Genomic DNA, 72,089 nt, shown 5'->3' with positions numbered 1-72,089 from the left:
GTTGAAATAGGGAGTTTGCCTTGGTCTCGAAATTGTCCTACGAACTCCGTTATCTACCCAATTTGCTTTTCCAAGTGGTCCAACCTTTTGTCTTGATTTTGCATTGCTTTGTCTTGATTTTGCATTGCTTTGTTTTGATTTTCTTGCCCCTGAGACAAATTGGTGAGTAACTTAATAAGCATATCATTATACAAAGACGTACCTGAATTTGTTTGGGCAGGTTGTGGTGGCTGCATAGGTGTTGTATAGAACTCCTTATATGGCTGCCAATATTCTCCTTGCTGAGCCTCATTGACTTGATTTTGTGAGCCCTGCACCAAAGAAATTAATTCATTAAGACTTTGATTATAATCTATTGATGAACCTAAGTTTGGTTGGGCATATTGTATATGAGGTTGTGGTGGCTACATAGGTGTTGAATAGAACTCCTCATATGGCTGCCAATATCCTTTGTGTTCAACTTGTTGAAATTCCCACCACATAGAGTTTGAATGATCACTCCAATCTCTTTGTGCACATTGATTTTCTTGATATTCTTGCCTATAAGAAGCACCAAATGTAGGGACACTTTGCATTGTGGACCCTTCGGCATACTGTGATAACTGACACGTAAGATTCGCCATTTGAGCTTGAAGATTAGCAATTGCCATGTCTTGCTTCTCTAGTACCTGAAATCAAAGAAATAAAACTAAATCAAATATCAAAAGAAAAATAAACAAACAAACAGAGGGATTAGCAATTTTACTAATCCCCGGCAACGGCGCCAAAAATTTGATGTGAAATATTCTAACACTCAAATTAAAACCCTATGATTGTAGTATATGAAAGTAGGGATCGTTTTAGGCCGGGGATTAGAAGGGATGCTAATCTAATGAAAACTGACTCAAAGATACAAAAATATGCTTCAAAACACTTAAACAAACTCAAAGACTCTTAACTAAACTTATATGACTCAAAACAAACTTAAAAGACTCAAAACAACACAAAACAATCAAAAAGACTCAAACTAGACTCTAGGACTCAATTTGGACGAAAATAGAATTGGTTTTGACTCAAAATACTCAAAAACACACAATAGCTCAGATTCTAACCTAATTGACACTTAAAACAAAGGGGGGTTTTGGTTTTGACGAATTTGAATTAAAACAAAACAAAAACTAAACTTAGACAAAGTTATGACAAATTTGGGTATATGGATGGGTGATTAGCTAGCTAGAGGATTCTTTTCCACACATGACACATTTGAACACAAATTGATTTCCAGTTGCTTTTTCGATAAACCATGAACCTCAACACCCCAGATTAACCGTGACATCACTAATTAACCCTCAGATTTTCCTTTAGTTATTGGATTGGATGACATCATACGACAACCCAAAGCATTCTTCAAAAGTTCCCTACATGACATCATAATAGAGATACAATCAAAGATCATTACGTTCTATGAAAATCATAAGTATTGACAAAGCACTTGTAACTATGACATCATGATACTCATGCTAGGAATTTACTTAACATGATCGTGAAAACAACCTTAACTACTTGTGAATATAAGTTTGTAACGATTATGTGAAACTCCCTTATATTCTAGCACCAAATTCAAGCATGCAAATTAAGTGTGCACCCTTAATCAACAAACAAGAATAAGTTATCCATCAAACGGTTAAGTAAATTGCATTCACAATTTATGAAATCACAACTGAAATTAATCAATTCATATTGCAAATATAATCATGGTTTCAAAGTCTCCCCTAGCCAAAACAAAATTAGTTCCTCATGTTTACAACAAAACAAAGATAATTAATCTTAAACATTAAAAACAAAGATAGAATACACCTAGAAACACTCGAGGTGGCTCCTCCTTCCTTCCTTGCTGCCAACAATGGGGATTTGTGTGAATTTAGGCTCTTGAGGTGTGGTGGATGGTGTGGTGTGAATTTGTGGTAGAGGGTGGTGGTTTTTGAGTGTTGTGGCATCAAGTATTTATAGGGTGAAGGGGAGGCACGAATTTGGGCTGAAAAGGAGAGGAATTAGGATTCCAAATCACCAAAGAACAAGGATACCTTCAATTAGATTCCAAGGAGGACAAGGAATGGTCTTTGTGGCAGATTCTAGAACTTCTAGAAGGGTTACATGTGGCATAAACTTAATGCACGAAAATAGGGCTTCTAGAACTTGATATTTAGGTGATTTAATGTGAAAAGGAGTCCTCTTTGAAGTTGGAATTAAGTTAGGAAAAGATTAGGATAGGATAAAATAAGATAAGGTTGGATAAGGTTTGGATAAGATAAGGAAATTTGGATAAGGTTCCTTATTTCTTGCTCTTTCCTTATCTTCTTTGCATTTGGACTTCTTTCTCCAGATTTTTAGCCTTTCCTAGCAACTCTTGACTTCAATTTCGTCCATCCACATTGCTCCATAGTTAAGCTATCCAATCCATGCCCAAAACTGCTCCAAATAGCCTCAAAATGCACTTTCTTGCTCCTTTTGCCATTAGGACCTAAAAACATACGAAAATAGCTTAAAAGACTAAAATAGATAGTAATTAAGTAACTAAATGCAAGGAAACAACATAACTAAGTAGCATAAATATGCTCCTATCAAGTAGGTGTGCTGTTTGTCTACAAGTTAAAGCAGAAAGGAAGAAGCAGTTTGGGTTGTAGCAGCCGCTTCCCATTCCAGAGTGGAAATGGGAAAATATTACTATGGATTTTGTGTACAAGCTTCTGCGTACACATAATGGTTTGATGGCATTTGGGTGATTGTTGACCGGCTTACTAAGTCAGCACATTTCATTCCAGTGAGGGAGAAGTATTCTTTGGGCTGATCAGCTGAATTGTTCATTTCAAAGATCGTGAAGTACCATGGTGTCCATGTGCGTATTGTCTCGGATCGTGACCCAAGATTTACATCTAAATTTTGGGTGGCGTTTCAGGAAGCGTTGGGTACGAGGTTACTTTATAGTACAACAAATCATCCTCAGAGGGACGGACAGTCAGAGAGAACCATTCAGACGTTGGAGGATATGTTGCGATCTTCGGTGTTACAGTTTGGTGATGCTTGGCACAAGCGGTTGGATTTAATGGAGTTTGCCTACAACAACAGCTTTCATTCGAGCATCGGCATGGCACCATTAGAAGCGTTGTATGGTAGATCTTGTCGCATACCCTTGTGTTGGTCAAAGGTCGGAGAAAGAGTTTTGGTGGGCTTGGAGATTGTGGAGGAGACTACTCAAAATGTTCAGTTAATCAAGTCTAACCTGAAGGCGGCCCAGGATCGGCAAAAGAGTTTAGCAGATCGGCATGCTACTGACAGAGTGTATGAGGTTGGCGACTGGGTGTTTCTAAAACTTTCACCGTGGAGATGCGTTGTATGGATTGGAAAGAAAAGGCTCTGAGGAACAAGACAGTGAATTTAGTGAAAGTTTTGTGGAGGAATCATTCCGTGGAGGAGGCTACTTGGGAAACTGAAGATCGGATGAGAGATTTGTATCCTTGGTTGTTCTTTAACTGCTAGTGGTTGCTGTGAGTGGTTGTTTTGAATTTTGGGACGAAATTTTTTAAGGTGGGTAGGTTGTGACAGCCCATCCCGGATTTTTCGTACCGTAGGGGTGAAATGATGGTTTTGCCCCTAATGGATAATTGTCGTTTGTGTGGTTGTTTTGGGTTCTTGGTTGGTTGCATCCCATCCACACATCCATCATCATCCTCATCCATCTCTCTTGTTATCCCTATCTGTCCCAAGACTCTCTCTCTCCCTTTCCTATTCTTTTTGTACGGACAACACCACAAACCCTTGAAACCTTCACAGATCGAGGAAACAAGTTACACAGTTGTGCTCGTGAGGTCCTTAGGAGTTCAACCATACCCATTTCAGGTAAGGATACCTTCGTTTTCACGTTGAACTCGGGATCCCCCGATTTGGTCACTGTTCATGCACACGTTAATTCTTGTGTTTTTGGGAATTTCAAGCTTGTAGGAAGCTTGTTGAGGTCCTTAGGAGGCTCGGGGTGGTTCGTTTGAAGGTTTTGGACGTCGGGATCGTGAGGTGCAGGTTTGGCCGGAGTTGGTGGTGTTTTCCTGGCGAGATTCCGTGGGTTTTAGTGCTTGAAAGTGATATGGATTTTTTCCTCTTGTTGTAAGCTTCATTTTGGTACGAATTTTGTGAAATTTGGTTGAAAAACGAGTGAGATACGAAGTTTAGAATTTTCCCGGAGACGACGGAATATTCCGTCAGTTTGGACGGAATATTCCTAACGGCGTTAACGGAATCCGTCAGAGTTAACAGAATATTCCTGACGGCGTTAACTGACACCGTCAGTGTGCCAGACATGTGCCTGCGCGTGGGTGGCGCATGTAGCCATGCCTTGGCCTGTGCGTGGGGGCGCGTGCGGCGTCGAAAAATTATTTCAAAAATATGGGGATGTTCCTGAGGTTGAGTAGATCACGTTGGTGTATTCATACACCCCATTTAAGCATTGTATGAGAAGTTATTTCGTAAGGTTGGTTATGTGCTTTAAAATTTACGTTTTTATAGTTGTTTCGCATATAGGTGAGACCTATCCCGAGGACGAGCGCGGTCACTCGAGGCAAGGGGGTTACGACCCTTCTACATACCAATGAGTGGGCTTTTGGTTTTCCGTATATACCTATATACTTATGTTTTTCCCAGAAAGTGAAATGACATGTTTATACGTTTATATGCCATGCATTATGTTTGCCTGTTTAATTATGCATTATTAGTTCCATATATACATATGTTTGGTGCAGCGAACGCACAGGTAAGTGTCAGGTAAGTTATGGTTTATGTTTATGTTCAGTAGTGATTTGAGATGCATGAGAGCTCATAACTTGCACCCCCAGTGTTAGTGCTCCCGCCCAGAGATGGGCACAGTCCTTCACGTGATGTTCACCTCCCACACCACACACTCATCTTGGATCCAAGTTAGGTGCACAGTCCTATTGTACATACCACTTTAGGTGGTTCTGACTTGTAGGTGACCCGCGATTATTCGCCCAGTCTTCACGTGATCGTAGCACTTGAGCGTACTTATTATACACCCAATCTTGTCGTACATACCACTTTAGGTGGTTCTGACTCGTGTGCAGGTGTAGTTAGTGAGTTGGAGATTTGAGCTCTAGATTCAGCCGTACAGGTCACGTTAAGTGACTCCGGCTGACAGATTACATGGCATTGTTTGGTATTACCTGAGTACTTGCATTTTATTTCGAGGCATTTGGCATGGCATATTTCTGAGCATGATTTATATATATGTATATATTATATTTCTGGGAAGTATACAGGTTTTACGGCGAGGGGTTAGAACTTTGTTTATGAAATGGTTTTCGAAAAGCTTTGTTTTTGCCCACTCACACTTTCTGTTTTGCACCCCTCCAGGTTCTAGTTTGGCTAGTGCTTTTGGTGGCTCCCGAGAGGATTTTCCCGACCTATCTGACAAATTATCACCAGTGTAGGACCACCTTTGGGTGTGTTTATTTAGTGTTGTTTCTCCCGGACTGCACTAGGTCTTCCGTGCTCTGAACTTTGTTTCTAACACTTATGCTTGCACATGTATGTTATTACTTTGTGTATAACTGGTTTTTTTTTATAAATACTTTTGTTATTATTTATTAGCTTCCGCACTGTGCACATGGTTACGTCACTTCCACGTGACGGCCAGCATGCCCTGATCTCGGTCGGGGTGTGTCACTAATGGAAACTCTAGTTAATTTACCAGTGATCCCATGCTCTATTTGGTTATTTGTACAATGCCCCTGCATAGATTTCAAAAACTAAACGATTAGGGGTTGTATCGTCACTTTCATTTTCTTTTGCTTTTGAACAAACGATAATATCTACACTGAAAGGGAGGGAGAGTATGCTTAACCTCGCAATGGACTAGCAATAATGTGTTCAAATTCACCTTTGATGAGAATTGAACCTATGATCTCTCACTTACAAATGAAGCACAATACCACTAGACTGTAGTATTAACTGACTAGATATCAATTCACTTAATACTACAATTTAGCAGTAATTCTCTTCAATTATAAATTGAAGATTTTATTTTCGACTCTTATAGTTGGTCTTATGTAAAATTCTTTAAAATTTTCAAATTAGCATTTGAACTTGAGAATTTTTTTTTTGTAATAAAATGTATAGAAATATTTACAATTAGTTGGTGATCAAGTTTATTCTTATTAAAACATAAGGGTAATTACATTTTTCATCATTCATGTTCAAATTGTACCATCCAATTTGATATTGGATGAATTTATGCCTTACGAATTTTTTTTTTCACAATATGATCATTTGCCAAATTGATGATGTGGTATACATTGGACTCACTTTTTAAGTTGTGTAGAACCATACTTGCATCGCTTTCATTCAAAATTATACATGAGACCTTCTTTTCTAGTTTTTATCCTCCCGTTTGTCATACCAATTTATGTGATTGGTTGTTTTACGAAGATTGATTGAGGAGAAGATTTTGGTTCATGTGGCACAGTATGACCTTCACATCTATTAAATTACTAATTTAGTAAATTTAAAACAACTAAAAAACTAAAATGCAGTATAAAAATATTGAAATATCGTAAGTTATTTTGAAAATCACTCCAAATCTGAAGTTAAAATATGAAAATAAAGAGTATTTTACAATTAAATGATAACAAAGAAATACCAAAAACATTAACAAGATATAAATAGAAAGGATACTAGTAGATGCATGGAAATAAAGGCATTTGGTGCTTTTTCAAGGCAAAATTCTGTTCATCGAATTCCTAGGCTGCTCTTATATGTCCCCATCCTGAATAAAAACCACATGAACAAGAAGTCACAATAGGGAACACTCCAAATTAAGTTGTGGAAAAAAAAAAAGGTTCAGAAATGGTCCCCATTTTTTCATTTAAAAATTGTTAAAATTAGAGTACAAATAATAAAACGGTAATAGTTATATTAAGGAGGGATTGGTTTGGGCTGGTCACCTAATTAGTTAGTTATAATTTTGTATCGAACTCATCATTATTTTTATCAAATTTTTCCTTCATATGAATCGATTTTAAACCCTTTGCTTATAAATAAAGTGGAATATGTTTATGCACTTAGTGGTAGATTAAAAATTCCAATTACAACAAAATACAAAAATGTTGTGTAATTTGATATTGTGCTCATCATTTATTTAGTGTCAAACTTGTCATCTATATGAGTCGAATCTAAAGAATTCAACTTCATTTTACCTCTTGCTTATAAATAAAGTGATATCATTATACTGTTGGAAATGTGCCCTAAAACCAATCATATGATGATACTTTACGGACATTTCACAAAGTTAAACTAATGTAGTTTAAATGTAAAGGGCAAAGATTATTGTTTGAGCCGTCTCATATAAATGTTATATGCTTAAACGATAAGTCCAAGGAATATGTGATTGGAAGAATGCGATCTAAAGAAGTTAGATTCATGAGACCATTCTTTCGTTGACACATCCTAAACGTTCCTGATCATAGGATTGTCAATTGGGCATTGACAGTCCGTTAAGATCAGTACGTGCTATGTCTTCTCTCAGGGAGAGTGACTAGTCTCGAGTCATTGGTGTGAGTGACACCAAGACAAGCACGTAGGTGCTCAATAGAGAATGAGTTCACTGAACACGATCAACGAAGAGTTCTCATATTCATGTCACATGAGAACTCATGGTTGGGATAATGCAAATTAGTCTTTTGACCTGAGGCATCACAGTTGTCTTGTGTTTAGGTCCTTAATCTTTGATTATGTCAAAGTCACTCCATCAGGAGGGTGTCCACGGCATCGTTGGGGTTAAGCCACTTAGCCATGGAGGCAAGTGAATGCGCAACAAGGGATCTCTAACCTTCAAACTGTTTGAGGGAGAATACTCTATGATATGATTAAGAATCTTTGGCCAAAGTATGAATGAGATTTAGGAATGTGTTCCAAATCACATTCAAGGTAATCATATAAGCACAAGACTCACATTGGATAGTAGACATGAATAAACTATCAAACCAAACAATGTGGTCAAGAGTATTGTATTAGAGAAAGACCGTATTGCATTTGTAATCCTAAAACTGAATAGGTTCTCCACCTCTTCTGATTAGCTTGGGTAACCATGACATGCTGCTAGGCGTCAACCATGGTTTGTGGAAGCCCTAAAAGTGTATTATCACTAACGGGAGAATTGAAAGTAAGTTTCAATTCACAATCGATTTGAAAGAGTTTGAATCGCCCACTGCCTCGCTAAAAGGAACCTAATGGATCGTACACCGTGTAAGGTAGAGATTGAAGATTCAACGGAGATGAGTAAGAATAATTAAATGGTTTAATTATTTATGGCAAGGATTAATTAATATGATTATTAATCAAACGAATAAGTTCGTTAAAAGACCTCGGGATAGTTTTGGACCTTAAGGCCCAATGGGCTTCGAACGTCAAGTCCATTGACTTAAGTTGTGTGACAACTTAATGAATAATGATTCACAAAGGCCCAAATAGCCCAATAAATCCCATGTTAAAGAAGGAGTGGTTTTGGACTTATTTACAAGTTTGCCACTCAAATGAATTAAGGAATAAGTATGACTTTATAGCCAAAATTCATTAAGGGTTGTTTTTGGGGAAAGGATGAGAACACAAGCTCTCCTTTCTCTCTAAAATTTCAGCCACCTTGGAGGGATCATCTAGCAATCAAACTCCTCCAAGGTCACTCATTTCTTCTACAATATGCCTTGGTGTGGAGACTTAGAGGTTTTCAATTTTGGGAACTTGGAGAAACCTTTTCATCCATCCAAATCCATGGATCTAAGATGCAAGGAATGAAGGCCCTCTCTTTGGGTGATTAGCCTTTGCTTATGCAAAGAGGAATCTACAAAGGTATTGATTTCTCAACTCACTTTGTTTTGAGTTGAGTCTTGGTTCACCTATCTACTAGGCTTTGAAGTTCATGGGTTAAGTTTTGTTTTTGAGTGCATATAAACATGATTCTGCCTTTTAATTGTTAATTGCATGTTGTTGATGTTGCTCAAATGAACTTGTTTTTCACAAATTTTCCTTCAAGTGGTATCAAGAGCCTAAGTCTAGTAGTTGGTGAATCCTTTTGGGTTTTGTAGTTCATAGTTTGTGATTTGAATGTTGTAATTGTTACAAGCTTTATTCTTACTTCTTTGAATGTAAATTTTGTTAGAAAATTTGCCATCTCAAATGTTGTAGATGTAGTTCATATGAGCATGAATTTTGGAGCTAAATTTTGGTGCCATGTTTTTGGGGAAATTCGGCCAAATCCAAAGGGTGGATTTTTGGGTTCTTGTTTGACTTGTTAAAAGTGTTTTAAAGTGACTTTTGGAACCCCTATGTACCCTAGTATGGTTGTATGTTATTTCCCTTAAGTTTGAGTGGTTTTGGTATGTTTTTGGGTGAAGAATGTTCATGGAGCTCTTATGGGTTTTCATGGATGTTCTTCATTGTTCTTGATATGTTCTTGCCAAGAACAAAAGGTTTGGTGTTTTGATTTATTTCATAAAGTTTTTGTTTTGAAATATTTCTTATGTTTAAATATATTAGATATTTATTTTGAAAAATTAAAGAAATTTTAGTGGGTAGGTGTGTGATGATTTATTCCATTTCACACACCCCACTTACAAAAACTTTGAAATTTTTATATATACTTTGCTTCAATGGCCGGCCACCCTACTCAATTAGGGTCCTTGTGGGGCTTTTATGCAATTACATAAAGTTTTGATACTTTTGTGTATTTGTAGTTTGACCCAAAAGTTTACGTTTTTACGTAAAGGTCCAAAATCACTAAAAGGACAAATTGTTTTGCTCCTTTAATGAAGTTTTAGCTTTTGTGGAAATTTTTGGGTTCTAGTTGTAATTACATGAAGTAGTGGACTTTTGTGTTTTTACAAAGTGACCCCAAAAGTTTAAGTTTTGCAAAATGGCCCAAAAGTTGAGGTCATAGCATTTTGGCCCAAATTAGGTAGAGAACAAAATTTTTTTGTCTCTTTAAATGAGAATTGGATTTTCATTTCATTTAGCTCCATTTAAATCAATTCTATGGATACAAAAACCAAATGAAAATGTTGCATTCAAGTTTAATTAGTTAAAGCGTTAATTAATTAAAGAAAGGGTGATTATGAACCTAAGCCTACTATAATTGAGCTATGTGAAAGGCCGTTTCAAATTTGTTTGAACCATGGGAATGTGTAGATTAAATTTTGGTTGTAATTTGATATGATCAATTGTTGTAAAAGAGCATAAGCTCTTCTTTACTTTAAAGTAATTTGATTTGATCAATTGTTGTAAAAGAGCATAAGCTCTTATTTACTTTGAAGTACTCCTTTATTGTTTTATTCGATATGCATGAAATTGGAGTAGTTGGGTCCAACGCCCAATAAGACAACACGCCTTAATGTGATTAAATGCGTAACTAAAATCAATCACCATCCCTAGACCGAGATTCAACACTAGGCTCGTGTTGAATCGAATCAAAGGTTCATAGTCATCCTAAGGCCCTAAGGCAACTATATAGTCCATCAATGAATGCAAATCTTATGTTAGTAGTACCATATAGTCTTGCTTTAAAAACCGTTTTAAAAGCATAGTGGGAGTATTATATACTACTAAATCAATCATATGGACCAATAGTTGTAATAGGACCAAAATGTTTTAATTGGATTAAAATGTATGTTTATATGTGATGAGACCTAAAACCCTCAACAAACGAATATTAAGTTGATAAACGAGAGATGTTTTGAACATTTCTTCGTAGGCCTTCCACCGTGGTGGGCTCCAATCGTTTGTGACTCATGCACCGGCTTCACCCTATAATGGGGAAGTACAAAGTATGTGCTTACATCCAGGAGGAGTCCATAAACATATGATGAGGTGAGTGTAGACAACGAGTATGACCAACATGATATAATTCTAAGGTTGTGCTTGAACCTCTACATAAACTAAGCATGGTGGGAATAACTTAACTAAGTGCAATGGTGCCAACATGATATAATTCTGAGGCATTCATTCTCTAGAGGCCAAACTAGATGGGTAATTACAAGAGTTGTAAATGACTAAAGTGTTATTCTCTCATCATTATTTTTGCTAACCAACATGATATAATTCTGAGGTGGGCTTGGTAATGGTGAGTCTCCCATACCCCGCTAAGAGTTCAACATAACTCTCGAATTCCGATGAGGGATATGGAATTTGCCAAAAATAGTGGGTGGTGCTATTTGATTTAAAGACCCGAATCAAATGGCTTAAAATCAATCAATTTATATTCGTTATGTATTTGTTTACCAATATATTTGCAAACGCTATCCAAAACTTGACAAAGAAAAGCCGAATGCTTTAATTTCCGGACTTAGTTCTACAATCCCATAGATTGTCTTTAATGGCTTGTAGATGTAACTAAGTAGTCTCATCCTCACAATCTTCCTATTGATAATGTATCATTGGAAGACTATGTTAGATATGTCTATCATAAAGAGGACAACACTTTTAATGTCATAATTCTTCAAATACAAATTGTTGTATGAAGAAATAAGAGTTGCTTTGAACAACCCTTAATCAATGCAAACATTAGTGCTTGTTTCTTTGTTACATAAACAAGGAACTTTTGAAGTAAGCACAAGGGCATGGACACTTTATGTGCCATGATTCTTCACTTACAAATTGTTGTATGAAGAAATGAGAGTTGCCTTGAACAACTCTTGAAAGTTTGTAATTGTGTTTAGAACATAATGGTTGGTTGACAAAAATAGTCCATCAACATGGACTTATAATGATTTTGAATCATTGAGTGTTGAAGTGTTAGACCACTTAACGAGACGGAAACTAGGCAAGGACTTCACCTTTGTGTCCCTATCCTAATGGTTCACTAAGTTTATTGTAAACTATATAATGAACGATAACCACACGCTCTCCAAATTGTTTGATGTGTATAACACAATTGAAATAAGTTTCAAGAGAGATAGTGGGAGTTTAGGGACCATGACTATTGTAGTCAAAGGAGAAGTCAAATGAAGAAGGCAAAATAACTCCAAGGGAACAAACTTTCTTTATGAAAGGATGGACATTGGAAGGGGTATTTGCAAGAAATGTCTTGCAAGTGTCAAGAACGCACCTTTCGAAGGTGTTGTAAAATGTTCTTGAATAGTTCAAAACAGTTGGTTCTTCTACTTGAATGTTTGATTCTGTATTAGTAACTATGTTTTACAATTGTTGTAGAAGTGTGCTAATAAAAAGTAGAAGATTAATGAGAGAAGAGAAAGTACTTCACATTCGGAAAGTGAATAAAATATAGATCTCTGCGAAAGCGGATTGTACTTACTTCCTCATATGAACTACCAAAGAAATTGGAAAATACTAAAGATTGTCTTTACATTCCAATTTTAAGGAACTTAAATCCGTCACTATAGTAGAGATGGATGAATGTTTTGTTTGACAAAACATTGTTCTTTATTAATCAATAATTAGATTATTGTAATTTAATTGGTTGTCTCTATAGTAGAGATGATGTGGTAGTTTAACTGTTTAGAATACGATGATGCTTAAAACCCAAAAGGTTGCAAGGTAGTGACTAATCCCAACTGAGTTGTGATACCTCTAAAACATAAGTTACGAGTTGGTCATAGATGGATGCTTTGGATCGTTAGATCCGGATCCAATACCTTCTTGTTAAAATTGTATAGAGACGAAATGTTCGAATCTTTATTCTTTTGGAAAGAAGAAAGAATCACAAAGTTGTCGAGGTTAATTCACTTAGATGTTAGTGGCACTTGTCCACAACATAATACTACTCATGTTGTATGACATTCACCGAAGATCACTCTCGGTTGGACTATAGTTTATTTTGAATAAACACAAGTCCGAATACTTTGCAAAAGGTTTCAAAAAATTCAAGAAATGTAAGTAGATGAGTAAGACGTCTAAAGTATTTACCTCCTTAGATTTGATCCAAGGAAAAAGTAACACTTTAGATTAATTTCCTTGAAGAATATCAAGGAAAGTAGCATCGTAAGATAATGAATTTCTCCATTAGGAGAAGAATGAACATGAATAAGATTTAGTTCGTTGGACATTATCAATTACCCATATATATATGATATATACTTCTAAGACAACCTAGTTCCTATACCACAAGCTCCAAGGTAGTCCAGAAGGATTTATAAACCGTCTCAGTTGAATGGTTTGAACTTTATGACTATGTCATAGAGTTGCACCTCTTAATTTGAAAGAAATAAGAATGAAAATCCTTATGACTACATTGAGTGTATATACGATATATACTCAAGGAAATGGATCTTAGCAAGTTAGTGGGAGCTATAAGCATCTTATGAGAAAAAGGATCAAATCGTTTGATTTCTCATAAAGATGTAAATGAATCTTTTGTTTACTAGGTTTTACAAAAGATTAGTGGGAGTTAATCATATTCCTAAATTTGAATATATATATACATGATATATATTAATTTTGAAAATGAAAGGAATTCTTCATCGTTAAAGTTATGACTTTAAACATTCTATAATGATAGAATGTATATGGGAGACATAGTCTATATAGATGGGATGGAAATCTATAATGATAGATTTCAAGATATAATTGGATTATATCAATCCCTAAAATAGACAAGAGATGCTAGGAAGTTTCTCATATGATGATAAACTTCAATTAGAATGACAATTCTAGTGAGACTAGGAAGTTGTTCTTCTCAAAGGGAATGTACCCTTTGACTCCCAAAGAAATAATGCGTAAATAGAATCCTTTATGCATACGCAGAAAGATGATTTATGTATTTCATATTGTATGAAAACATTGATATAAGTTGTACCTAGAACGGTACAAGATGATATCAGTTCAAGCCCAGGATCAGAACCATGGCAACTGTCAAGTGAGTCCTTAAGTATTTGAGAAATACTAAAGGATATATTACTCAATAATTGAGAAAGAATTAGAGTAACGTAATGGAAGCGTAAATGTATTAGATTATGAATCTAATCCATCATTGGATATTTCTTCATTATGAATGAAGAGATAAACAGATATCTCTTTATTATGACTAAAAAGATATTTGGATGGAAACATTAAAGTAATGACTTTAGTGTGTTCCATTATGAATGCAAAATATATTGCCATATAGAAGTTTACAACAATGTTGTTTGGATGGGAAAGTTCATTTATGAACTCTCTATTCGGTTCCAACCAGAAAGTGTATGACACTAATGGGGCGATAGCTCAAGCCAGGGAATCAAGGTCTCATCAAGGTCCGAACTCAAATGAGAGACTGAACCACATGATTAGGAATCATGAATAATGGTGACGTCGTTATTCTCAAGGTTGCTTCTATGGATAACATATAGATATCCATCTTGTTTAGGCCTACTACTCAGCTATTTATGAAATGAATTACAGAAGAGGTATCATCACTGATAACCAAGCTGATTGGCTCTAGTGCAAGTGGGAGATTGTTGGAAATGTGCCCTAAAACCAATCATATGATGATACTTTACGGACATTTCACAAAGTTAAACTAATGTAGTTTAAATGTAAAGGGCAAAGATTATTGTTTGAGCCGTCTCATATAAATGTTATATGCTTAAACGATAAGTCCAAGGAATATGTGATTGGAAGAATGCGATCTAAAGAAGTTAGATTCATGAGACCATTCTTTCGTTGACACATCCTAAACGTTCCTGATCATAGGATTGTCAATTGGGCATTGACAGTCCGTTAAGATCAGTACGTGCTATGTCTTCTCTCAGGGAGAGTGACTAGTCTCGAGTCATTGGTGTGAGTGACACCAAGACAAGCACATAGGTGCTCAATAGAGAATGAGTTCACTGAACACGATCAACGAAGAGTTCTCATATTCATGTCACATGAGAACTCATGGTTGGGATAATGCAAATTAGTCTTTTGACCTGAGGCATCACAGTTGTCTTGTGTTTAGGTCCTTAATCTTTGATTATGTCAAAGTCACTCCATCAGGAGGGTGTCCACGACATCGTTGGGGTTAAGCCACTTAGCCATGGAGGCAAGTGAATGCGCAACAAGGGATCTCTAACCTTCAAACTGTTTGAGGGAGAATACTCTATGATATGATTAAGAATCTTTGGCCAAAGTATGAATGAGATTTAGGAATGTGTTCCAAATCACATTCAAGGTAATCATATAAGCACAAGACTCACATTGGATAGTAGACATGAATAAACTATCAAACCAAACAATGTGGTCAAGAGTATTGTATTAGAGAAAGACCGTATTGCATTTGTAATCCTAAAACTGAATAGGTTCTCCACCTCTTCTGATTAGCTTGGGTAACCATGACATGCTGCTAGGCGTCAACCATGGTTTGTGGAAGCCCTAAAAGTGTATTATCACTAACGGGAGAATTGAAAGTAAGTTTCAATTCACAATCGATTTGAAAGAGCTTGAATCGCCCACTGCCTTGCTAAAAGGAACCTAATGGATCGTACACCGTGTAAGGTAGAGATTGAAGATTCAACGGAGATGAGTAAGAATAATTAAATGGTTTAATTATTTATGGCAAGGATTAATTAATATGATTATTAATCAAACGAATAAGTTCGTTAAAAGACCTCGGGATAGTTTTGGACCTTAAGGCCCAATGGGCTTCGAACGTCAAGTCCATTGACTTAAGTTGTGTGACAACTTAATGAATAATGATTCACAAAGGCCCAAATAGCCCAATAAATCCCATGTTAAAGAAGGAGTGGTTTTGGACTTATTTACAAGTTTGCCACTCAAATGAATTAAGGAATAAGTATGACTTTATAGCCAAAATTCATTAAGGGTTGTTTTTGGGGAAAGGATGAGAACACAAGCTCTCCTTTCTCTCTAAAATTTCAGCCACCTTGGAGGGATCATCTAGCAATCAAACTCCTCCAAGGTCACTCATTTCTTCTACAATATGCCTTGGTGTGGAGACTTAGAGGTTTTCAATTTTGGGAACTTGGAGAAACCTTTTCATCCATCCAAATCCATGGATCTAAGATGCAAGGAATGAAGGCCCTCTCTTTGGGTGATTAGCCTTTGCTTATGCAAAGAGGAATCTACAAAGGTATTGATTTCTCAACTCACTTTGTTTTGAGTTGAGTCTTGGTTCACCTATTTACTAGGCTTTGAAGTTCATGGGTTAAGTTTTGTTTTTGAGTGCATATAAACATGATTCTGCCTTTTAATTGTTAATTGCATGTTGTTGATGTTGCTCAAATGAACTTGTTTTTCACAAATTTTCCTTCATATACCACAACACTAAATTGTAAGTACTATACCACAATAATATTTACATTAAAGGGTCGGAGATTTGAACTAGTCACAAATTGATTAGCTATAACAATTTAGTATCGAATTCATAGTTCATTTAGTATCAAACTTGTTATTCACAAATTTTCATTAAGTGGTGGAGTAAAAACTCAAATTAAAACAAAATAATAAAAAAAAAAATGTTGCATGATCTGGGGAAAGAAGAGAAAAAGAAAAAACGAAACAGACAAAGAAAGCCCTGCCCCACTAAAGACACACAACCAGACCACAACACAAAAAAAAAAAAAAAAAAAAAGACAAGGTGAAAGAATAGAAATTTTATTTATTATTATTGTTTTTTATATAAAAAAGCAAAAACCACTTCAACACCCTCCACGGCACGTGCGGGTCACGCTCCAATTAGGAGTGGGTGATGACCGATGTCAGCAACTGTTTCTCCTCGTGTGATACCGAGTGTGGTATTATTAGTATAGGGAAGATTTGTCACTATGATTGATACAGAAAATTGTGTACTATCTACTATTATATAAATGATGCAATATGTGTGTTAAAAAATTAATAACTCAAAAACTAAAATTTTCTATCACTTTTATAAAAATAAATAATATATCACCATGTTTCCGTCACAATAAAAAATTTCTCCAACCTCACGGTTGTAGCTTTCATTTCCATCAACAAATCACAACCGTGTTCCACCACGCTCACCACGGCGGCGCGTGCACACCACTAAGAACCTACATAAACTTGGGTTTTGTCCCTATTTCTCGTTTGCCCTCAGAGACTGAACCTCTCAAAGTACCCAAAAAAAAAAACTCAAGTGAAGTGAAACACATCAGTCTACCCAGACGCCGCGTCGGGTAATGGAGACCCGCCGAAGCCAGCGGCGGCCTTCACCTTCTCAGGCCAAATGTCACCACCAACGAAACGCCACCGTTTTCGTTTCAGCGACGGTCAGATGAGACTACCCAATAGCATAATTTTGAAATTCGACCTCTCAAAGTGTGGAACTTTCGCGAACGCGCCACCAACTCTGTCCTGCTTTTTTCTCACTCGGGTCCTCGGTAATGGCGACCATCAACACCACCACGCAGGAAGTGGGGGTTCTGGGGGTGGACACGTCAGCATCGGCGGACGAGGCGGCGGCGAAAGCCGTGCACAAGAGGTACGAAGGGCTTGTGATGGTACGGACGAAGGCCATAAAGGGGAAAGGGGCTTGGTACTGGGCTCACTTGGAGCCTAAGTTGGTCCACAACACTGACACTGGGCTGCCCAAGGCGGTGAAGCTCCGGTGCACCTTGTGCGACGCCGTTTTCTCCGCCTCGAACCCGTCCCGCACCGCCTCCGAGCATTTAAAGCGCGGGACTTGCCCCAATTTCAACTCCGTCGCCAAACCCTTTTCGTCCCTCTCGCCGTCCTCCACCATCAACTTGCCTCCGTCGCCCGCACCTGTCCACCATAACAGCCGCAAGCGGAGCTCGTCTACCGTTTCCGTTTCGGCTTCGACGTCGTCCTACCATGTTCCGCCGCTCGCGATAGTGGACCCGACCCGGTTCTGCGGCGAGCTCACTTACTCTCCGGTGACCGTGACGGCGCATACGGCGGTGACCCACCAGCCGCATTTGGTGTTGTCGGGTGGGAAAGAGGACTTGGGAGCTCTGGCGATGCTGGAGGACAGCGTTAAGAAGCTCAAGAGCCCCAAAACTTCGCCTGGGCCAACGCTGAGTAAGACTCAGGTGGACTTTGCGCTTGATTTTCTGGCCAATTGGGTGTTTGAGTCTTGTGGGTCGGTGTCGTTTTCGAGCCTCGAGCACCCAAAGTTCAGAGCTTTTCTCAACCACGTGGGTCTGCCGGCGTTTTCCCGGCGGGAGTTCACCGGGTCGAGACTCGATGCCAAGTTTGAGGAAGCAAAGGCTGAGTCCGAGGCTCGAATTCGTGACGCCATGTTCTTTCAGATTGCTTCTGATGGGTGGAAGAACAAGAGCTTTGGTACGTTTGGGGAAGATGGTCTGGTAAATTTGACTCTGAATCTTCCCAATGGGACTAGTTTGTACAGGAAGGCGGTGTTTGTTGGCGGCTCTGTGCCTTCGAAGTACGCCGAGGACGTTTTGTGGGAGACAGTGACAAGCATTTGTGGGAATGTTGTGCAGCAGTGTGTAGGAATAGTAGCAGACAAGTTTAAATCCAAGGCACTGAGGAACTTAGAGAATCAGAATCACTGGATGGTTAATCTTTCTTGTCAGTTTCAAGGGGTTAATAGTTTGATTAAGGATTTCAGTAAGGAACTTCCGTTGTTTAAGGATGTCACCGATAATTGTTTTAAGATTGCGAACTTCGTGAATAACAAGTCTCAGGTTAGGAGTAGCTTTCATAAGTATCAGTCCCAGGAGTATGGTCATGCTGGGCTGTTAAGAGTGCCGTTGCGTGAGTCCGAAATGCTGAACTGTGGAGTAGTGCATTTATTGCTTGAGGATATTCTGAGCTCAGCCAGAGCACTTAAGTTGGTCCCGCTAGATGAGTCTTATAAAGTTGCATCCATGGAGGATCCAATGGCTAGAGAAGTCGCCAAGATGATTGGGGATGTGGGGTTTTGGAATGAATTGGAGGCGCTGCATTCGTTGGTTAAGTTGATCAAGGACATGGCTCAAGAGATTGAGACGGAGAGGCCGCTGGTTGGTAAATGCCTCCCACTTTGGGATGAACTAAGAACAAAAGTGAAGGATTGGTGTGCCAGTTTCCACATTCCAGAAGAACCGGTGGAGAAGGTGATTGAAGGGCGGTTCAGGAAGAATTATCATCCCGCTTGGGCGGCTGCGTTTATACTTGATCCGCTCTATTTGATTAGGGACACTAGTGGGAAGTATCTTCCACCATTCAAGTTGTTGACGCCAGAGCAGGAGAAGGATGTGGACAAGCTTATAACCCGGCTTGTGTCGAGGGAGGAGGCCCATATAGCACTAATGGAACTCATGAAATGGAGAACAGAAGGGCTTGATCCGGCATATGCGCGTGCTGTACAGATGAAGGAGAGGGACCCCATTACAGGGCAGATGAGAATTGCCAACCCACAGAGCAGTAGGCTTGTGTGGGAAACACACCTCACCGAGTTTAAGTCACTAGGGAAAGTTGCAGTTAGGCTCATCTTCCTTCATGCAACGTCGTGTGGGTTCAAATGCAATTGGTCTCTATTGAGATGGGTGTCTGCCCATGGCCACTCAAGGGTGGGAATGGACAAGGCACAGAAATTGATATTCATTGCAGCTCATTCCAAGCTCGAAAGGCGGGATTTTTCCTGCGATGAAGACAAGGATGCGGAGCTACTTGCCTTAGCAAAAGGTGAGGATGATGTGTTGAATGAAGTTCTTGTTGGTGCATCCTCAGGGTAACATTATTTTTTCCTCAAGTAGAAATTGAAATTTGTAGGATATATTGAATTCTTTCCACTTTTTTTTTTTTTTTTTTTGTTTCATGTTGTACCTGTTTACTTACTCTCTAGAAAGATTTTAGGGATGCAAGGTCAGGGAAATAGGGATACTGTAGGGATTGAATCTGTATTTCTAGGACTGCACAGCCTCATGATTTGAGCCAGTGTCCAATTTTACCCCAGTATAATTTCGAAGTTTTGGGCTTGCTCAAAAGAAACTCTTCTTGTTTGTGAAGATAGAGGATGCTGCACCAAAAGAACAGGAAGAATGTTGTAAAATTTTGCACCTCAAGTACTTTGAGATATATAATATGTTTATAACGGGGAAGGTTTTATTATTTCTCCCTTGTTTTAATATTAAATCTCCGCTCAATTTTTTCTTTTAAATTAGAGTTAGAACTTTAAACGAAACAAAACAAAAAAATAAAAATAAAAAAAATGATGGAAGCAATTCTGTGATTTCTCTTCTTTCTGAATACGGTATAATTCAATTGCTATAATAGCTTCTACATGTTGCCATTATTGATGAAGATATATAAACTCAAAGAGAATCAACTTTCTGTCTGAAAAAGTTCATCTCAGAGTCCAATTGAAATTTTAGATTTAAATGTTCAGCCCTTTTTCTTTGATCTGTAATCAGAGAGCTTGAGAAGGGTTTCACCCGAAAGCTTAGAATTTATCTTTTTCCTTGACAGTCTAGCTCTTGCGGTCCTTATTTGCCTAGGTGGAGGGCAGTCCTTATTTGCCTATGTGCAGTTCTCATTCGACATCCTCATACCAAGACGACAAAATGAGTAATTGATCTTGTTTCTTATGAATATCTCTATTTACCAGAAATCCCTACACCAGAAGTTACAAACTGCAGTCCAATTTCTACTGTTGAATTTTACTGTTTTTTGTTAGTTTCCTCAAGGACTTGAATTTTATTGTTGCTTGAGCTTTATTCACTGGGGAGTTGTGTGTTTGGAATTATCTAATCAGCTGTACATAATTTTATGCTCTCTCTCTCTCTCTCTCTCTCTCTCTCCCTGCAGAAGCATTTGACAAAGATATCGTTGGACTGGAGAGGGCACCCTAAAATGGTTGGTGGTTAGCATAACCATTTGGACTATGACAAAAGAAGAGTTTTCCAAAAAAGGATCCAAGAAAGGATTTTTGACCTGATATTTTCGGCAATGATGTGTTGTTCGCAGAGAGGGGGAAGCCGAGGGAGCTTTTGCAAAATTGCAGTGATGGGTTTTTTGTAAATGGCAAGCCAGAGTTTCACAATGTGTGGAGTGGGGGTCAACACTCAACAGATGGAGAGCCTTGTAAAAAGGAAAAACCTGAAGCATGAAAAGCTTTAGAGCTGGAGAAGCACATACCGTATGGACAATCCCTTTCCTTTTGGTTCTGGTTTTTGTGTTTGAAAAAGTGGAGTTCCCACATCACAAATGAGAAAACTGAGAAGTGAGAAGTGGAAGACGTTTTCCGAGCTTTGGCTTTGGCCATGGAGATTGGATCAGGGAGCTTTCGTTTTCCATGATTTGGGTGCGGACTGCAGCTCCCCAATAAACAAAAAAATGTGGGAGGTCCTGGGTTTGATACTCTGAGTTGGAGAGTCTACTTGACTGTGGCTATGGACATGGTGAAATTCCCCATACCCGCTCCGGAACCAGAAGGGTTGGATAACTGTGGCTTACCACTAGTTGTCCTTTTTTTTTTTTGTAAAAGAAAAAGAATCAAATGAGAGAGAGAGAGAGAGAGAGAGAGAGAGCTATGTGTTTTTTTAAGGGTAACTTATCTTTTAAACATTGTAAAACTTGATGAATGAAAGTTGTTCTTGCAGAGTAGTTATTGGGTGGATGCTGCCCATGATTGTAAGGAAAGGTGTTGAAAAAGAAGCCAAGTGTAAAAGAAGACTGTCGGCATGAAGCAGCACAGAAGATGCCTGAGAATGATGCCACAACCAGTTAACCAAGTTTGGCACATTTTTGTGGTCCTTGTTTAAGGTACTCTTTGAGTTGAAAGTTATATTTTTAACATGTAGTGGTCATGGAAATTGGTGTATTTATCGGCATCCTTTGATTTTATGCCTTCTGGATGTATGACTATTTGGTTATTATTAATTTAATGGTGGTGCATTTTTGCTCACCATCCTCGTGTGATAGTAATGCTCACCATCGTATTTATTACTATTAGATGAGTAGCAAAAGAATTCCCAAGTTAATGACATACGTAGAATCTATTCATGAGTTGGTATGAAAGCCACACTTGCACCACATGAACCAAAACTTGTCATCATGGATTACTAATCACAGTTTGGTGCCAATGGTCAAGGGAAAATCCATAAAGGGACCAAGGTGGTCGAGACCCACCGGAAGCCAGAAAAAATGTTGATGAAGATCCTCCATGGATCCTTTGAATATATGGTATGAAACATTTTTGTCCCCACCTAGTGTTTGATAAAATGACTGTTGGGCATTTCTTCCAGTACTTGGCATAATGCATCGACATCACTAGGCATGGGTTATCGACAAAACTCTACAAGGACACTTGAAAGAACTCAACATGCCCTCTTGACAACATTTGGTAGGCGCTCATCCTTGCTTGACAGACAATGAATGACATCCAAAGTGTTTGACAAAATGCCTCATTAAAAAGATTAAAAAGATGTTGGGCGTTGTATGTGTTGTTTTCATCTAAAAAAAACTTGAATTTTACATTGGAACCTTAGAAGTTAGAATTTTAAATCCGCCAGTGGTAATGGTGTAAGTGTGGTTTCTTAGAATCCTGAAAATGTGCCCTACATATGCCACATTAACAAGTTAATAGAGGATCATATGGTCAAATGGATAGAAGACATAAATTGAAATGATTTCAAAACCCCAAAGCAGTTTGAAATTTGAACTCCTTTTAATTCTTCTCTTCTCTCTCTCTCTCTCTCTCTCTCTCTCTAAAATCATCTACCCACAGATCCACCTCACAGTGAATCAAGTATTCAAATCAAGTGGGGTTCACTTTTGGTTGAGTGAAGTGAGTAGAAATAAAAAAAAAGGTGGACTGAATTATGGTATTATCATATATATTACCACCTTGGGCCTCCTCTCTAATTGTTCAGTTAGTGGGAGGGACAGAAATTCTTGTCGGCAGAGCTTATACAAACACCGATTGCTTACCAACTATGTTCTCTCTCTCTCTCTCTCTCTCTCCCTCCCTCTCTCCCTCCCTTTCTCTCTATATTAGGGTTAAGCTTTTCACCAATCACACCAGAATGTTAATGTTATGGCTCTCATTCCACTCATGAATTCTTCTGGTGTAAAGGGGAAAAGGGAAAAGGGAAATATAACATAATGATCAGTATAGGAAGACACTCTGTCTTTATACAAGAATCTCTCTCTTCCGGATACTCTCTGCTCATTATATATCCATCTTTTTTTGTTCTCCTATGTTTACACTTTAAAGTGTGCGTTTCAGTCCAAACTTTCAACTTTTTTTGTGCTTTGTATCATTAACACAACAGATTATGGGAGATTTCTGGTTAATGCTGTACTATTAGGGTGAACATAACACCCGGGAGAATGATTATCAACTTGTTGAGATTTATATAATATATGACGTATTATAGTATGCACATATGATAAAATTGATAGACCTAAGGTTCTCCTTTTAGGAAACTCGACGTTATAAGAGGGATTTATTCATGATTTAAAAAAAAAAAAAAAAATCAATTGTGTGGACATAAAGCCTGATTCCGACTACAATTATCAATTATAATAGAATCCTGAATAATATAAGACAACATTGACCTCAAATCAATTCAATAAACCCGCACAAGGTAATACAAAATTAAACAAGCTACCATATGTACCGCCACACCATTTGCCTCACGACTTGTGTGTGGAAAAGACTATTGCCTGGATAATTAACTTTGTAGAATAACCCGAACATCATAAATGGTACTCCTATAAAATAATTATCTCGATCGAAACGCCCTATACTAAATAGATATTGCTATAACATGAATGTCTGAGTATTTTAATTATGCCACGGTTATGTAACTGTTATACTCCAAAATCTGTTATATTTACGTATGTTTGCCTAACTAGTTAATTAATCTTTATCTGTTTGTACTTCTACAATTTTTGAACCCATGCAGCCATGCCAGCACTGGCTGCTGGGGCTAATTTATTATAACCACACAACCAACACTTGAGAATCAACCAGAACCGGTAGCTATGGCGGCAAGGAATGGGCGAGAGGACAGAGAGAGAGTTCAAGAGAATATTCTATTAATTTTCAAAAGTCTCGTTTACAACCAATTTCAGGAACATGTATAACCCACATGCTTGCATTCCCCCAATAAAAGAGTGCCACCTGGACATCTATTAACAATTACTGAGACCTTTAATTTACCATTGGCCCATTACAATTGAACCCAATACTTTTAACCCCTTACAACTTAACCCTTAACTGCCTTACATTTTAGTCCTTACTAGTAATATGCCCGCGCAATACTACGGGACTTAAATGCAACAGCCTTAACTACATGAATAAGACACATTTAACCTGAAAAACATTCAACATAATCATGAACGAACAAAAATGATAGATCTAGGAAATTATAAAAAGCATTGTAACCATATATCTAGGAAATTATAAAAAATAATCCAGTCAAGAGACACTATAATAATTGTGGGAAGATGAGTATGCAATCAAGAATGTAAGATATACTTGACTTGCAATTCCATTATAATTGCACACACAAAAAAAGATCAAATTTTGATTGAAACATCAAACAAAACAATCTCATCTGTTACAGATTGGACCAACTAAATATAGAATCTATCGATATGATTTTCAACCTAACTATAAAAAAATTAAAAAAAATGAGAGATGAGTAAAAACTTGAAATCTAGAGCTTCGTTCACCAGAATCACTTCCCATTCCTAAAATTAGGCAAATTCCCAACAATAACAAAAAACCTGTTAGTATTCACTTTCACTTAATCATAGGCATCTCACCTTGAGACAACAGAGCCCACTGTTGCTGACTCGGCAGCATCTTGAACGGGAAGAATACCAATTAACCCCTTCTCTTCCCGCTGCCATAACTCATGCGCCACCAACTTGACACTACCTTAATCAAATTCCCCAATTTTATCAATTCAATAATCCACCAGTTAGAAAAATCCAACTTACAAACCACATAACGATCAATTACCTAGGAAAAGGAAAAAGGAAGGTTGGCATTTGAAATTAACTCTGGCAAAATTGAAGAACAAAATATGCAAAATTTTTGCAGCAAAAAATAAACGACACAGTTTGGGCAACAAAGAGCATAAAAAGGAACATAATTTCCGAGCAAGCAGAGTAATTGCAGAGCTATAAAGTTAGTGCTGAGCTAAAACAGCTAAGTACATACAAAGTTTTCTCGGGATTCAAACAGAAAAAACAATTAATCAAAAGACAAATTTTAAGGCTCAAAGGTACCTATCGGGTGAAGTGCAGTGAATTTGAAGATGGCGCAGGGTAGAAGGGCCTTGTTTCAGAAAGGAAAGATGTCTAGGCGAGTGGGAAGCTCCACCGATTCCACCATATTTGGAAGTTGCACAAAGAGAAGAAGAAAAAGAAAAAAAAGTCAAGAGGAGGAGGTATAGAACAGAGGCATTACCATACAAGTGCCTAACCCATAAACCTATGATGCACGGATACTTCTGTTTGGTCCTGTATCGCGTATATGATACTTGATCGGATACAATACTTGTCCGATACTCTCGGATACTCGTCCGACACGTATCCTGGTTGACGGACACGAATTTGACATGATGAATACGCGTATCCTACATTTAGGATACACGTATCCGGATTTTAGGATACATCTACACTTTCAAAAATGGTAATGAGCAGGAGAAAATTAATAGGATACATCTATAATTGAAGATTGTTGAATACAAAGAGCTTCCCTCTAATTAAAACCATGAATACAATTCTCACACTTCTACTATATAAAGAGGATTAGATTTCGAACTTTTCTTGTCTAACAACTCAAATGTACTTGAATTTGAATGATGAATTTTGTTTTAAAATGTATATTTTTGTTGCTATATACATTTTATTTGCCGTATCCGTAACATCTCGTATCTTAATTTTTACAGATTTTCTGTATCGCCGTGTCGTGTTGTATCATATCGTCCTACAAGCCATAAACAAAAAAGTTAACACAGAATTATGGATGTCGTACACCATTTTAAATGAAACTGAAAATTCATGGCTACAACTTATTTTCTAGAATCTCCAAAAGGAAAGTTAACCACCAAACGTTTGAATAACCCGAAGAACTTCCTCGTGCACCACAAAGTTCCCAAAACCAGTCCCTTGAGAACGATTCAAAGTGAAATAAAGTGAATTTAACATAGAAACTTATATAAAGAAGTACCTTCCAAGAACAGAAGTGAGAGTGTTGAAACCACAATTTCCCTCTCTCCTATCTGCCTCACCTATCAAACCAAACCAATAATCAATTTTGGAGTTATCAAATTTAATCAGCACAGAAAATTATAATCAAACCCAAACAAAAGTCTAAACCCGAACTGTGATTTCAATAAAATCAAACAACAAAAAACCAAATTCAAGTCGAATATAATAAAAAAACCAAACAAAACTCTATATCAAAACTCCGGAATTTTGAAACTGCACACCTTAAATACAGAGGGCTTCGTAGAATGCAAAGAAAAGTCCCAAATCTGAAAAACCACGACCTCCTAAAGCTGAATCTGAACCCACAAACAAAAATCCCCAAAATCACAACCAAAAAATTTAAACAAAAAACCCATTAAACAAACACACATAGAATCACAGGCTACAAACAAAACCCCCAACAGAATCCCAAATGGAAGGAAAGGGTAGATGCAAGAAGAAGATATGTGACAGAGAGGGAGAGATACAATCCCTCAACCCCACCCTTTCTCTGCCGCCAACACACTCGTTCCCTCAACCCCATCCTCAAACCGTGCACCCAATCAACTCTCTTTCTGTCCCCCTAATCATGCACCCGCCCTCACCCTCTCTCTGCAACCAACCCCCTCCCCTATCTCCCCAAAACACGCCCCCACAACATCCCATCAGTGAAGAATCAAATCCAAAAGTAAATTGCAGTTACCTATTATGGTAGGATTAAAATAAGAATCTCCAAATAGAAAGACAACGGATATAATACAACAGATAGCTCACCAAAAAGGTGCAGCCCTTTCACAGTGGTGATACATTTCCGCTTATTACGCATGGCTTTTTCAATTGTAGTTTCTTGCTTCTCCTGCAGAAAAAACACAACAGAAGAGATTTCAATTACCACTCATACCTATTCCATCTCTGGAACTAAAACTTTCAGTTTTTTATTTATATATAAATATTGATTATGATCGCATTTTGATCATCGACATACAATACAAATCATTGTATATTTGCACAATCAAATATTTATGGAACTCACAACCGAGAGCCAGAGCTTCAATTCCTGTGAAACCACCCTTCTCTCAACCCTTGGCGACAAATTCTTACATAATCTATACCGTAAACTTGATCAATTAATCAAAGATTTATAAACCTTTTGAATTCTAACCTTATCTACAACAAAATTGATCCAAATCAAAGTTGAAGAATCCTAATAAGAACAAAGGCGCTAAACTATAGAACTTGGGTATTTCTTAAAACCCCTAACCCATGATATTTTAAATCCTTAAATTTTTTGAGCACCGAAACACTATCAAACTAACATGATCAAAGAAATTGCTAATTACATATGGGGAAAACTACAGCCCACGGGTAGTTCCTAAAATCCCATCATGTTTTCAATTCCAAAATTTCTCGTCATTTAGGAAAACCACTAAGCTTGTCTACCCTGTACTGTGCACCTAATAATAGAGAAAGGAAAGACAAAAAAATACATAGCTATTCAGCCATAACTGCATCCTATCTAAAACGCACTAAAATGCCAGAGATAATGTCTGGAACTCAGGCATTGTACAACATTTAAAGATGACAACCAATGTAAATTTGTGAAAAGCGAAATCAACTGTGACATCCCACATTATCCAGGGGAGTGATCCTTATATGTATATTCCTATCCCTACCTAGCACGAGGCCTTTTGGGAGCTCACTGGCTTCGGGTTCCGTAGGAACTCCGAAGTTAAGCGAGAAGGGGGCTAGAGCAATCCCATGATGGGTGATCCACTGGGATAATATCCCAAAACCGTGAGGGAATGGTAAGCCCAAAGCGGACAATATCGTGCTACGGTGGTGGAGCGGGCCCGGGAAGTTGTCCGCCCCGGGCCAGGATGTGACAATTTGGTATCAGAACCTATCCCTGGCTGCGTGTGTGCCGATGAGGACGTCGGGCCCCTAAGGGGGGTGGATTGTGACATCCCACATCATCCAGGGGAGTGATCCTTATATGTATATTCCTATCCCTACCTAGCACGAGGTCTTTTGGGAGCTCACTGGCTTCGGGTTCCGTAGGAACTTCGAAGTTAAGTGAGAAGGGGGCTAGAGCAATCCCATGATGGGTGACCCACTGGGAAGTTGCTCGTGAGTTCCCAAAAACAAAACCGTGAGGGAATGGTAAGCCCAAAGCGGACAACATTGTGCTATGGTGGTGGAGCGGGCCCGGGAAGTGGTCCGCCTTGGGCCAGGATGTGACACCACCCCATTGTTTTGAATGCTGTTATTTTGGGAAACCTTGGAAATCACAGTGAATAGCATCTGATAACCTTAAAAATGGCCGAGAATTTCAACTCACCATCCTCCCTTAACATAGAGCAACTCGCTTCCTTAGCAAAGTACCAAACCAGAATAACACGCTCCTGTTGAAGAATGTATCCATTGCCACACAGCTGAACATCAAAAATAAAATTAAACACAAAATTCAACATTCACAATGCAAAAATCCAAACTAAACAAAAAATCAATGCTTTCAAAGTCGTATGGCATGCTGGCTTATCACAATTGTTTAGTATAAATTTACACACATTATATATAAATAAATTTAAATAAAAAAATAAAAGATAACCAAATCATACACTGGTAGTCTCCGTATTCCCCCAGTAGGCAAACCATTGATGGGCTCCCCTTGAAAGCTTAGTTAGTGAACGCACCCACCTGCACACGCACTGCAGAACTTAATTCATACACATAGGGGGGGAGGGAGGGAGAGAGAGAGAGAGAGTACCACAACGTCCCGATTTTCAATCCCACTGCAGAGAGAAATCGATCAGATCCTCATATCCCTCAATAAAATGTATAAGAATAATTTAAAATTTTGTTAAAACTCATAAATTTTTTCCGTCACTGTAAATTTTAACCATTCATTTGAATTCACAGACCCGAAAATTCACCAATTCACTGAATTTACATACAAATGGAAGAAGTACAAAAACAAAGTCAATGGCAGAAATTATACCATAAAAATTACACTACGAAAAATTTAGAGACCAAAATCCTTGTTAACAGAATTTATTCACATTAAATGACACTTGCGGTTCAAAAAACTATCAAATTTAAACTCTGACATCATAGATAAAATCTTAATTAAACTCACAATCTCAAGAAGTCGAAACCATGCTAAGTAAAAGAAACAAATTGAAAAAAACAATGAAGACGTAAATATTGATAAGAAAAACAAAAGTGGCAATACTGATAATATACACAGATAGGACAATGAAATATCGGAACCAGCAGCAACAAATAGAATTAAGAAAAAAAGGGTTCAGGTGGGCTGCCGATTTAAGGTTTGCATTAGTTTGGTTGGGTTCGGGCCGGCTAAAGCTAGAGACTTGAGAGGGGAGGTGGGTGTGTTGAGAAATAGGATAAATTGGATTGGGCATATTAGGGTTTTGACGGAGAAGAAGAAGAGGAAGGGGAGAGAAACCCTACACCCACCTCTGTCACTCTGCAAACTGCCCTCAATCCACTCATTGAGACCGACGGAACACCCTTTCTGAACTTCCGAGAAAATACAAACAATACCTCCAAAAACACTTAATTTGCATGGTTCACAACATAAAGGGTAAAGATGCACCAATTTCACTCTTAAATTCAAGAGGAAAAAATTAGGATTAGAGTTTGATGGTTCTCACCCAAAATTGGTTGCTATCGAGCACACTCACACCAACGTCAATCAGACCATAGGCTGAAAATATCAACAACAAAAAAACTGAGCATTGTTATCCATCGTAACAAAATCAACTGTGGAGTATTAGACAGTGCAATTACAAAATCGGTATGCGTTCTCAACTACCTTCGTTGTCCTCAGGTCTAAAGACATGGTCAAACTTGAACTACTTTTTCGAGGAATCATAACAAATGACCTGCAGCTCGTTATCTAGGGAGGATTCGAATTCAACAACGAAACCAGATCCGCTTGAAATTTCAGTTTGATTTAAAGGTCTACATCTGCAGAAAACTCGGATGTTGTCCTTAAGCTCAATCACTTCATTGTAAAGTCAAAAAAGGAGAAGAAAAGCGTGAGAGGGAGAGAGAAAGCAGACCAGCAGACTGAGGAGGGAGCGATAGAGAGGGGGGCTAAACCACATTTAAATACCTGATTCTCTTTACTTCGGAATATGGCATTTTCCATGATCTTCAAACATTTCAAAAGCAGAACCAGGCTCCGCACCATGCCGTTTTCATTTTCTCAAATAGAATGTGAGCTATCTTTTAGCCAACCCTGCATATTCATTTATGGTGCTTAGTAAGCCAATTTCCCCAATAACAATTGAGTACCATATGGACCCCAGGATTCAAATGAAAAAGGTTAAGTATATAAATGAAAAAGTTATATTATGTCTAAGAAATTTTGGTTATCATCACTCAATGTGTATGATGTGCACATAATAAGTAAAGAAAACAAATCAATGACTGAAAAGTGATATTGTTAGCATGCAAAACCACTCATGTTACTCTAAGAAGAAAATCAGGAACTACAACAAACAATAAGGAAGATGACGCTATCCAAAGGCAAATAGATAACTGCCCATTTGTTACTATAAAACAACCAAAGTGTAGTCAGTGTTGCTCATAAACTGAAGAAATATATAGGTTACAGAACAGAAGAACCTTGTGAATCTAGATACAACTAAGGCTGCACACCATCATTTTGGTTCTTGATGTGAAAATTAACTTAACACACAAATTAAAACCCTCTTTTGACAATTGTAGTATATGTATAAGTAGGGATCGTTCTAAACCTGGGATTAGGAGGGATTGCTAAACCACTTGAAAACTGACTCAAAAACGTAAAACAAAGGTTAAAACACTAAACTAGACTCAAAGAATGCAAAACTAAACACTTAAAACACTAAAACAAACCAAAAGACTCAAAACAGCAACAAAACACTCAAAACTGCCTTAAAAACACTTTCTGGGCAGTTTTGAGCACTTTCACTAATTTGGACGAATTTGGGTAATAACTTGAATCAAAACACTTAGAAACACAAACTAAAACACTTTCTAACTAAATTGGACACTAAAGTAAAGGGGGATTTAGCTTTTGACGAAATTAAATAAAATGCACAAATTGTAATTAAACCAGATTGTAAAGATGAATTTGATGAAAATATGGATGGAGTGCTAGCTAGAAGGTTCTTCTCCACACATGTCACACTTGCATACAAGATGATTTTCAGTTGTTCTTTCGATGAATTATGAAACTCAACACCCCGGGTTAATTAGGTCCGCTTAAATTAACCTTCAAGTTCTCCTTAAGTTAATGAATTGGATGGGACAACGCATACACAATTCAAAACATTCTCCAAAAGTCCTTTACGTGAAAAGCACAATAAAGATACAATCAAAGATCATTAAGCAACATGAAAACTATAAGTGTTGACGAGGCATTCGTTACTATGATGAGCATGAAACTAGTGCCAATAATTCATTTAACGCGATTGTTTATAAGCAACCTCCACTACTTGTGAATATAAGTTTGTAACTATTAGGTGAAACTCACTTATATTCTAGCGTCATATTCATGTATGAAAACTAAGCGTGCACTCTCAATAAACATACACAAATAAGTTATCAATCAAACAGTTAAACGAATTGAATCCACAACTCATGAAATTCCAACCAAAGGTAATCAATTCATATTGCAAGCATAAACATGGTTTCGAATCACCCCCTAGCTAACTAGGGATTTAGCCTCTCATGTTCACATAAAGAGAAATAAAATTGAAATTAAACATAAAGAACAAAAGATTGATTACACCTAGAACGCCCAACGAATCCACTTGAATTTCTGCGCGTTTAAGCTCCTCTTTCTTCTTCTCCTTGCTGCGGCAGAGAGGGTTTGGGGTGTTTTTGGATGATTTTCTGGGTTATAGATGGGTTTAGGGTGGTCAAGGGTTGCGGCAAGGGGTGTGGATGGTGTATGGAGGTATGGAATGAAGTGGGGAATGGATGGTGGTGCTGCGGCAAGGTTAGATGGTGGCTGGAATTGGATGGAAGTTGCGGATGGAAGGTGGAATGATGAATGGTGGCTGCAGCAGAGATGTGTGGGATCAAATAATGAAAGGGAGAGGAACTAGGGTGCGGCTGAAATTTAGTTTATATAGGGTTATAGAAAATAAAACCCTAGCTTATTAAAATTAAATCAAAGGCTCCCAAAATTAGGAAATTAAATCAGAAATTTAAAAGGGAATTGATTAATAGGTGCGGCTAGGGTTTAGTTTAGGAGAGAAATAGGTTTAAGTTTAGAAATAAAAGGGCAAGGTGCGGCCAAGAAGAAGGGTTAGGGTTTAGGTGCATAAAATGGGACAAAAATGCCCCCCCTTGCACGGCAAGGGAAGGGGAGAAGGGGAAAGGCCACGGCATAGGTTGGAAAGTGGGCTAGGGCCTTTGTCTTGTGTACTAAAGTGCATACAAGGCCTACAAAGTGGCTAGAAAATATGGACGTTTAGATTAGGAAAGGTTACCAAAACGGGAAACCTAGGGTTAACTTTCCTACTTCAAGTAGGAATCCTTGTTGGAGTAGGAATCCTCGTTTGAGTAGGAATTCATCGTTGGAGTAGGAATTCATCGTTTCTTCAAGTCTTCAACTTATTCATTCCTCTTTTGCTCCAAAAGACTCCAATTTGCATCTTCTTGCACACTTTGGCCTTATAATCTGAAAATACACAAAAGTGACTTTAAACACTAAAATAACTAAGGAAACACAACAAAAATGCACGAGAACAAGCTAATTAAGTCGCATGAATATGCTCCTATCAGTTCTTTACCATCACATGCATTATTTTTTCACAGAAATTTATTATTTACAGAGTGAACCAAGAAATTATTGTTGAAGTAGCATAGTGAAGTAAATATCTTTCATAACTATTTAAAGCATTACGGTCCCTTGGTATTCTTTTAACATTTAATGAAACACACAGTGAGATCAAACAAACATACAGGTTCACACCTCCATATTGGATTGGCAATCCATGGTCACCTCAAATACAGCATCAAGACCTCCAAGCTCTCGTAATTTTTCCTTAAAGTTGCCCCCCGACTTCCTTTACTGCACCAGTGGTTTCTGAAAGTACAGGCCAAAAGCTTGACATCCTGACTAAATAATGCATAAAAATATGTATCATGACCAGAAAATCATAAGCTTCAACACAGACTCAGACCTTCAAGAGAGATAGTAGATAAGCAAGCTTTCTCCGTAGTCAGCAAAGCTATCCATTTTGGGCATAACTCCGGATTCTCCATTTCTCCTTTATCCGCACAACTCAGTTCAGTAGCAACAATTCCTAATTTTATTAAAAAAAAGAATTGCAGAAATTACCCACCTTTGTCGCTCACATCACTGTCCACCTTGCTTGCAATCGTCTCTAGGGTTTTAACTGAAGAAAAAGAGGGATGCAATCAAATCAGAAAATCTCCAAATTCTACATTTTCTTGGACTGGAAAATAAAATTAAAACTATAAGAAGCAGTAATCTTCGAATCCGAACCTCAAATTCAAACTTTTCTTGTAATTCAAAAATTAAAAAAAAAAGAGAAATGAAATTGTTTACCTTGAGCATGAGGGCTTCCTACAACCAATTGTCAAGACTTGTGTTTGATCTACAAACATGTCAATACATGTCAAGAATAAAGTTTAAAACTTTATCACAGAAATACATAAGCAACCAAGAATTGCAAAAAAAAAATCCATCAACAAAGGAGCAAAACAATAAGTAAAACAACCTTCTAACTTCCTTATCACACAAATACAGAAGCAACAAAGCATGGAGAAACAATCTAGCAACAGAGGGATATTCAAAGGATGTAAAGCAGAAAAGGAACCTCAATTCGATTTGTTGAGAAGAAAACAGCAGCTAAGCGTGAAGAAACACAGAAATGAGCACAGTGCAACCCCCTAAGTAATAAGGACACAAACCTGACTCTAACAGTGTACGAAACAGTGCACTAAACATACCAATCTTCCAAACGCCCAACTAAACAGCCTATAAACATCCATTACAATTTTATTGAAACAAAAAAATGTCAATCACGGTTTTAACAAAGCAAATGGGAAACCAAACAATAAACAATGATTTCTGAACAGTGTTTTACCTGTTGAATCAGAGGACAAAAATGAAAACCCACTCTCTCCCATACCTCCCTCAGACATCCTCTCCTCACCAACCCCGTGGGGTAACCTGTTAACCCCAAAAAATGCACGGCATGCTCTTTCTCTCTCTCTCTCTCCCTGTCCATCCGTCTCTCAAAAAGTGGGAAAAAAAATCTCTAAATATCTCTCCCACTCAGTCTAAAAAATTCAACAAAATCCCTAAATCTCTCTCCCACCCAGTCGAAACCCCTAGCTCCCATCTCTCTCCAACCTGTCAGTCCCTCTGTCCCCCTCCTCTCCTCCCCCAACGACCCTCTGACGGATGCATCACCTACAGCCACACCCATCAGCCCCCGAGCCAAAATTCCCGGTGATCTTCTCCCTCAAACACGTCAACCCTCTCGTCCATTTTCCGTCTCTCTCAAAGAATGGTTAGGGTTTGGTCCAAAGTAACAAAAATCGAAAATAAAAACTCAAATACAACTATTATAAAATCTACCTGAGTTCGATAAAATTTGTTTCACCACGATTTGAAGACAGGCCGCTCCCACACATCGTAGGCAGGAGGAAAATTCGATATGGGTTCGTGTGGAGGTGTATCGGTGATTGTTCGACGGATTTAACTGAGATGATGAAGAGGAATGGGGTGAGCAGCGCTAGGGCTAGGTTGAGAGAAATGGAGAGAGAAGTCTCTCGAATGTGAGAGAAATGAGAGAGAAACGGTGCTAGGGTTGCAGGAAATGAGCTTACAGAGTGAGAAAAGGGAAGGATGGGGGATTTGATGAATGGTTATCGAGAGAGAGTCGGGAGAAAGAAAAAGGGAAAGAATAGGTAATGGTCATTTTGTAAATAAAGTGAAATTCGGCTCAAACTTACGGACACAATTACCCCATAACTTTTAAGAATTACCTTCCCAACCTAGCCCACAACTGATGGTTTTGTTGTAAATAGCGTGAAATCGAGGGGCGAACAATTGACTGTACCCATGAACAGTGCCAATTCCCTTCCAACTTTAGAATAGATAATTACCGTAAACTAAAATCCCCTTGTGATTGAGGCAATCACAGAATTGGTCCATAACAATACCTTCCCCTTAGAGAACCTTGTCCAAAAGGTTTTAGAAGGGAAATGAAGGAAATTTAGTTTTGAACTCATCGAAATCTTCCCAAGTAGCCTCCAATTCTTCTTGATCTTGCCACTGCACTAACAACTGCACTCCTGCAATATGCCCATTTTTGTAGACTCTTCTTGAAAGCACTGCAACCGGTGTGTTCCCTGATAGGAGCATATTTAGGCGATTTACTTAGCTTGTTTTCGTGCATCTATGTTGTTAATTCATAGTTGTTTTAGTAGTTTAAGCCATTTTCGTGTGTTTTTAGGTTCATATGGCTAAGGAAGCAAAAAGATGCATTTTGGAGCATTTTGGAGCAAAATTGGGCTTGGAATGGATAGCATATGCTTGGAGCCAAAGTGGTGGACGAATTTGAAAGCCTTGTATGCACTTTGGACATAAAACAAAGGGCCTAGCCCAATCAAACAATCCTTTGAGCCATGCAAAACCTCTAGCCCAATCAACAACCCTTAGCCACATGCATTCACATGCATCACAACCCCAAAACCATCAAGAAACACCCATTGTCGTGCCTTGCACTCCCCCTTTCATTTTCAGCCATTCCACTTCATCATTACACCACCTTCTCCATCTTTATTCCACATGCATTCATCATAATTCACCCTAGCTACCACCATTCACACACACATGCACTTACTCTTTCATCATTGCACCACCATTCACACACACATGCACTTACTCTTTCATCATTGCACCACCAATTCAACACATGCATTTCCACCTTCCTACTTCATCATTTATGCCACATATTCACCCACATGCACTCTAATCATTCAACACATGCATTCACACACCAACAACAACTCAATGCCGTGCACTTCCCTTGCCTTTCCACCAACAACCTAGCTCTTTTTCCATCATTATTTCATCCACATGCACTCTCAATCATAACAACCACATTCACTCTTAAACAATCACCCACTTATTCTCCCATTCTCCCTATAAAAACCCATGCATTCATACACAAAAATGACATCTCATTTTCATACACAAGACACCACAAACACATCCAATAATCCCCTTTTGCCGCAAATCCCCTTCCATTTCTACACAATCTCTTCTCGGCTTCATTCCATTCCATACACTCTCCCATTCGCAGAAACCATTCAACCTTAGCCGCTCCACCTTCATTTACAACACACTTGGAGCACCAACACCGAAGGCAACTCTTAAGGGATTTCGACATCAGTTTTGCTTCAAGGGTTCTTTCTTCTTAATCCTATGTTCACTCATGTTATATATTTTTATGTCAAACCTTTTGTAAACATGAAGTGTAACTAATCTCTCTCTAGGGATTCGATGTAGCCTTGCAAGATTGCCATGTAGTTAATTTAGAATTCTCATTTAATCTATCTATTTCTTGTTTCATTCTTCGATTTAATTGTGACTTAGTGTGTTGATTTTAATGCTTGATCATCATTTGAATTAACCACAGGTTGTTTAGCCAAGATTAAAGCACACATCATGCATAATCTTGGTGGATATGTGAATGAATGAAGGGAATGTTTTGCAAACATCCTGCCGAGTGTTCCCTTTGGTTTTGTGAAAGTTTCTTGTGCACTACATATTCTTGATTAGGAACCAAAGTTGCACATCACAATTAGGCTCATGATTAGAGACATTTGATCAAATCCACACATCATATGGTTGATCATATCTAAGTGAAACAAACTCAAGAAATAGGTAGATGGATGAGTATAATCTGATTCAACAAGCATGGCCTTGGGTTAGCAATGGTAAAATCGAATCCCTAGCTTCATCTCCATTGGTACTATCTCATTTTATTAGCTGTTGATTCATTCATTTTGTGTTTACTTCATTTCCTTATGCTTTCAAGGTACAACAACAAATCTGCCTACATTGATTAGTTTTATTTCTCTAGTAAAGAGTTCTTGCAAAACAAGTGATTATATAGGTCCAATTAGTCCCTGTGGATTCGACACCCTTACTTGTGCCATTATACTAAACATATTCTAGCATGAAGAAGGAAAATATCAATCAAAATGGCGCCGTTGCCGGGGACTGATTTCAGTCCCTTATAATTGCTTGTTTTGATATTAAACCTTGTTCTTTTCATTTTAAGTAGATTTCTGATTTTTATTCAAACTTGTTTTATCTTGTTTCAGGTAGTATATGTCAAATAGACTTGCTGAATTAGGCCAAAGAATTGAACGGTTAAAGGGCAACACTTTGGAAAGCTTTGTGCCAACAAGTTCCTCCATTGTCCGTGAAGAAGAGGAAGGGAAACCGTCTAGTCCAATAAGTGAAGGATCTGAGCACTTTAATTGGGAAAGAGAAGAAGAGATGGCGGGCAACCAAGATGATCTTCGAGCTTTGGAGGATTTTGCTCAACCAATCATACCAAATTCACCTTCATGCATCTTGCTGCCCACAGAAGCTAGAAACTATGATCTTAAATCTTCACATTTCCATATGTTTCCTTCTTTTTATGGCTTACCTAATGAAGATCCTTTAGCTCATATTAAAGAATTTTACAATGTTGTGAGTGGGTTACCTTTAGAGGGAGTAAGTGAAGCAAATCTGAGGATGAGAGTGTTCCCTTACACCTTGAAAGATAGGGCCAAGGGTTGGTTAATGACTCTAGTACCTGGTTCACTCACCACATGGGATGCCGTGGCTAAGAAGTTTTTGGAAAAGTTCTTTTCCACTCAAAAGACAGCCACATTAAGGGGACAAATCTTCAACTTCAAACAAGATGATGGAGAACCTTTCAATGAGTGTTGGGAGCGCTTTAAAGGCCTTTTGTTGCAATGTCCACACCATGGGTTACCTCTTCATTTACAAATGCAAATTTTCTATGATGGACTAACCCAAACATGTCAATCAACTGTTGATAATGCAGCAGGTGGAGCTTTGAAGAAAAAGAATGCTCAAGAGTCATATAACATTTATGAGATGTTGGGATCTAATGCTCAACACAAAGATGTAAGGGGTAAGAGAGTTGGAGTATATGAAACAAGCTCTAATCATGATCTTTCTGTGCAGGTAGCTAACCTAGAAAAGAAGCTTGAATCCGTGCTCAACGTAGTGCCAAAAGCAAGTGAAGTGTGTGCCATTTGCAACATACCAAGCCACCTTACTCATCAATGTCCATCTAGGGAGGCTTACCCCGAGTATGTCCAAGAGCAAGTGAACCTCATGAATTCTTACAATCAAAGGCCAAGGAATGATGTGTATTCCAATACATATAACCCAAGTTGGAGAGATCATCCCAATCTTTCGTGGAAGAACAACAATCAATTCCAAAACTTCCAACCAAAACCTACTCTTGAGGATACGGTTAAATTGTTAGCCCAAAATACCTTGCAATTCCAACAAACCACCAATAACACTCTCCAACAACATTCGGCGGCTCTAACCAAAATGGAGACACAATTGGGGCAGATTGCAGATGCCTTGAGCCAAAGAGAGGTTGGAAAGTTTCCAAGCCAACCCGTGATACTCCAAAAGAACCAAGAGCAAGCCAAAGCAATCACTACACTTAAAAGTGGTAAGGTTATCAATAATAGAGTTGGCAATGAAGTTACTAATGAATCTGATCATGTGAATGCAGGGGTTACTCAAGGAGAAAATGAGAAACCAAATGAGGAACCAAGCCATGCTATTCCCTCGTTTGAAGCACCAAATCTTCACAAGGCCGAGAAACCTTACACTCCACCAATACCATTCCCTGGAAGACTTGCCAAGAGCAAGCAGGATAAGTCATTTAAGGAGATTTTTGATATTCTAAGTAAGGTAAATGTTAACTTACCTTTGCTTGATGTCATTAGGAACATGCCAGCTTATGGGAAGTTCTTCAAAGAGTTAAACAACTACAAAAGGAAGTATGGACCACATGAGAAGGTAGTGGTGTCCGAGAATGTAAGTGCCGTTGATGCGTGAATTATACACACACAAATTAAACCCTCTTTTTGACAATTGTAGTAATGATGTAAGTAGGGATCGTTCTAACCGGGGATTAACTAGGGGTGCTAAACACTTGATTCAAATAAATAAAACTAATTTTTAAAACACTTAACTTACTTAACAAGAACTCAAAACAAGTACACAAGACTTCAAATACTTGAAAACACAAAAATAAAACAAATACGAATGATTAAGACTTAACAAAAGATGGGGGGGATTGTGTTTGGACGAGATTAAATTAAATGGACAAATTGTAATTAAAGGCAAAACGTAAATATGAATGTGATGAAAATATGGATGATGGAATAGCCAAGGGGTTCTTCTCCACACATGTTACACTTGCATACAAGATTGATTCTCAGTTGGTATTTCGATAAATTATGAAACTCAACACTCCGGGTTAATTAAGTCCGCTTAAATTAACCGTCAAGTTCTCCTTAAGTTAATGAATTGGATGGGTTAGCGCAACGCAATTCACCACATTCTCCAAAAGTCCTTTACGTGAAAAGCACAATAAAGATACAATCAAAGATCATTAAGCATTATGAAAACTATAAGTGTTGACGAGGCATTCGTTACTATGATGAGCATGAAACTCGTGCCAAGAATTCATTTAACGCGATTGTTTATAAGCAACCTCCACTACTTGTGAATATAAGTTCATAACGATTAGGTGAAATTCACTTATATTCTAGCGTCATATTCATGCATGAAAACTAAGCGCGCATTCTTAATAAACATTCATAAATAAGTTATCAATCAAACGGTTAAACAAATTGAATCCACAACTTATGAAATTCCAACGAAAGTTAATCAATTCATATTGCAAATATAAACATAGTTTCGAATCACCCCCTAGCAAAAGGGGGTTTAGTTCCTCATAACTTGGAAATCAAAGAAACCCCTAAACATTCCAACAACTCAAACTTGAATTGTATGAACGTTTAGGCACTCTTCTCTTCCATTCTCATACGTACAAAACAAAGAGAATTAAATTTAAACTTTGAAATCAAAGAAACCCCTAAACATTCCAACAACTCAAACTTGAATTGTATGAACGTTTAGGCACTCTTCTCTTCCTCGTTGTTGTAGCACAAGGTCTAAGGTGAGCTTTGGGGATTATGTGAAGTGTTTTGGAGGGATGGGAAGTGGTTGGATAGTGGCTGCAATGGAGGAGAAAAACTGCACAGAAATGGAAGGGGATTTGCGGCACAAGGGTTGTGTTTGTGTTGTGAATGGAAAAATGAGATGTGTTTAGGTAATGGGAATGCAAGGGTATTTATAGGAAGAATGGAGGTGTATATGGCTGTTTGTTTAGGATGCAAGTGGCTAATTAATGATGGAAAAACAGCTAGGAAAACATGTGAAAGCTGGAATTGTATGTGAAAGCTGGAAATGGGAATGAAGGCCACGGCATGGAATGTTTTTCTGGAATGATGGCAGGTTGTGTATGTGTTTGTGAAGAGAATAAATGTATGATGGTGGCTGAATGATTAAAGGGAATGAATGAGAGTGACACTAGGTTGGTTATGCATGTGGAATGTGGCTGAATTGTTGGTGAAATGATGAATGGGAAAGCTGGAATTTCAAAGGGGGAGCCACGGCATGGATGTTGTTTGTGTGAATGATGGTAGATTGTGTGGATGAATGATTAGGGTCTTGTAAGGGTGGAAATGCATGGTTGTGTTGGTTGAATTAAAGAATGGGAATGCAATCTGAAATGCATGTGAATTATGTTGGAGAGAAAGGGAAGTCACGGCAAAGGCTAGTGTTTGAATGTGTGAAGTGTGTGTGAATGCATGTGAGTGTGAATGGTGGTAGCTAGGGTGAATTATGATGAATGCATGTGAAGATGCTAATAAATAATGCATGTAGGGTTAGGAAATAAAATCATAACTTAAAGGGGAATGATTAAAGGGTGCATGAGTGAATGATTGAATGTGCATGTGGGTGAATGTGAAGGGAATGCATGTGTTGATGAATGGGTTATGGATTTACACGGCTAAGAATGGCTGTTTTGATTGTGATGATGAATGCATGTTGAATTGGTGATGAATGTGCATGGCAAAGAATGGATTTGGCTGCAATGGTGTGTAATTGGGCTAGGTTTTAAGTGCATGAAATGGACCCAAATTGCTCCCCCTTGCATGGCAAGGAATGGTGTTTGTGTTAAGCCCATGGCAAGGTGAAAGTAATTGGGTTAGGGCCATTGTTTTGTGTCCTCAAGTGCATACAAGGCCTTCAATTTCATCCAACACTTGGGCTCCAAGCATAAGCTATCCATCCTTAGCCCAATAGTGCTCCAAAAAGCCCCAAAACGCTCCACAATGCATCCTTTCGTCAAACACGTCCTATTATCCTGAAAACACACAAAAGAAGCATAAAGGACTAAAATAACTAAAGAAACATAACGTAAATGTACGAGAACAAGCCATTTAAGTCGCATGAATATGCTCCTATCAAATACCCCCACACTTAGCTTTTGCTAGTCCTCGAGCAAAACAAAACAAAAGAAACCAAAAACAAAACAAAACGAACAAAACACAACCTACACCTTCCAACAATTGTCTCAAGGATTTCCAATGCACATGACAAGTTAAAAATCATTAGTCCCATAGATTTTAGTCATCTTCACACTTAAATACATTCTTCATCATAGTCACCACATATTATTTCACAATTAAGCATTTAAAACCATGTTTTGAATGTAGTAACATGCCTTAGAGAATTTGCTCAAATCCTTACAAGATATGCACTCGTTTTTCACACAGATTTTCTGACTACACTCCCTACACTAGGTATATGTGAGAGATTGAAGTAAACATGAAAGACTAGTATCTCACATATGTTATAACAAAGAAAGCATTTTCTGGATTTATGATAATGACATGAATATGATCTCATGAATGGAATGCTACTACTTAGAATGAGAACCAGTGATTCCATAAGCTCATATCAATTCCAAACTCCACAAATTGAAACACATAACACTCAAGATAGAAGCATAAGGGTTGAAACGGAGCTAAAGGTGTTTGGCTAACAAAAAAAAAAAGATATGGAAAACAAAGGTTCTTAAAGAAATAGTGAGCAAAGCATTTGAATTAACTTAGAATTCACTTTTGAATGAAAACTCAACTTTTGAACAACAAGGGGGAACAAGCTCTTTTTCCTTTCTTTCTTTTCTTTTCTGTTTTTCTTTTTCATATGTTTTTCACAATTTTTTTTTTTTTTTTTTTTTTTTTTTTTTTTTTTTTCTTTTGACTCTCAAAACATACATAAACACTAAAGAACAAAACATTCTCTCCCCCACACTCATTTTCTTTCATAATGTAACTCAAAAGGAATTCATTTAAGTCATGCTCACTATCATTTAAGAACAAGGGTGTGGATTGTCCTAAACTAGGCTAGGTGAGGATAATGTGGTTTAATAAAGAATAAAGGCTAAACAAGGCTCAACGGGGTTAAAACTTACAACAAATACGAAATATGGGAAATAAGGCTATTTGGCTATAGTGGCACTACACAACTTCATCTTGATATATGTTATGCAAATCAATGTCATGCTTTGAATGAAACGGATATAAGTTCTAGCATTTAGTTCTATCATGATTGATAAGTCTCATTTTGCACGCATTTATATATTCTTTATTTGGCGTCTTTGTGATGTTTTTAGATTGAACTAGTTGCATTTTACATTATTTGGTGTTAGTGTGCAGTCAAGTGTGTATTTGGATCAAAGGGAAGTAAAAACCATTCCTTTTGGTAGCTGAGCATTATTCCAAACATGGAGAGGATTCTAGGGATTTAAATTGAAGTCCAAATGAAGAACCTAGGAGACGTTTGAATGCTGGAATTTCAGGAAATGATGTGGAAGTGTTAAGTGGTGCAATTCGGCTATATTGAGTGATTCTAAATAAAACAAGCATTGAAGTCAGATTATGTGGTTTCAACACCAAAACATGCATTCACATGCATGTTCAAACACCTTGCCGAGCACTCACATGCATTCCCAACACCTAAACAGATCACCTTTGCATTTCCTACTCCTTCATGTCCATCCCGTGCAATTCCATACCATTTCCAGATTATTATAACCAATTTCAGGTTCCCCACTTCATGCTTGCAGACATTCCACATGCATGTTGATTAAATATACCACATACCTGCAGATCATGTCCATTCCTTGCATCCTTTATTCCAGAAATTCACTCATTCCATCATTCCATGCCGTGTGCTCTCTTCACCTTTCCAGAATTTGTACAAACAATTCACCTTTGCAGATTCCACTCACTTGTTGCAGCAGGGACACATGCATTTTGATTAAACAAACCACACACTTGCAGACCCTGTCCATTCCGTGCGACCAACACCTCAGAAACCCATTTAATTCCAGCTCATTTGATGCTATTCCATCTCACTTGTGCAGATTGAGATCCAATCTGAATGTTAGAGCCACATTCAGAAATTCACTAAGGGAGACTCACTCATTTCTCTTTTGGAATTATTCTATTACACACACCATTCTTGCACCACTTCTGATTATCATCCACACTCATTCTCCCTCTCCATTCCATTGCATTCGACATTCTCTTCCTTTTTCACAGAAACTGTCCTTGGCATTCAGTCCATTACACACCCATAACCTCTCCCATTTCACTCCATTCTCTGTCCATTTTCTGTCCCAAGGGCAGAAACCATTCAGCCAAGCCATTCTACCTTCATCCGCACCACATTTAGAGAAGCAACACCAAGGAACTCTTCAAGAACTTCAACATCAGTTTTGCTTCAAGGGTTTCTCCTTCTTAATCTTATGTTCACTCATGTTATTTATTTTTATGTTAAACCTTTGTAAACATGAAGTGTAACTAATCTTCCTCTAGGGATTCGATGTAACCTTGCAAAGTTTGCCATGTAATTAAGTTAGAATGCTAAGTTTGTCCATCTATTTCTTGTTTCATTTTCTGTTTTAATGGTAACTTAGTGTGCTGATTTTAATGTTTGATCATCATTTGAATTAATCACAAAGTTGTGTAGCCAAGATTAGAACACACATCATGCATAATCTTGGTAGATATGTGAATGAATGAAGGGAGTGTTTAGCACACATCCTGCCGAGTTATTCCCTTTGGTTTTATGAAAGTTTCTTGTACATTACATAATCTTGATTATGAACCAAAGTTGCACATCACAATTAGGTTCATGATTAGAGACATTTGATCAAATCCACACATCATATGGTTGATCATATCCAAGTGAAACAAACTCAAGAAATAGGTAGATGAATGAGTACAAACTAACTTGACAAACATGGACTTAGTTGAGCAATGGTGAAACCGAATCCCTAGCTTCATTTCCATTGATACTATCCCATTACATTAGTTGTTGATTCATTTATTTGTGTTTACTTCATTTTCTCATGCTTTCAAGTTACAACAACAAATCTGTCTATTTAGACTAGTTTGATTCATTTCCAAATCTGCCTAGTTTGTTTAGTTTGATTCATTTCTTAGAGTTCTTGCAAAACAAGTAGTTACATAGGTCCAATTAGTCCCTGCGGATTCGACACCCTTGCTTGTGCCATTATACTAAATATATTCTAGCATTAGGAAGGAATTATATATCAACAATGATACAATTGCATTCTAAGTAACAACCAAGCAAGGAATAATGAGATCATGCAACAACTTTAGAAAACAAAGAATCACAGAAAATAACTCTCCAAATAACGTTTAGGCTCAAATCTCACAAGGTTGTAGCGTTTGTTTGAGTTCCTTCCTTTAAGCATGTTACAAAAACGAATTTTTCTTTTATGATTGCATGTGAAGTCATACATTATAACCATAACCAAGCATATACCAAGAGTAAATCAAACTTTTCTCTATGTTTATAACTCTTTTTAACAGTCATGCAATTACAAACCAAATCCTTAACATTGTGTTGGAAGGTACCCTAAGACACAAACACACAAAAACGACTCAAAACACTCTTTTTAGGCTTTTCAAAACATGTTTTTCAAATTTTTATGTGATTTTCGAAGTTATAAAACAAAACACACTAAAACAGTTTAAAAACACCTTAAAACAGCAAGGAACAACATTTGAAGTTAAGGGTGATCAAATCCCACGAATTTGCATTAACAACATTAGTTACCCCCCCACACTTAAATCAAACATTGTCCTCAATGTTTCAAGTATAGATTCACACAAAACATAAGTAAACACACAAAAAGCAACTAAACATACTAAACATGGCAGAATGTAATTAACAAAGAGAAGAGTTTAGGGACGCAAATCTGGTTATGGAGTGTAAATTCCCTCTTCTCCTTGGTGATTGCATTGAGGCATTGATCTTGGTGATTCCATAGGCATACTCTTGAACTGGGCTGCATGATTCTTTTGGTCTCCTCCACTTGTTGATTTTCCTTTGTGCTACTGGGCTGGAGGATTCTTTTGGTCTTCCCCGAAGGTCTGAGCTAACTCCTTTGGTCTGTTTCTCTGTTCAATCTTTCCAATTCGTATTGAAAAGGGTTGGAGGATAACTCAGCCTAAGTTTGTCTCCACATGCTTCAATGTATCATTTTCACTTGCCTTACTCGCTCCCCTTTGCAGAAGTGGTCCCTTCTCTGGAAGTGTATCAACCGTTGAAGATGACTGCTCGAGAGCAACGCTAGGTAAGCAATCAGGAATAGATTCCAGGCAGTTGGCTCCAGATCGGAAGACTGACTCCAAGTGCCGGCTGATTGCTTCTTTTACTTTGCCATGCAAGTAAGAACAAGGACAAAGAAAAAGACAGGGAAAGAGCATGATATGAGATACTTTTGCTTTTGACCTTGATGATTTGAGATACCTTTGCTTTTGAAGAAGCGATGAATGAATCAGCATACTTCAATCCACCGTTTCCTCCTGGGTCATCTGTACTCCAGGCATCTGGTATCATCTTTGGGGAAGAAGAAAGAATTGAGTATTTCAAAAGGCTTTGCTGGGAGTGCGCCCTCAGAGGTGAGGGAGAGTTGGGCTTTTTCTTCAGGTTTGCCTTGCCATAAAAGACGAAGGTCGATATATATAGAGATAATATCAAGTGGTGGTACTTTTTACCCTTGTCGACAAACGTTTTGATCCCGCAAATCCGGCTTTTTGAAATAGTGGCGCCTCTTCGATCTTTGAATACGCCTCTTCGATTTCTGAGCAGGCGCCCCTTCGATTTCTGAACGACGCCCCTTCGCTTTCTGAATGACACGTGGTAGTGCAGATGCGGCTCCTTTTGACAAAGCTGCACGCGTCTTCTGAAAAGCAGAGAAAGCGTCGTCGAACTTTGCGCTTGTCGGCTAAAGATGTGTAGTTGCGATGATGGCCTCCACGTGTTTTCAGCTTTGTCAGAAATCTTTTGACAAAGTTGAACGCGTTTTCTGAAAAGCCGAGAAAGCGTCGCCTAACTTACGCCGGAAATTCCGGCTCTTTGAATCGGTGGACGCGTCGCCTTGGCTTTTTATAGAGCTATCGATCACCGCCAACATGCACACTCTGAAGAATTGCCCATTCTTGAAAATCGACTCCGGCCCTTTGAAAATTTACTCCATCAACCCTTATTCTTGAACACCTTTGAAAAATGACTAACTCATCGAACCTTAGCTTAGATTTGAGTCTCAGCAGCGATCCGGTTGCGCCCCGTCAAGGTAATGTATGGCGCCCTTCTTTTTTATCTTCTAACGGTCTTCTTACAGGTGAAGACTCCGTGATGCAGGACACCACAACAGCTACAATAGTAGCTAGGAACCTCCTTACTCCAAAAAATAGTAAGCTGCTGTCAGGACGATCCGATGAGTTGGCCGTTCAAGAGTCCCTCGCACTTAGTGTTCAGTGTGCGAGTTCTGTGTCTAACATGGGCCAACGCCTGCTTGCTCGGTCCCGTCAGGTGGAATCGTTGATGGCAGAGGTGGAAAGTCTTAAGCAGGAAATCAAACAGCTTAAGTATGAGAATAGAAGTTTACATTTGCTTGCAAATAACTATTCGGCGGGCATGAAGAGGAAGCTTGATGAGCTGCAAGAATCTGAGGGTCGAATTCACAATGACCGTCAAAGGCTTGCGACTTATCTCCAGAGGCACCTTTTTCCTGGGTCATCCAGCGCTTGGCCAAGTATTGAAGCCTGGAATGCTCTAGCTCCGATGCCTTCTGCTCCGATGCCTTCCGCTTCTATGCCTTCTGCTTCTATGCCTCCTACTTCTATGCCTTCTGCTTCGACGCCTCATAGTGGGGCTTCACGTAAACATCCTCTGTGAAGGCTCCATTTTTCTGCCATGTTTTTTTTTTTTTTTTTTTTGAGTAATCAAATCGGAGATCAATGGACAACTTTATTTTATTCAGTGTATTGGGTTGCCTCCCAAGTAGCGCTTTCTTTTACGTCTTGCAGCCGGACGAAACCTTCATTTCTCACTTAGAGCCCTCGGCATGCAATGGGATCTCCTCCATAACATGATCCTTCATTTCTATGCCATTTGTAATGACCTTTTCAAGTGCATCGCCATGTAATTGATCAATGTGTGCCTGTGCCAAAGAATCAAGAATATCAATAGAGAAACATGAGTGATCATCATTAGGAAATTTCATAGTTTCAGAAATATTAAAATCAATCACTTCCCCATCGAATTCCATTGTTAAAGTGCCTTTAAACACGTCTATCTTAGTTCGGGCCGTCTTCATGAATGGCCTCCCAAGAAGAATCGGCAAGGATGGAGCATGGGTGGTTTCCTCCATTTCAAGGACATAGAAATCCGCCGGGAAGATCAAATTATTCACCTGCACTAAGACATCTTCCAATACGCCCTTTGGATAGGCATTAGATCTATCGGCCAACTGAATAATCACACCATCATTTTTCAATTCACCAAGGTTCATTGAGGCATAAATAGAGTATGGCATGACGTTAATTGAAGCTCCTAAGTCTAACATAGCATGTTCGAACTTAGTTTGACCAATAATACAAGGGATTGTAAAGCTACCTGGATCTTTGCACTTTGGTGGTAACTTTCTTTGTAAAATAGCGGAAACGTTCTCACTTACCCTTACCACCTCCTTGTTTGAAATCTTCTTCCTCGTTGTGCAAAGCTCTTTTAAGAACTTGGCATACTTAGGGACTTGCTTGATTGCATCAAGGAGCGGAATGTTGACTTGAACTTTCCTAAAGGTTTCCAGAATGTCCTTTTCACTCTCCTCCTTCTTTGATTGCCTAAACCTGCTAGGAAAGGGCACGTTTAGTGGAATAGAACTTGACAAAGTCGAATTTGGACTTACCTTAGGCGTGTTGGACGGTTTTGGCACAATAGGGGGCTGCGGCAAAGTTTCTTTCACCCTTGCCGTGGCCTTCTTTGCTTGTTCCTCCTCTTCTTGTAGTAACATGTCCTCTTCTTGACTTATTTTGGACGGCCTTGAGGTGGTTCCGACCTCCTTACCACTTCTCAACATGATTGCATTGGCAGATTCGAACCCTCCCTTTGGATTGACAATTGTTGAGCTAGGGAGCTTGCCCTGTTCTCGGAATTGTCCTACAAACTCCGCAATTTGCCCAATTTGTTTCTCCAAGTGATCCACCCTTTTGTCTTGGTTTTGCATGGCTTTGGTTTGATTCTCTTGCCCCTGAGACAAATTGGTAAGTAACTTAAGAAGTGTTTCATTGTCCAACGACGTACCTTGATTGTTTTGGGCAGGTTGTGCTTGGTTTGGATTGGGGCCGAATGGCTTGGTGTAGAACCCCGGGGGTTGTTGTCTAAAACCTCCTTGTTGGTGAGGTTGTTGAGGCTCCCTCCACTTGAAGTTTGGATGGTCTCTCCAACCCGGATTGTATGTATTAGAATATGGATCATTCCTTGGTTGATTTTGGCTTGGAAATCCAATGGCGTTTGCACTCTCCCACCCACCATTCTCAATCAATTGAGGGCACTTTTCTGAAGGATGACCTTGAATAGAACATACGCCACATACAATTGGACTTTGGATCTTCATTCCTTCGGCCATCTGAGACACAAGAGAAGTAAGATTAGCTACTTGAGTTTGAAGGTCGGATTGAGAACTTACCTCATTCACTTGTTGCCGTGGGGGGTCCCTTTGCCCAAGTCCTTCATATTGTTGTCCATTTAGAGCACGGTTTGCAATTAGGGTCTTGGCTGCCATAGGTGTTTTGTCCACCAATGCACCTCCCGCCGAAGCATCGAGCATTTGCCTTTCAATGGGAAGAAGGCCCTCATAGAAGTATTGAAGGAGAAGCTCCTCCTTCATTTGATGTTGAGGACATGATGCAACAAGGGCTTTAAAACGCTCGTAGTATGCCGGAAAAGATTCTCCTTGACTTTGTTGGATTCCGCTAATTTTCTTCCTCAAGAGAATGACTTTTGAAGTAGGGAAGAACTTCTCCAAGAAGGCTCTCTTCATGCTCTCCCAAGAAGTAACGGTCCCGGGTGCCAATTCATAAAGCCAATCCTTAGCCTTTTCCACAAGAGAGAATGGAAAAGCCTTCATCATCAGAATGTTCCCATCGACATTGATGGGTGTCATGCTCGAACAAACAACCTCGAACTCCTTGAGATGCTTGTTGGGATCTTCCATGGAAAGCCCATGGTACTTCGGAATGTGGTGCAACAAGCTTGACTTCAATTCGAATTTATCGGTCTTGTCTTGGGCAGCCGCGGGGTATTGAATGCAAAGAGGGGCTGCATTGGCCAAACTTGAGGCAGAAAGCTCTTTAATGGTTCGATTATCCACGGCCATGGTTGGTACTTCCTCTTTAACCCAATCCGTGGCTTCCTCTTCTACTTCAGGTTCGGGACTAGAAGGATTAGACTCTTGCAATTTCTTGTTCCTTCTCAAAGTCCTCTCGAAATCACCGTCAAAGTCGGAGATTTGCTCACGAACAGGTTGTGAGCTACGGGTCATAAACTAGTACCTACACACAAAAGTAAACAAGATAAGTAACCAACTTAATAGACTTGGCACAAGTAAGAAAACAAGTTGCCACACACGGCACAAAAACACATACACACGGTGCAAAAAAAATTAAAACAAAACAGAAACTAAACTAAACAATTTAAACAAGACTCAAGACAAGGGATTAGCAACTTTGCCAATCCCCGGCAACGGCGCCAAAATTTGATGCGTGAATTATACACACACAAATTAAACCCTCTTTTTGACAATTGTAGTAATGATGTAAGTAGGGATCGTTCTAACCGGGGATTAACTAGGGGTGCTAAACACTTGATTCAAATAAATAAAACTAATTTTTAAAACACTTAACTTACTTAACAAGAACTCAAAACAAGTACACAAGACTTCAAATACTTGAAAACACAAAAATAAAACAAATACGAATGATTAAGACTTAACAAAAGATGGGGGGGATTGTGTTTGGACGAGATTAAATTAAATGGACAAATTGTAATTAAAGGCAAAACGTAAATATGAATGTGATGAAAATATGGATGATGGAATAGCCAAGGGGTTCTTCTCCACACATGTTACACTTGCATACAAGATTGATTCTCAGTTGGTCTTTCGATAAATTATGAAACTCAACACTCCGGGTTAATTAAGTCCGCTTAAATTAACCGTCAAGTTCTCCTTAAGTTAATGAATTGGATGGGTTAGCGCAACGCAATTCACCACATTCTCCAAAAGTCCTTTACGTGAAAAGCACAATAAAGATACAATCAAAGATCATTAAGCATTATGAAAACTATAAGTGTTGACGAGGCATTCGTTACTATGATGAGCATGAAACTCATGCCAAGAATTCATTTAACGCGATTGTTTATAAGCAACCTCCACTACTTGTGAATATAAGTTCATAACGATTAGGTGAAATTCACTTATATTCTAGCGTCATATTCATGCATGAAAACTAAGCGCGCATTCTTAATAAACATTCATAAATAAGTTATCAATCAAACGGTTAAACAAATTGAATCCACAACTTATGAAATTCCAACGAAAGTTAATCAATTCATATTGCAAATATAAACATAGTTTCGAATCACCCCCTAGCAAAAGGGGGTTTAGTTCCTCATAACTTGGAAATCAAAGAAACCCCTAAACATTCCAACAACTCAAACTTGAATTGTATGAACGTTTAGGCACTCTTCTCTTCCATTCTCATACGTACAAAACAAAGAGAATTAAATTTAAACTTTGAAATCAAAGAAACCCCTAAACATTCCAACAACTCAAACTTGAATTGTATGAACGTTTAGGCACTCTTCTCTTCCTCGTTGTTGTAGCACAAGGTCTAAGGTGAGCTTTGGGGATTATGTGAAGTGTTTTGGAGGGATGGGAAGTGGTTGGATAGTGGCTGCAATGGAGGAGAAAAACTGCACAGAAATGGAAGGGGATTTGCGGCACAAGGGTTGTGTTTGTGTTGTGAATGGAAAAATGAGATGTGTTTAGGTAATGGGAATGCAAGGGTATTTATAGGAAGAATGGAGGTGTATATGGCTGTTTGTTTAGGATGCAAGTGGCTAATTAATGATGGAAAAACAGCTAGGAAAACATGTGAAAGCTGGAATTGCATGTGAAAGCTGGAAATGGGAATGAAGGCCACGGCATGGAATGTTTTTCTGGAATGATGGCAGGTTGTGTATGTGTTTGTGAAGAGAATAAATGTATGATGGTGGCTGAATGATTAAAGGGAATGAATGAGAGTGACACTAGGTTGGTTATGCATGTGGAATGTGGCTGAATTGTTGGTGAAATGATGAATGGGAAAGCTGGAATTTCAAAGGGGGAGCCACGGCATGGATGTTGTTTGTGTGAATGATGGTAGATTGTGTGGATGAATGATTAGGGTCTTGTAAGGGTGGAAATGCATGTGGAGTGCATGGTTGTGTTGGTTGAATTAAAAAATGGGAATGCAATCTGAAATGCATGTGAATTATGTTGGAGAGAAAGGGAAGTCACGGCAAAGGCTAGTGTTTGAATGTGTGAAGTGTGTGTGAATGCATGTGAGTGTGAATGGTGGTAGCTAGGGTGAATTATGATGAATGCATGTGAAGATGCTAATAAATAATGCATGTAGGATTAGGAAATAAAATCATAACTTAAAGGGGAATGATTAAAGGGTGCATGAGTGAATGATTGAATGTGCATGTGGGTGAATGTGAAGGGAATGCATGTGTTGATGAATGGGTTATGGATTTACACGGCTAAGAATGGCTGTTTTGATTGTGATGATGAATGCATGTTGAATTGGTGATGAATGTGCATGGCAAAGAATGGATTTGGCTGCAATGGTGTGTAATTGGGCTAGGTTTTAAGTGCATGAAATGGACCCAAATTGCTCCCCCTTGCATGGCAAGGAATGGTGTTTGTGTTAAGCCCATGGCAAGGTGAAAGTAATTGGGTTAGGGCCATTGTTTTGTGTCCTCAAGTGCATACAAGGCCTTCAATTTCATCCAACACTTGGGCTCCAAGCATAAGCTATCCATCCTTAGCCCAATAGTGCTCCAAAAAGCCCCAAAACGCTCCACAATGCATCCTTTCGTCAAACACGTCCTATTATCCTGAAAACACATAAAAGAAGCATAAAGGACTAAAATAACTAAAGAAACATAACGTAAATGTACGAGAACAAGCCATTTAAGTCGCATGAATATGCTCCTATCAGCCGTGTTGCAAAGAAAACTTCCACCAAAGCTCAAGGATCCAGGAAGTTTTTCTATCAACATCACCATAGGGGACAAGAAGGTAGAGAAGGCGATGCTTGACTTAGGTGCTAGCATCAACTTAATGCCTTATTCCGTGTACCTTCAACTAGGTTTGGGGGAATTGAAAGCCACCACCATCTCATTACAACTTGCGGACAGATCCATGAAATATCCAAGAGGTATAGTAGAGGATATTCTAGTTCAAATTGATAAACTAATCTTGCCTGCGGATTTTGTAGTGTTGGACATGGAAGAAGCTCCTATACATGACCGAGAGTTGCCTATTTTGCTTGGGAGACCGTTTATGGCCACGGCCAAGACCATCATTGATGTGCAAAATGGACTCCTCACTATGACAGTGCTAGGAGAGACCGTTCAATTCAAAGTGTTTGAGTCTCTTTCACATCCTTCTTCATCTCTTGATTGTTATGCCATTGATGTGCTTGATTCGCTTGTTTTCTCTAAGTTCTTGCAGGCACAATCTAATGAACCATTACAAACTGTTTTGAGTCAATCTCAAGATGAGTTTGATGAAGAAGATGCACTCATGGAAGAGGTAGCTGCCTTGGAAGCATTGGCACCATATCCTTTGAATATTTTACCTCTTTTAGAGCCTTTAGAACCATCGAGGTCACATTTAACCCCTTCCACTGTTAAGGCACCAAAACTTGAACTTAAACCACTTCCACCACATCTAAAGTATGCATATCTAGCTGAATTTGAAACTCTTCCAGTTATCATAACTTCTGACCTCACCCCAAATGAAGAAGATAAACTAATTAGGGTGTTAAAAGAGTTCAAATCAGTTATTGGTTGGTCTATTGCAGATATCAAGGGAATAAGCCCTACCATGTGCATGCATAGGATTCTTTTGGAAGAGGGAGCAAAGTCAACCCGTGAACCACAAAGGAGGCTCAATCCACACATGAAGGAAGTTGTGAGGAATGAAGTGTTGAAGTTGTTAGATGTGGGGATCATATATCCCATTTCTGATAGCAAATGGGTGAGTGTTATTCAGGTGGTACCTAAGAAGGTGGGAATCACGGTGATGAAGAATGAAAACAAAGAGCTTGTGCCCACAAAGCCCACGGCTAGTTGGCGTGTTTGCACCGATTACAGGAAGTTGAATTCTAGCACTAGAAAAGATTACTTTCCTATGCCTTTCATAGATCAAATGCTTGAGAGATTGGCAGGTTACTCACACTATTGTTTTCTTGATGGTTACTCAGGTTACAATCAAATTGCAATTGCTCCGGAGGATCAAGAGAAAACTACCTTTACTTGCCCGTTTGGCACATTTGCATATAGGAGAATGCCTTTTGGACTTTGCAATGCTCCAGCAACATTCCAAAGATGCATGTTGGCAATCTTTTCTGACATGGTAGAAAGATTCATTGAGGTATTTATGGATGACTTTTCAGTGTTTGGTTCCTCTTTTGATGAATGTCTTAACCATCTCTCTTTAGTACTTCAAAGATGTCAGGAAACAAATTTGGTTCTCAATTGGGAAAAGTGCCAATTTATGGTGAAACAAGGAATTGTGTTGGGGCATGTAATCTCTAGCCAAGGAATGGAGGTGGACAAAGCCAAAATTGACATCATCACCAATATGGCAGCTCCCACAACCGTGAAGGGAGTAAGAAGTTTTTTGGGACATGCAATGAGCACTTGTCCATTATGCAATCTGTTAGCTAAAGATGTTGTATTTCATTTTGATAAAGCTTGTATGGATGCATTCAATACTTTGAAACATGAATTAACCTCAACCCCTATTATTATGGCACCAGATTGGTCTTTACCTTTTGAATTAATGTGTGATGCCTCTGACTATGCTATTGGTGCAGTTTTAGGGCAAAGGGTGAACAAGCTCCCACACGTGATCTACTATGCAAGCCGGACTCTAAATGATGCTCAACTTAACTATTCCACAACTGAAAAGGAGTTGCTTGCTATTGTTTTTGCCTTAGAGAAGTTTCAGTCATATCTTGTTGGATCTAAAGTTATTGTGTTTTCTGATCATGCAGCCCTTAGGTACTTGATGACAAAAAAGGATGCTAAGCCACGCTTAATTAGATGGATACTCTTACTACAAGAGTTTGACTTGGAAATTCGAGATAAGAAGGGAAGTGATAATGTTGTGGCTGACCATTTGTCACGGCTCAATGAAAACCATGGAGTTGGACAACCTTTGCCTCTAAATGAATCATTTCCTGATGAACAACTCCTTGTTATTCAAGAAAAAGAACCATGGTATGCTGATTTTGTTAATTATCTTGTTTGTGGTATAATTAGAAATGACCTTTCTTTTCAGGAAAGAAAGAAGTTCCTTGCCATGGTAAAGCACTACGTTTGGGACGAACCATATTTGTTTAAATATTGCCCTGACCAAATCATTAGGAGGTGTGTCCCAGAGAGTGAGCAACAAAGCATTCTAACGTTCAGCCATACATTGGCATGTGGAGGACATTTTGGTGCCAAAAAGACATCTCTAAAGGTTTTACAATCTGGTTTCTTTTGGCCTACTTTATTCAAAGATGCTTTTGATTTTTGTTCTAAGTGTGATAGGTGCCAGAAAATGGGGAACATTAGCCGAAGAAATGAGATGCCATTGAACAACATTTTGGTGGTGGAGCTCTTTGATGTTTGGGGAATCGATTTCATGGGACCATTTCCATCCTCTTTTGGTTACTTATACATATTAGTGGCAGTAGATTATGTATCCAAATGGGTTGAAGCCATTGCTACAATAACTAATGATCATAAGGTTGTTTTGAATTTTCTTAAAGATGTGATTTTTTGTAGGTTTGGAACCCCAAGAGCTATTATTAGTGATGGTGGCAGCCATTTCTGCAACAAACCCTTTGAATCCTTGATGAAGAAGTACAACATCAACCACAAAGTGGCAACCCCGTACCATCCTCAAACCTCAGGACAAGTGGAGATTAGCAATAGGGAGATCAAGAACATTTTGATGAAGACCGTAAGCCCTACAAGGAAGGATTGGTCACTGAGGTTGAATGATGCACTATGGGCATATAGAACAGCATATAAGACCCCCATTGGCATGAGCCCTTATCGCCTTGTGTTTGGGAAAGCTTGTCATTTGCCAATGGAGCTTGAACACCGTGCATATTGGGCCATCAAGAAGTTCAACTTTGATTACAAGGATGCTGGAATAGCAAGGAAGCTCCAACTTAATGAGTTGGAAGAACTCAGAAATGAAGCATATGAGAATGCCAAAATCTACAAGGAACGGACTAAGCTCTATCATGACAAGGCCATCCTACGGAAGGAGTTTCACCAAGGTATGAAAGTACTGTTGTATGACTCACGTTTGAGACTTTTTTCAGGTAAATTGAAGTCTAGGTGGGTGGGACCATTTAAGGTGCTGCAAACATTTCCCCACGGAGCTGTGGAGATAGAGAACATGAAGAATGGCACCTCTTTTAAAGTCAATGGGCAGCGATTGAAACCATATTTGGAGAAAGTGGAGGAAGAGCAAGTTTATCAAGTTGTAGATTTTCTTGAGTTTACAACACCGTGAACAAGCTACCATGTCTTGCCTAGACATTAAATAAAGCGCTTACTAGGAGGCAACCTAGTGTGGTTTGTGTTCTTTCCTCATTTTGTGTTTATGTTGTCACCATTCCATATTCTTTGCCTACTTGCATTACATACAATTTTAAGCATCGAGGACAATGCTTTGGTTAGGTTTGGGTGTGGGATGGAAGGCTTGTGTTTTTTTTTTTTGTGTTAGTTTTGGTTAAGTGTGTTTTTGCTTACTAATACGAATGTATATGAGGGCTATGTTTGTAGACAAACTATTGGGTTACTATGAAAAAGGGTTTTATGACACGGGACATGTCATAACTTTCGAAGGGGTGTTTATTTTTAAGTTCATGTCGGAGCTCAAAGGTAAGCCGCCTTCCCGAATTTCAATTTTCTTTTATACTAATATGTTGTTAATGATTCAGGCATCCACTCTAGAATTTAAACCATTACCGGATCATTTCAAGTATCACCCTCCATTCAAAGATCAATTCCATGCCGTTTGATTTGATTAAAAAAAAAAAAAAAAAAAAAAAAGAATAAAAATAAACATGGCAGAAAGATGAGCCTTCACAAAGGATGTTTACGTGAAGCCCCACTACGAGGCGTCGGAGCAGAAGGCGTCGGAGTAGAAGGCATCGAAGCGGGAGGCATCGGAGCGGGAGGCATCGGAGCGGGAGCATTCCAGGCCTCAATACTTGGCCAAACGCTGGATGACCCAGGAAAAAGGTGCCTCTGGAGATAAGCCGCAAGCCTTTGACGGTCACTGTGAATTCGACCCTCAGATTCTTGCAGTTCATCAAGCTTTCTCTTCATGCCCGACGAATAGTTATTTGCAAGCACATGCAAACTTCTATTCTCGTACTTAAGCTGTTTGATCTCCTGCTTAAGACTTTCCACCTCTGCCATCAACGATTCCACTTGGCGGGACCGAGCAAGCAGGCGTTGGCCCATGTTGGACACAGAGCCTGCACATTGAACGCTGAGAGCGAGAGACTCTTGAACGGCCAACTCATCGGACCGTCCTGAAAGTAGCCTACTGTCCTTAGGAGTAAGGAGGTTCCTAGCTACTATCGTAGCTGTTGTTGCATCGGTCATCATGGAGTCTTCACCTGAAAGAGGACCATTAGAAGATAAAAAAGAAGGGCGCCATACATTACCTTGACGGGGCGCAACCGGATCGCTGCTGAGACTCAAATCTAAGCTAAGGTTCGATGAGTTAGTCATTTTTCAAAAGTGTTCAATGAGAAGGGGTGGATGGAGTTAAATTTCGAAGGGCCGGAGACGATTTTCAAGAATGGGAAATCTTCAGAGTGTGTATGTTGGCGGTGATCGATAGCTCTATAAAAAGCCAAAGCGACGTGTCCACCGATTCAAAGAGCCGGATTTTCCGGCGTAAGTTAGGCGACGCTCCCTCAGCTTTTCAGAAAACGCGTTCAACTTTGTCAAAAGATTTCTGACAAAGCTGAAAACACGTGGAGGCCATCATCGCAACTACACATCTTTAGCCGACAAGCGCAAAGTTCGGCGACGCTTTCTCTGCTTTTCAGAATACGCGTGCAGCTTTGTCAAAAGGAGCCGCATCTGCACTACCACGTGTCATTCAGAAAGCGAAGGGGTGTCGTTCAGAAATCGAAGGGGCGCCTGCTCAGAAATCGAAGAGGCGTCTTCAAAGATCGAAGAGGCGCCAATATTTCAAAAAGCCGGATTTGCGGGATCAAAACGTCTGTCGACAAGGGTAAAAGAATGGTACCACCACTTGTTATTATCTCTATATATGTCGACCTTCATCTTTTATGGCAAGGAAAACCTGAAGAAAATGCCCAACTCTCCCTCACCTCTGAGGGCGCACTCCCAGCAAAGCCTTTCGAAATACTCAATTCTTTCTTCTTCCCCAAAGATGATACCAGATGCCTGGAGTACAGATGACCCAGGAGGAAACGACGGATTGAAGTGTGCTGATTCATTCACCGCTTCTTCAAAAGCAAAGGTATCTTATATCATCAAGGTCAAAAGCAAAAGTATCTCATATCATGCTCTTTCCCTGTCTTTTTCTTTGTCCTTGTTCTTACTCGCATGGCAAAGTGAAAGAAGCAATCAGCCAGCACTTGGAGTCAGTCTTCTGTTCTGGAGCCAACTGCCTGGAATCTATTCCTAATTGCTTACCTAGCATTGCTCTCGAGTAGTCATCTTCAACGGTTGATACACTTCCAGAGAAGGGACCACTCCTGCAAAGATTGAACAAAGAAACAGATAAAAGGGGTAAGCTCAGACCTTCGGGGAAGACCAAAAGAATCCTGCTGCCCAGTTCAAGATTATGTAGCACAAAGGAAAATCAATGATGGGCGGAAACCAGTTCAAGAGTAAGCCTGTGGAATCACAAAGATAAAAGCCTCAATGCAATCACCAAGGAGAAGAGGAAATTTACACTCCATAACCAGATTTGCGTCCCTAAACTCTTCTCTTTGTTAATTACATTTTGCCATGTTTAGTATGTTTAAGTGCTTTTTGTGTGTTTACTTATGTTTTGTGTGAATCTATGCTTAAAACATTGAGGACAATGTTTGATTTAAGTGTGGGGGGGTAACTAATGTTGTTAATGCAAATTCGTGGGATTTTATCACCCATAACTTCAAATGTTGTTCCTTGCTGTTTTAAGGTGTTTTTAAATTGTTTTAGAGTGTTTTAGTGTGTTTTGTTTTATAACTCCGAAAATCACATAAAAATTTGAAAAAAAAATGTTTTGAAAAGCCTAAAAAGAGTGTTTTAAGTGCTTTTTGTGTGTTTGTGTCTTAGGGTACCTTCCAACACAATGATAAGGATTTGGTTTGTAATTGCATGACGGTTAAAAAGAGTTATAAACATGGATGAAAGTTTGATTTACTCTTGGTATATGCTTGGTTATGGTTATAATGTATGACTTCACATGCAATCATAAAAGAAAAATTCGTTTTTGTAACATGCTTGAAGGAAGGAACTCAAACAAACGCTACAACCCTGTGAGACTCGAGCCATTACCTTCTTTGGAGAGTTATTTTCTGTGATTCTTTGTTTTCTAAAGTTGTTGCATGATCTCATTATTCCTTGCTTGGTTGCTACTTAGAATGCAATTGTATCATGATAGAACTAAATGCTAGAACTTATATCCATTTCATTCAAAGCATGACATTGAATTGCATAACATATATCAAGATAAAGTTGTGTAGTTGCCACCATAGCCAAATAGACTTACTTCCCATATTTCGTATTTGTTGTAAGTTTTAACCCCTTTGAGCCTTGTTTAGCCTATGTTCTTTGTTAACCCATGTTATCCTTACCTAGCCTAGAATAGGACCATCCATGCCTTTGTTCTTAAAGCATAGTAAGCATGACGGAAAATGAATTCCTTTTTTATTAATATGTTGCAGAAAATAAGTGTGGGGGAAGGATTATTGATGAGAGTTGTTGTGCCATAGGCACGGCTAAAAAAAAAAAAAAAAAAAAAAAGAAAGAAAAAAAAAAAAATTTGAAAAAAAAAATGAAAAAGAAAAGAAAAATAAGAGTTGTTTGAATTTCCCCTATTAGTCTAAAAGTTGTTTTCCGCGCTCTAAAGGGAATTCTAAGTGCCTAATTCAATACTTTGCTCACTATTGCTTTAAGAATGTTTGTTTATCCTTCACCTTTCATTGTTAACCAATACCCTAGCCCCGTTACACCCCTTTGACTTCTATCTTGATCGTTATGTGTTCAATAATGTGGAGTTTGGATTTGATATGAGCTTATGGAATCACTGGTTCTCATTGTTAAGTCACATTTTGCATGCATTTATATCTTCTTTATTTGGCATCTTTGTGATTGTTTTGGAGTAAACTAGTTGCGTTTTACATTGTTTTGTGTTAGTGTGCAGCCAAGTGTGTAATAATATCAATCGGAAGGAAAATGATGAAATGTGGTGCAATTCGACCACATTGGATGGTTCTAAACAGAAAGTGATGCATTGGAGTCACTTTGGGTGGTTCTAAACAAGGCAAAAACATGCAATCACATGCATGTCCACAACCTGCCCGTGCACTCCCATTTGGTTCCAAATCAGATTATGCACCTCTAAAACATCAAAACATGCATTTACATGCATGTCACAACCTTGTGCCGTGTATTCCCTTGCTTTGTCCAACTCCCATTACTTAAACCATTCAGCAATATTTACACCAAAACATGCATTCACATGCATGTTCAAACACTTTGCCGAACTCACATGCAATTCCATTTCCCTTTTGCATTCATCTTTACAGAAATTCACATGCATTGTGATTAAACAAGTAATTCCTTGCATCCTTTATTCCAGAAATTCCATTTCATGCCATCATTTCAGAAATCCAACCCATTCCTTTGTCCATGCCGTGTGTTCTTCCAATTTTTAGACTTGTATAAACATTTTCTGGTGCTCCAATTGACCTTTGCAGGTTCCACTCCCTTGTGGCAGACTTTGCACATGCATTTTGATTAAACAAAACACATCCTTGCAGATCTTGTCCATGCCATGCGTCCACTATCTCAGAAACACAATCATTCCATCACTTATGCACTGCCATCTGAGTTAAACAAAGCCAAGATCCAATCTGATTGTCTCCCCATCATTAGACTCATTCAGAAATGCACCAAGACTTAGGGATTTTCGGACTCAGATCAGGGGGGATCACACACAGCCTATTACACTCCATTTTCTGTCCATAACACTCACTAATCTCCATCTCGGATCCATTCCATTACATACACCATTTTGCTCCATTTTCTGCCCATCATTCACTCTTATTTCCCCTCTCCATTCCATTAGATTCGACACACTCTCCCTCTCTCACAGAAACTGTCCATTTCTCTCCATTATGCACCACTCACAGAAACCATTCGACATTAGTTTCTCCACCCTCATTTACAATCACATTTGGGAGCTCCAACACCGAAGGCACTCTTCAAGGAATTCAATATCAGTTTTGCTTCAAGGGTTCCTTCTACTTCATTCTATGTTCATTCATGTTGTGTATGTTTATGTTAAATCTTGTGTAAACATGAATTGTAACTAATCCTCCTCTAGGGATTCGATGTAACCTTGCAAAGTTTGCCATGTAATTAAGTTAGAATGCTCATTTTGTCCATCTATTTCTTGTTTCATTTTCTGTTTTAATGGTGACTTAGTATGTTGATTTTAATGTTTGATCATCATTTGAATTAATCACTAAGTTGTGTAGCCAAGATTAAAGCACACATCATGCATAATCTTGGTAGATATGTGAATGAATGAAGGGAGTGTTTAGCACACATCCTGCCGAATTACTCCCTTTGGTTTTATGAAAGTTTCTTGTACATTATATAATCTTGATTATGAACCAAAGTTGCACATCACAATTAGGTTCATGATTAGAGACATTTGATCAAATCCACACATCATATGGTTGATCATATCCAAGTGAAACAAACTCAAGAAATAGGTAGATGGATGAGTATAAACTAACTTGACAAACATGGACTTAGTTGAGCAATGGTGAAATCGAATCCCTAGTTTCATTTCCATTGATACTATCCCATTACATTAGTTGTTGATTCATTTATTTGTGTTTATTTCATATTCTCATGCTTTCAAGTTACAAAAACAAATCTGTTTATTTAGACTAGTTTGATTCATTTCCAAATCTGCCTAGTTTGTTTAGTTTGATTCATTTCCAAATCTGCCTAGTTTGTTTAGTTTGATTCATTTCTTAGAGTTCTTGCAAAACAAGTGATTACATAGGTCCAATTAGTCCCTGTGGATTCGACACCCTTACTTGTGCCATTATATTAAACATATTCTAGCATTAGGAAGGAATATTACATCAACACTCATTCTAAGTAGTAGCATTCCATTCATGAGATCATATTCATGTCATTATCGTAAATCCAGAAAATGCTTTCTTTGTTATAACATATGTGAGATACTAGTCTTTCATGTTTACATCAATCTCTCACATATAACTAGTGTAGGGTGTGTAGTCAGAAAATCTGTGTGAAAATAGAGTGCATTCTAGTAAGGAATTGAGTAAATTCTCTAAAGCATGTTACTACATTTGAAATGTGTTTTAATTGCTTAATTGTGAACTAGTATGTGGTGACTATGATTAAGAATGTACTTAAGTGTAAAGATGGCTAAAATCTGTGAGAATAATGATTTTTAACTTGTCATGTGCATTGGAAATCCCTAAGACGGTTGTTGGAAGGTTTAGGTTGTGTTTTACTTGTTTAGTGTCGTTTTGTTTATTTGTTATTATTTTGTTTTGCTCGAGGACTAGCAAAAGCTAAGTGTGGGGGAATTTGATAGGAGCATATTTAGGCGATTTACTTAGCTTGTTTTCGTGCATCTATGTTGTTAATTCATAGTTGTTTTAGTAGTTTAAGCCATTTTCGTGTGTTTTTAGGTTCATATGGCTAAGGAAGCAAAAAGATGCATTTTGGAGCAAAATTAGGCTTGGAATGGATAGCATATGCTTGGAGCCAAAGTGTTGGACGAATTTGAAAGCCTTGTATGCACTTTGGACATAAAACAAAGGGCCTAGCCCAATCAAACAATCCTTTGAGCCATGCAAAACCTCTAGCCCAATCAACAACCCTTAGCCACATGCATTCACATGCATCACAACCCCAAAACCATCAAGAAACACCCATTGCCGTGCCTTGCACTCCCCCTTTCATTTTCAGCCATTCCACTTCATCATTACACCACCTTCTCCATCTTTATTCCACATGCATTCATCATAATTCACCCTAGCTACCACCATTCACACACACATGCACTTACTCTTTCATCATTGCACCACCATTCACACACACATGCACTTACTCTTTCATCATTGCACCACCAATTCAACACATGCATTTCCACCTTCCTACTTCATCATTTCTGCCACATATTCACCCACATGCACTCTAATCATTCAACACATGCATTCACACACCAACAACAACTCAATGCCGTGCACTTCCCTTGCCTTTCCACCAACAACCTAGCTCTTTTTCCATCATTATTTCATCCACATGCACTCTCAATCATAACAACCACATTCACTCTTAAACAATCACCCACTTATTCTCCCATTCTCCCTATAAAAACCCATGCATTCATACACAAAAATGACATCTCATTTTCATACACAAGACACCACAAACACATCCAATAATCCCCTTTTGCCGCAAATCCCCTTCCATTTCTACACAATCTCTTCTCGGCTTCATTCCATTCCATACACTCTCCCATTCGCAGAAACCATTCAACCTTAGCCGCTCTACCTTCATTTACAACACACTTGGAGCACCAACACCGAAGGCAACTCTTAAGGGATTTCGACATCAGTTTTGCTTCAAGGGTTCTTTCTTCTTAATCCTATGTTCACTCATGTTATATATTTTTATGTCAAACCTTTTGTAAACATGAAGTGTAACTAATCTCTCTCTAGGGATTCGATGTAGCCTTGCAAGATTGCCATGTAGTTAATTTAGAATTCTCATTTAATCTATCTATTTCTTGTTTCATTCTTCGATTTAATTGTGACTTAGTGTGTTGATTTTAATGCTTGATCATCATTTGAATTAACCACAGGTTGTTTAGCCAAGATTAAAGCACACATCATGCATAATCTTGGTGGATATGTGAATGAATGAAGGGAATGTTTTGCAAACATCCTGCCGAGTGTTCCCTTTGGTTTTGTGAAAGTTTCTTGTGCACTACATATTCTTGATTAGGAACCAAAGTTGCACATCACAATTAGGCTCATGATTAGAGACATTTGATCAAATCCACACATCATATGGTTGATCATATCTAAGTGAAACAAACTCAAGAAATAGGTAGATGGATGAGTATAATCTGATTCAACAAGCATGGCCTTGGGTTAGCAATGGTAAAATCGAATCCCTAGCTTCATCTCCATTGGTACTATCTCATTTTATTAGCTGTTGATTCATTCATTTTTTGTTTACTTCATTTCCTTATGCTTTCAAGGTACAACAACAAATCTGCCTACATTGATTAGTTTTATTTCTCTAGTAAAGAGTTCTTGCAAAACAAGTGATTATATAGGTCCAATTAGTCCCTGTGGATTCGACACCCTTACTTGTGCCATTATACTAAACATATTCTAGCATGAAGAAGGAAAATATCAATCATTCCCTACTAATCCATCATCAACAACTTGAGGCAAAACACTCTGAGGCATCACATTAATTCCTAGTTGCTTCTTCAAATTGCTCACATGGAACACATGATGGATCTTTGTACTTGGTGGCAGTTTTCAGCTTATAGGCTACATTCCCAATCTTCTCACAAATCTGATAAGAGCCATAGTATCTTGGTTGAAGCTTATGGTAGCTGTGAGGAGAGAGAGCATGCAATTGATAGGGAACCAGTTTCAGATACACAAAATCCCCCACTTCAGAATGCCTCTCGGTTTTTTTCTTATCATGCTGCACCTTCATTCTATTCTGAGCCATCTCCAGATTGGTTTTTAGCACAGACAAGACCTTATCCCTTTCTAGTAGACTCTGCTCCACTGATTCGTCCCTTGTAGTGCCAAATTCATAAAGTATGATTTGGGGAGGGGGTAGCCATAGACCAACTTGAAGGGTGTGAACTTAGCAGATGAGTGGTAGGAAGTGTTGAAACACCATTCAGTCCAAGGAAGCAATTGAGCCCACTTCCTGATAGGAGCATATTTATGCGACTTAGTTAGCTTGTTTTCTTGCATTTATGTTGTTAGTTCCTAGTTATTTTAGTATTTTAAGCTATTTTCGTGTGTTTGTAGGTCCAATTGGCTAATGTGGCAAGAAAGTGCAATTTGAAGCATTTTGGAGCAGTTTTGGGCTTGGAATGGATAACAATGCTTGGCGCAAGGTGGATGGACGAAATTGAAGTTCAAAAAGGGCTAGGAATATGCTAAAGAGTTGAAGAAATTAATTCAAGACTTGGAAGAAAAGGAATCAGCTACAAAGAAGGAAACATGAGTCAAACTTCCTTATTTTGACTTAGCTTTCCTAATCTTTTCCTACCTAAGTTCCAGCTGCCAAAGAGGGTCCCTAATTAATTTAGGACACTTAAATATAAGTTCTAGAAGCCTTAAAGGAAAACTAATGAAAAGGGCTTGAAAACTTTGAGTTTTAATGATAAGGACAAAATAACGGGTAAAGTGAATAGTACTAAGATGACTTTTTAGTGTAAAAATGTGGTTTTTCGTTAAAGTGAACAGTACCGTGGGCTTTTCGTTAAAACTCCCAAGCCTTAATCCCAGTCAAAGAGGGATGCCGCACCCTTTCCTTTCCTTTCCCCTTTCCCTTGCCGTGCAAGGCATACCCTTTCCCCTTTCCTAGTCCTTGCCATCACTTTCCTATCCTTTTCTCTTGGGGATTCTGAATTTAATTACCCTTTTTCCTTGAGGATTTAGGGTCCAAATCTTTCCCAAAACATTTAATTAAAGCCATGATCCTTTCCCTAAAATTTATACATTCTGTTGCACATATATTCATTCAACCATACAACCATTAAACATTCAGCCATTCATCTCTTCCACACACACATCCGCACCATACACTCATCCTTCCTTCAACCAAAATCCACACCACCCTTCCATACAGCCCAAATCCACACACAATCACCCTTGTGCCGCAACCTAGCAAGGAGGAAAAAGAGGAGGAGCAGCTTTGGTTGTTTTGGCCATTCAAGTTGGATTGTTGGACGTTCTTAGGTGTAATCCATCTTTTGTTTTCAATTTTTAATTTAAGTTTTTTTTGTTTTGCTATGAACATGAGGAACTAATTTCGTTTTGGCTAGAGGAGCCATTGAAACCATGATTATATTTGCAATATGAATTGATTACCTCCAGTTGTGATTTCATAAATCGTGAAACCATGATTATAAGGGAGTTTCACCTAATCGTTATGAACTTATATTCATAAGTAGTGGAGGTTGCTAGTCACAATCATGTTAAGTAAATTCCTGGTAGGAGTATCATGATGTTCATAGTTACGAATGCCTTGTCAATGCTTATGATTTTCACAAAGCTTAATGATCTTTGATTTTATCTCTATTATGCTGTTCATGTAGGGAACTATTGAAGAATAATTTGGTTGCCGATGCATATTCCATCCAATTAAATGACTTAAGGAAAATCTGAGGGTTAATTAGTGCTGTTCACGGTTAATTTGGGGTGTTGAGGTTCATGGTTTATTGGAAAAGCAACTGGAAATCGATTTGTATGCAGGTGTGTCATGTGTGGAGAAGGATCCTCTAGCTAGCTTATTACCCATTAATTCACCCAATTTCGTATTAAACTTAGTTGATTTCTACAATTACTTGTTTTTACTTTAAATTCATCAAAACCAATCCCCACCCCTTTAATATTTCGTGTTTTACTTAGTTAAAACCTGTTTTAGTTTGTTTCCTTTAGTGTTTTGAGTCAAAGTTAAGTTAGAATTCATCCAAAATCATTCTTAGTTTCTGTTTTGAGTCAATTTGCTTGTTTTGTGCTATTTTGAGTCTTTTTAGTTTGTTTTGAGTTCTTTGAGTCCAGTTTTGTGTTTTTAAGTCAGTTTAGAGTAGATTAGCAATCCCTCCTAATCCCCGCCCTAGAAGGATCCCTACTTACATCTTTACTACAATTGTCAATAAGAGGGTTTAATTTGTGTGCTAGTTTATATCACATCACTTCTCGAGTGGTAGGAAGTGTTAAAACATGATTCAGTCCAAGGAAGCAATTAAGCCCACTTCCTTGGATGACCTCGAACAAAACACCTTAAATAGGTTTCAAGACACCTGTTCATCACTTCAGTTTGCCCCATCACTTTGGGGATGGTCACCAGAACTCATAGATAATTTTGAACCTTGTAATTTGAACAATTCTCTTTAAAAGGCACTAATAAAGATAGGGTCTTTATCACTGACCATTGAACTTGGCATGCCATGTAGTTTACATTGTCAATAAAGACATGTGCCACTGTTATTGCAGTGTAGGGATGAGACATAGCTATGAAGTGAGCACACTTAGACAATCTGTCAAACATTGCTAATATCACATATTTACCTTTGCATAGAGGTACGCCTACTATGAAATCCATGCTAATGTATGTCCAAACTCTTTGGGGAATTGGCAATGGTTGTAGTAGACCTGGTGGGGAAATAGTCTTCACTTTGTTATGTTGGCACACATGACATTCTGCAACATAATTCTTGATATCCTTCTTCATTCCTTGTCAATAAAAGCTTCTTTTAATCCTTTGGTATGTTTTAAGTACCCCTTGGTGGCTAGCAGAGGGAGTATAATGGTGCTTTTCTAAATTTTTTCTTCTCCACTTAGAGTGAGGGCTCAACACCACCCTTTTCTTGTAAAGCAAGAAACCGTTGTTAATAGTATACTTTCCCAAGGAGGAACTACCTGTGCCACTCATTGCAGAATTAACCACTTCCTTTTTCTTTTCTATAATCCACTAATCTTGTTCAGTGTTCTTTCTCAACTCATATATCCATCCATGGTAAAGGTAAGAAATGGCATTACATTCTTCAGTGAAAAGTGGGTTCATGTAACTGAGGTACACCTTGCAATCTAGATAAAGCATCTGTAGTTGCATTTTTGGGAACCATTTTTTAACTGTATTTCATAATTATACCCCAATAATTTGGAAACCCATTTTTGTTGGAATGCAATATTATCTCTTTGGTGCAAAAAATACTTAAGACTATTATGATCAATGTTAATTATGAAATGCCTACCCTGCAAGTAATTCTGCCATTTTGTTATTGCGAAAGCCACATCAATTAACTCTCTCTCATAAGTAGAGATTGCTTGATTCCTTGGTCCCAATGACTGGCTTGAAAAAGCAATAGGCCTCCCACCTTATTGCAGCACAACCCTAATTCCACACCATGATGCTTCACACTCTAATTCATATGGCTTAGAGAAATCTAGTAGTGCAAAGCCTTGCACAAATTTTCTCTAGTAGCCTGTTAAATCCACGAATCCTTTCAGGTCCTTGACATTTCTTGGTGCATGCCAGCTTTTTATAGCTTGCATTTTCCCAGTGACATGTTCTACTCCCTCTTTAAAGACAATGTCCCAAGTACTCAACTCTATCTTGGCCAAAAGAACATTTGGATTTCTTGAGGAAAAGTTGGTTCTGCTTCAGTATCTCAAACACCAACTGCAAGTGAGCTAAATGGGTTCCTAGGTCTTACTATAAATGAGGATGTCATCAAAGAAGACTAACACAAGTTTCCTCAAGTGCGGTTTGAACAAATCATTCATTAAACTCTGAAATGTAGCAGGATCATTTGTAAGCCCAAAATGCATTACTAGGAACTCATAGTAGCCCTCATGAGTCCTAAATGCAGTTTTTTTCAGTGTCTCCAAGCTGGATTAATATATGATGATATCCAGACCTCAAGTCTAACTTAGAGAAATAAAGGGATCCATGCAATTCATCCAACATATCATCTATAAGGGGTATGAGGTACTTATCCTTAATGGTGAGTGCAATGAGCTCCCTATAGTCTATACACTTTCTCTATGTGCCTTTTTTTTTCTTCACTAGTAACATAGGGAAGGAAAATGGACTATGGGTTTGCCTTATAAAACCTGTCTCAAGTAGCTCCTTAATTGCTTTTTCTATTTCTGTTTTCTGCAATGGACCATAATGATATGGTCGAATGCTTGAGGGTTTGGCACCTTGCACAATAGGGATATGGTGATCATGTTCTCTTTATGGAGGAAGCTTGGTAAGTAAGGCAAATATTGCTTCAAATGCATTCAAGAGTTGTTGCAGCTCTTGCCATTGCACTGAGCTCAATTCACATGATTCTAATTTCTCTCATTCTATGGAGTACAAGAATAACCCCAAGTTAGAATTGACTATTTCCTTGTCCATATGGTATAGTGATACTTCTTGCATTCTTGTTTCATTGGGAAAATTGTGAGACAACTTATAGGTGTGGTGGTCCTTGGTGAACTCCATAGTGAAGAGTTGGAAATCCCCATAACACAGGGCTCGCAGTGGAAAGCCACTGCACCGCCAAAACTACATCATAGCCACCTAGTGGTAGGGAGTATAAATCTATGTGACAATGATACCCTGCGAGTGACAACTTAACAGCCTTGCAGCAACTAAAACTTGTAACCTTGCCTCCATCAGTTATCCTGACATCAAAAAACTTGGTAGTCTTAGCTTATCATCCCCAATGTTTTAGCAGTTTGGAATCTACAAAGTTGTGAGAACTGTCAAAGTCAAGTAGAATTTTCACAGTGTGACCATTAACTTGACCAAGAACCTTCATAGTTTGTGTTGTAGGACCTCCATGCGTGTTATAAAAATCACATTCACTGAGCTCTATGTGCTGCAATTCAGGTTGTTCCTTTATTGTATCTCCCTCAACAACTTCAGAATCCAACATATCCATCATCAATAGTTGCTTAAGGCCACACTTATGCCCTCTTACCCACTTGTCATTGCAGAACCAGCATTCACCCTTCTCCCTCTTCCTTTGTATCTCATATGAGGTCATTTTCTTAATGGCAAGGTTGGTAATTTTAGGCATAATATGGTGGGGAGGTGTGACAGTCGTTGGGGGAGGTCTAGAGGCTGTGAAGGTTTAGGTGGAGGCAATTTAAGCTCAGTAAGTTTGGAATCAAGTTGCACGCAATAGCCTCATGCACATTTGCTGACTTTAACAGTTTGACATCATAACGCAGCTTTTTTTTCAACCCTCATAAAAAGCAACTTTTTAACAGAATAGGGCCAATCTCAGGCGATCGCGTAGCCAAACACCTAAATTCCATTATGTAATCATGAAGAGTACCTGTGTGTCTAAATTTGACGAGAGCCTCAACACTATCGTCGAATTTAAAGGGCCTAAACTCGTGACAAAAGGCTTTGGTAAACTTCGACCAACTTGGGGTGGTGTTAGTGCAGTCCATCCAACATAACAAGTGAAGAAGCTCACCATTAAAATGGAAGGATGTAGGGAGAACACGTTGAGAATCCGGGATCCCATAGAAGAAGAAGAACTGTCCAGATTTGTAAATCCAAGCAACGAGATCATCACGCTTAATGAATCGGGGAAATTCAAGCTGTTGCTGCCATAGCGGCCGGGGAGTCTGAGTAGGTACATGCTGATCGGAGGGATGGGGAATAGATGAACTTTCACCCTCTCTACAAAAGGTGAGTTAATGCGTGAACTTGCGGTGGAACTGCTCAAAATATGTCGAAAGGCGCACATCGAGTTGGGTGGAAAGCTTAGCGTCAAAAGCTGAGTTCACCGCGTCGTGGATGATCGACGAAAAATCAGCTTCGAAAGCAGCAAAGCGAGCATCCATGGTGTTCGAGTGACTGTTTGGTTTATGATGTGATAGAAACTAACACACAAATGAAACCCTCTTTTAGATAATTGTAGTATGCGTAAGTAGGGATCGTTCTAGGCCGGGGATTAGGAGGGATGCTAATCTACACTAACTTGATCAAAAACTAAAAACTAGACTCAAATACGCAAGACTAAGCTAGACTGACTCAAATACACAAAACAAGCACTAAGGGGTGTTTTGGACGAAAATTGAAGTAAATTGACATGAAATACTAAAGGGGGGTTTGTTTGGACGAATTTTAAACTAAAACTAAGTAGGTTGCAGAAACAAAGTAAGGGTGGTATGAAACTAAGGTAGCTTAAGGGGTAAAAGGCGAGCTAGAGGGTCCTTCTCCACACATGACACATATGCAACACAAATTGATTTCCAGTTACTATTCCTATAAACCATGAATGGCAATGCCCCAAGTTAACTGTGAACTGCACAAATTAACCATCAGATTTTCCTAAATTCATTGAATTGGACTTAGCGACGCAATCAAATTATTCTTATCAAGTTCCCTATATAAACTGCATGATAAAGATACATATCAAAGATCATTAAGTTCTATGAAACTCATAAGCATTGACATGGCATCTGTAACTATGAAAAGCATGATACTCTTGCCAGGAATTTACTTAACATAATCATGACTAGTGATTTCCACTACTTATAAATATAAGTTCATAACTATTAGGTGAAATTCCCTTATATTTTAGCATCAAATTCATGCATGCAAACTAAGTAGGCCTCCTTAATCAACATACAAGAATAAGTTATCAATCAAACAGATAAGTAAATTGCATTCACGACTTATGAAACAATAACTGGATGTAATCAATTCATATCACACATATGTTCATGGCTTTGAATTCACCTCTAGCTAAAACGAAATTAGTTCCACATGTCTATCATAACTGAAAACCAAATTAAAACAAACATTGAACTAAAAACTAAAGACAAAATACACCTAGAAACGCTCCAACAATCTAAAGGCCTTGGATGGCAGGCACGGCTCCAAGCTGTCCTTCCTTGCAAGCTGCGGCACTATGTATTTATTCCTTTATAAAACTCTCTCTCTAAATAATCCCCCCTGAAAGTTGCGGCAACAATGTGTATTTATA

The 72,089-nt window shown here is 38.5% G+C and overlaps 2 protein-coding genes and 1 pseudogene across 11 annotated transcripts; 1 reads left to right on the top strand and 2 right to left on the bottom strand.

The window, feature by feature from the left end:
- The first annotated feature begins 17,063 nt into the window (after positions 1 to 17,063).
- LOC103938653 lies at positions 17,064 to 21,873 on the top strand. 3 transcript variants are annotated; one of them, XM_048569972.1, is made up of 3 exons: positions 17,064 to 19,678; positions 20,416 to 20,514; positions 20,755 to 21,873. In XM_048569972.1, exons 1-3 carry the CDS (start codon positions 17,364 to 17,366, stop codon positions 20,762 to 20,764), a joined length of 2,424 nt encoding a protein of 807 aa, XP_048425929.1. In that variant the 5' UTR covers positions 17,064 to 17,363; the 3' UTR covers positions 20,765 to 21,873. The 3 variants fall into 3 exon arrangements, with proteins under 3 accessions (XP_048425929.1, XP_048425934.1, XP_048425941.1); XM_048569977.1 differs by lacking the exon at positions 20,416 to 20,514 and having other exon boundaries at positions 17,065 to 19,632; XM_048569984.1 differs by lacking the exon at positions 20,755 to 21,873 and having other exon boundaries at positions 17,065 to 19,632.
- Positions 21,874 to 24,396: 2,523 nt separating this feature from the next.
- Positions 24,397 to 30,183, bottom strand: LOC103939550. 8 transcript variants are annotated; one of them, XR_007252945.1, is made up of 6 exons: positions 29,993 to 30,170; positions 29,832 to 29,884; positions 28,496 to 28,854; positions 26,932 to 27,013; positions 25,192 to 25,425; positions 24,397 to 24,838 (listed from the first exon to the last, which is right to left on the bottom strand). XR_007252945.1 is itself a non-coding variant. In XM_048569959.1 (3 exons), the coding sequence occupies exons 1-3, from the start codon at positions 28,626 to 28,628 to the stop codon at positions 26,401 to 26,403; spliced, it is 303 nt and encodes a 100-aa protein (XP_048425916.1). In that variant the 5' UTR covers positions 28,629 to 28,745; the 3' UTR covers positions 26,205 to 26,400. The 8 variants fall into 8 exon arrangements, 1 of the variants encoding a protein (XP_048425916.1); XR_007252947.1 differs by lacking the exons at positions 24,397 to 24,838; positions 25,192 to 25,425 and adding an exon at positions 26,205 to 26,474 and having other exon boundaries at positions 29,993 to 30,183; XR_007252946.1 differs by lacking the exons at positions 28,496 to 28,854; positions 29,832 to 29,884; positions 29,993 to 30,170 and adding an exon at positions 27,191 to 27,459.
- Positions 30,184 to 38,100: 7,917 nt separating this feature from the next.
- Positions 38,101 to 38,211, bottom strand: LOC125470675 (annotated as a pseudogene).
- Between the last annotated feature and the right edge of the window lie 33,878 nt (positions 38,212 to 72,089).

The sequence above is a fragment of a genome, unplaced genomic scaffold (genome assembly GCF_019419815.1).
Source record: "Pyrus x bretschneideri cultivar Hongxiangsu unplaced genomic scaffold, Pyrus_bretschneideri_v1 Contig101, whole genome shotgun sequence".
Classification (NCBI taxonomy): Eukaryota; Viridiplantae; Streptophyta; class Magnoliopsida; order Rosales; family Rosaceae; genus Pyrus; species Pyrus x bretschneideri.
Note: the sequence above shows the minus strand (reverse complement) of the source record. Positions and strands in the feature narration are given on the sequence as shown.

Bases quoted from the DNA above. Each gene is read 5' to 3' on its own strand.
- LOC103939550 (XM_048569959.1), bottom strand. From the start codon at position 28,628: ATGTTGAATTTTGTGTTTAATTTTATTTTTGATGTTCAGCTGTGTGGC. The intron at 27,028-28,495 runs GTGAGTTGAAAT...TCTCTTCTGTTG, and splicing joins CTCTATGTTAAGGGAGGATG to TGTTTTTTCTGCAGGAGAAG. The intron at 26,475-26,931 runs GTGAGCTATCTG...TTGTGGGTTCAG, and splicing joins GAAAGGGCTGCACCTTTTTG to ATTCAGCTTTAGGAGGTCGT.
- LOC103938653 (XM_048569972.1), top strand. From the start codon at position 17,364: ATGGCGACCATCAACACCACCACGCAGGAAGTGGGGGTTCTGGGGGTG. The intron at 19,679-20,415 runs GTAACATTATTT...TTTCCTTGACAG, and splicing joins CTTGTTGGTGCATCCTCAGG to TCTAGCTCTTGCGGTCCTTA.